Source organism: Lagenorhynchus albirostris, chromosome 9 (assembly GCF_949774975.1).
Source record: "Lagenorhynchus albirostris chromosome 9, mLagAlb1.1, whole genome shotgun sequence".
Lineage (NCBI taxonomy): Eukaryota > Metazoa > Chordata > Mammalia > Artiodactyla > Delphinidae > Lagenorhynchus > Lagenorhynchus albirostris.
This window is the reverse complement of record NC_083103.1, coordinates 97619187-97691275: the sequence shown is the minus strand read 5'-3', so window position 1 is coordinate 97691275 and position 72089 is coordinate 97619187. Positions and strand designations below refer to the sequence as shown.

At 39.9% G+C, this 72089-nt stretch overlaps 1 long non-coding RNA gene across 1 annotated transcript; it reads right to left on the bottom strand.

Moving 5' to 3' along the window:
* Positions 1-24310: 24310 nt before the first annotated feature.
* On the bottom strand, positions 24311-48603 carry LOC132525429 (uncharacterized). The gene is made up of 3 exons (XR_009542234.1): positions 48383-48603; positions 25430-25679; positions 24311-25346 (listed from the first exon to the last, which is right to left on the bottom strand). It is a non-coding gene; the product is annotated as an uncharacterized LOC132525429 (long non-coding RNA).
* Between the last annotated feature and the right edge of the window lie 23486 nt (positions 48604-72089).

Below are 72089 nucleotides of genomic sequence, written 5' to 3'. Positions count from 1 at the left end.
TACCTTTTTTTTTTTTTTTAGATTCCATATATATGCGTTAGTATACACTATTTGTTTTTCTCTTTCTGACTTACTTCACTCTGTATTACAGACTCTAGGCCCATCCAGCTCACTACAAATAACTCAATTTTGTTTCTTTTTAAGAAACTGAGTAAGTAATTAAGCTGAGTAATATTCCATTGTATATATGTGCCACATCTTCTTTATCCATTCATCTGTCGATGGACATTTAGGTTGCTTCCATGTCCTGGCTATTGTAAATAGTGCTGCAGTGAACACTGTGGTACACGTCTCTTTTTGAATTATGGTTTTCTCAGGGTATATGCCCAGTAGTGGGATTATTGGGTCATATGATAGTTCTAATTTTAGGTTTCTAAGGAATCTCCATACTGTTCTCCATAGTGGTGGTATCAGTTTATACCACCAACAATGCAGGAGGGTTCCCTTTTCACCACACCATTTCCAGAATTTATTGTTTGTAGATTTTTTGATAATGCCATTCTGACCCATGCAAGGTGATATGTCATTGTAGTTTTGATTTGCATTTCTCTAATAATTAGTGATGTTGAGCATCTTTTCATGTGCCTCTTGACCATCTGTATGTCTTTGGTGAAATGTCTATTTAGGTCTTCCACCTATTTTTGGATTGGGTTGTCTGTTTTTCTGATACTGAGCTCCATGAGCTGTTTGTATATTTTGGAGATTAATCCTTTGTCCGTTGTTTCATTTGCAAATATTTTCTCCCATTCTGAGGGTTGTCTTTTCATCTTGTTTATGGTTTCCTTTGCTGTGGAAAAAGTTTTAAGTTTCAGTAGGTCCCATTTGTTTATTTTTGTTTTTATTTTCATTACTGTAGGAGGTGGGTCAAAAAGATCTTGTTGTGATTTATGTCAAAGAGTGTGTTTCCTATGTTTTCCTCTAAGAGTTTTATAGTGCCTGGTCTTACATTTAGATCTTTAATCCATTTTGAGTTTATTTATGTGTATGGTGTTAGGTAGTGTTCTAATTTCATTCTTTTACATGTAGTTGTCCAGTTTTCCCAGCACCACTTATTGAAGAGGCTGTCGTTTCTCCACTGTATTTTCTTGCCTCCTTTGTCATAAATTAGGTGACCATATGTGCGTGGGTTTATCTCTGGGCTTTCTATCCTGTACCATTGATTTCTATTTCTGTTTTTGCACCAGTATAATACTGTCTTGATTACTGTAGCTTTGTAGTATAGTTTGAAGTCTGGGAACCTGATTCCTCCAGCTCCGTTTTTCTTTCTCAAGATTGTTTTGGCTATTTGGGGTCTTTTGTGTTTCCATACAAATTGTAAAATTTTTGTTCTTATTCTGTGAAGGATGCCATTGGTAGTTGGATAGGGATTGCATTGAACCTGTACATTTCTTTGGATAGTATAGTCATTTTCACAATATTGATTCTTCCAATCCAAGAATATGGTATATTTCTCCTTCTGTTTATGTCATCTTTGATTTCTTTCATCAGTGTTTTATAGTTTTCTGAGTACCAGTCTTTCGGCTCCTTAGGTAGGTTTATTCCTAGGTATTTTATTCTTTTTGTTGTGATGTAAATGGGATTGTTTCTTTAATTTCTCTTTCTGGTCTTTTGTTGTTAGTGTATAGGAAACCAGAGATTTCTGTGCATTAATTTTGTATCATGAAACCTTACCAAATTCATTGATTAGTTCTAGTAGTTTTCTGGTGGCATCTTTAGGATTTTCTATGTATAGTATCATGTCATCTGCAGATGGTGAAAGTTATACTTCTTCTTTTCCAATTTGTATTCATTTTATTTCTTTTTCTTCTCTGATAGCCATGGCTAGGACTTCCAAAACTATGGTGACTAAAAGTGGCAAGAGTGGATATCCTTGTCTTGTTCTTGATCTTAGTGGAAATGCTTTCAGTTTTTCACCATTGAGAATGATGTTTGCTGTGGTTTTGTTGAGGTAGGTTTCCTCTATGCCCATTTTCTGGAGAGTTTTATCATAAGTGGGTGTTGAATTTCCTCAAAAGGTTTTTCTGCATCTATTGAGATGATCATAGAATTCACCTGTGAAGCCGTCTGATCCTGGACCTTTATTTGTTGGAAGATTTTAAACTACAGTTTCCATTTCATTACTTGTGATAGGTCTGTTTGTATTTTCTGATTCTTCCTGGTTCAGTCTTGGGAAATTGTACCTTTCTGAGAATTTGTCCATTTCTTCATGGTTGTCCATTTTATTGGCATATAGTTGTTTGTAGTAGTCTCTTATAATCCTCTGTATTTCTGTGGTGTCAGTTGTGGTATCTTCTTTTTCATATTTAATTTTACTGATTTGCTTCCTCTCCCTTTTTTTCGTGATGAGTCTGGCTAAGGGTTTATCAATTTTGTTGATCTTCTCAATGAACCAGCGTTTAGTTTTATTGTTCTTTGATATTGTTTTCCTCATTTCTATTTAATTTATTTCTGCTCTGATCTTTATGATTTCTTTCCTTCTACTGCCTTGGGTTTTCTTTCTTCTTTCTCTAGTTGTTTTTGGTGTAGGGTTAGATTGTTTATTTGAGATTTTTCTTGTTTCTTGAGGTGAGATTGAATTGCTATAAATTTCCCTCTTAGAACTACTTTTGCTGCATACCATAGGTTTTGGGTTGTCATATTTTCATTGTCATTAATTTCCATGTATTTTTAAAATTTCTTCTTTGATTTCTTCAGTGATCTCTCGGTTATTTAGTAGTGCACTGTTTAGCCTCCATTTATTTGTGTTTTTTATAGTTTATTTTCCTGTAACTGGTTTCCAGTCTCATAGCATTGTGGTCAGAAAAGACGCTTGATGTGATTTCAATTTTCATAAATTTTCCGAGGCTTGACTTGAGACCCTAGATGTGATCTGTCCTGGGGAATGTTCCCTGTGCACTTGAGAAGAAAGTGTCTTCTGCCACTTTCATGTGGAATGTTCTATAAATATCAAGTAAATCTATGTGATTTATTGTGTCATTTAAGACTTCTGTTTCCTTATTTATTTTCTGTTTGGATATCTGTCCATTGGTGTAAGTGGGGTGTTAAAGTCCTCTACTATTATTGTGTTCCTGTCAATTTCCCCTTTCATGGTTGTTAGCATTTGCCTTATGTATTGAGATGCTCCTATGTTGGGTGCATAAACATTTATAATTGTTATATATTCTTCTTGGATTGATCCCTTCATCATTATGTAGTGTCCTTCCTTATCTCTTGTAATGGTCTTTATTTTAAAATCTATTTTATCTGATATGAGTATTGCTACTCCAGCTTTCTTTTGATTTCTATTTGCATGGAATATCTTTTTCCATCCCTTCACTTTCAGTCTGTATGAGTCCCTGGGTCTGAAGTGGGTCTCTTGTAGGCAGCATAGACATGGGTCTTGCTTTTGTATCCATTCAGCCAGTCTGTGTCTTTTGGTTGGATCATTTAACCGTTTACTTTCAAGGTGATTATTGATATGTATGTTCATATTACCATTTTCTTAATTGTTTTGGGTTTGTTTTTGTAGGTCTTTTTCTTCTCTTGTGTTTCCTGCCTAGAGAGGTTCCTTTAGCATTTGTTGTAAAGCTGGCTTTGTGGTGCTGAATTCTATTAGCTTTAGCTTGTCTGTAGAGCTTTTGATTTCTCTGTTGAATCTGAATGAGATCCTTCCTGGGTAGACTAATCTTGGTTGTAGTTTCTTCCCTTTCATCACTTTAAATATATCATGCCACTCCCTTTTGGCTTGCAGAGTTTCTGCTGAAAAATCAGCTGATGACCTTATGGGGATTCCCTTGTATGTTTTTCCCTTGCTGCTTTTAATGTTTTTTCTTTGAATTTAATTTTTGTTAGTTTGATTAATATGTGTCTTGGTGTGTTTCTCCTAGGGTTTATCCTGTATGGGATTCTCTGTCCTTCCTGGACTTGAGGGAGTCTTTCCTTACCCATTGTTAGGGAAGTTTTCCACTATAATCTCTTCAAATATTTTCTCAGACCCTTTCTCTTTCTCTTCTTCTTCTGGGACCCCTATAATTCGAATGTTGGTGTGTTTAGTGTTGTCCCAGAGGTCTTTGAGATTGTCTTCGATTCTTTTCATTCCTTTTTCTTTATTCTGCTCCTCAGCAGTTATTTCCACCATTTTGTCTTCCAGCTCAGTTATTCGTTCTTCTGCCTCAGTTATTCTGTTATTGATTCCTTCTAGTATATTTTTCATTTCAGTTACTGTGTTGTTCATTATTGTTTGTTCTTTTGTTCTTCTAGATCTTTGTTAAACATTTCTTGTATTTTCTCAGTGCATGTCTCCATTCTATTTCCAAGATTCTGGCTCATATTTACTATCATTACTCTGAATTCTTTTTTGGTCTTGTAGGTTTTTACCTTGCTCCTTCATCTGTGACATATTTTTTTGCTGTCTCTCTTTTTTTTTTTTATGATTGGGATTGTGTTCCTGCCTTACTGGTTGTTTGGTCTGAGGTTTCCAACACTGGAGTTTGTAGGTGTTGGGTATAGCTGGGTCTTGGTGCTGAGATGAGGACCTTCAGGAGACCTCACTCTGATGAATATTCCCTGGGGTCTGAGGTTCCCTGTTAGTCCAGTGGTGCAGACTCGGAGCTCCCACTGCGGGAGCTTTGACCTGACCCCTGGCTCATGAACCAAGATCCTGCAAGCTGCACTGGGTGGCAAAAAACAACAACAAGAGCAAAAAAACAAACCAGTAACGAAGTAAAAAATAAAATTAGGCTAGGAAACTAACAGATGTCTTAGAAAGAATATAAGAATAAAAATATAGATGAAACAACCAGAAGGTAAAACAGAACTGCAATAATTAAAAAAAAAGAGGAGGAGAAAAAAAAAAGAAAAAGGTGGAAAAGACCTTGGCTGTGGAGGGTGGGGCCTAAGCAGGAGTGGGGTTTGGGCAGTGAGTGGGGCCTATTCTTAGGACCAACAGGGCTGGAAAAAGCCCTGGGTGGTATGTGGGGTGGGGCTTAGGCTCAACGGGGCCCAGGCTTGCCTCCCACCTCTGGTCTCGGGTGGGGGGCACCCCACCTGGGAGCCCAGCAGGCTTCCCAAGCCTGAGTGGGTGGGGCAAACGCCCTCTGTTCTTTCTCCTGCTCCTGAGGTCCTGGTGGGCCCCTCCCACCTGCCTCTCCTGTTCTCGCCTGGCCTCTCTCCTATGCCCCCAGGACCAGTGTGGCCAGGAGGGGGCCTCTGAGGGCATAGGACTCAGCCCAAGAGCCAGGCAGACTTCCTGGCCAATTGGGCAAGGGAAACGCTGGGCATACTCCCCCCTGATCCAAGCCCCCAAGGGTCCCTCCAGGCATGGGAACCCCTCCCCCCTCTCAGCCACCCTTCAGGGGCCCTGGTCCTGTCTGTGGTCCAGTTCTTCTCTGCCTTTCAGTCCCCTCATGTCCTACTGGTTTGCTTGGGAGTTTCTCCTGTCTCCTTGGGCATCGAGGTCCCCCACCAGCATCTGGCAAGCACCCTAGTTGTGGGGAGGCATGAACTCTGCTTCTTCCTGCACTGCCATCTTGACTCCACCCCCCAGCTATTGTATTTTTCAACTCCAGAATTTCTGTTTGGTTCTTTAAATAACGTCTGTCTCTTCATTGATATTCTCTATTTGATAAAACATAATTCTCATATTTTCCTTTCATTCTTTAGACATGATTTTTTTTTTTAGTTCTTTGAACATTTTAAAAATGGATCTTTTAAAATCTATGTCTGCTAATTCCAACATCTGGACCTCCTCAGCAGTATCTATAGACTGCTTTTTTCCCTGGGTATGAGCCATACTTAATTCTTTCTTTCCATGTCTCATAAATTTTTACTGAAAACTGCACATTTTAAATAATAGAGTATGGCAACTCTGGAAATCAGATTTTCCTTTCTCCAGGGTTTGTTATTGTTTCTGCTTGTTGTTTGTTTACATACTGTTCTGAACTAATTTTATAAACTATTATTTTTTATGTGTGGCAATTGAAGTCTCTACATGGCTAGCTTAGAGGTCACATAACGATCAGATAGAGATGTCTGTTAAAGCTGTCTGTTAGTTTTGTATGGTTGTATAAAAAGTTACCACAAACTAGGTGGCTTAAAGCAATACACATTTAATCTGTTATAGTTCTGGATGTTATAACTGAAATAATTTTCAGTGGGCTGAAATCAAGGTGTTAACAGGATTGCAATCTCTCCAGAAGGTCAAGGGAAGAATCTGTTTCTCTGTAATTTCCAAATTCTAGAGTTGCATTCCTTGGCTCATGGACCTTTACCCTATCCTCAAAGCCAGGAGTGTCGCCTATTGCCTTATTCTTCACATTGCCTTTTCCTTCTGTGTCAAATCTCCCTTGATCTCCCTCATATAAGGGCACTTCTGATTGCAAAATTAAGGCCCATCCAGGTAACCTCCCCATCTCAGTATCCTTAGCTTAACAACATCAGTAATTCTCTTTTGCCAGGTATGCTAACTTTCGAAGGTTACAGAGATTAGGACTTGGACATCTTTGATAGCCGTTATTCAGCCTACCACAGCCAGGAACCATAAATCTCCTAGTCTTTGCCAAAAGACTGTGTGTGTGTTGAGGAACACCTGCAACACTTGACAACTCTGCCTTAGCCTTCACTTCCTGCCAAGCAAACTCGCTTACCCCAGCTTTTCCTTTTAAGACTTTTGATTTATCTGTTGTTTGCCCCAGTCTTTGTCCCCCACTTCATGCAGCTACAAAGTTAAAACACCTATCAGTGACTTTTTGACAAGGGCTCCCTAGAGAGAAAGCTTTTCATATTGGACAAGTTCCATGTTAAATAAAATAGAGGTGACCTTTTCCCTTTCTTCTAGGGAATCACCATATAGGTCAAATAATAGTAATGCTTTGTGCATGAGGTTCTGCAAGAGCTTTGGCTTTATTCTGCTCCTTACAGTGGCTGCCAGGCTGCACTGGGAATGCAGGCTATTATTTTTCAAAGTTACTACAGAGTTGGTGAATAGGACACAGGAATAGGGCAAGTTAAAAATATCATAAAACTTACTGTTCTTACCGAGATTCAGCTGTTTTTTTGATTAGATGTTCCCTGGATTGCTGCAAGCCTCTGGGTAATTCCCAGAGTTCCAAAAATGTGAGTCTGACCACTTTTGCCAGTTTTATTCATTGTTTTTATGGAAAATAACATTTTTGAGGTACTCCATTATTTTTCTTGATGTAACTCATCAAACTGCTTTTTTTTAATGGTTGTACCATTTTCTGTTCCCATCAGCAGTGTTTGACAGTTGCAGTGCTTTTGTATTATGTATTCTGTATGATCATGTTTCTGTTTTAGATATTCTAATAGGTGTGTACTGATATCTCTTTGAGGTTTTAATTTGTGTTTTCCTAATAAGTGGTATGCTGAATGTCTTTTCAGATATTTATTTTCCATCTGCTTGTCGTCTTTGGTGAAATGTCCTTTCAAATATCTTGTCCCTTTTTTCTATTGCTTATTTTATTATTATTGAACTTCGCAGGTTCTTTCTATATTCTGGGAACAAGTCCTTAATCAGAAATGTGATTTGCAGGTGTTTCCTAGTGTGTGTCTTTTTATTCTTTTAACAATGTCTTTTGAAGAGCAGAAGTTCTTAATTTTAATGAAGTCCACTTTACCAATTTTTTACAGTATGGATGATGCATTTGGTGTCATATATCACAAATCTTTGCCTAATCCAGTGTTCTAATTTTTTTTCTTTTAGAATTTTTATAGTATTGGGCTCTTACAATTTTTTGTATATAATTTTAGATTTTTATTTAAGTCTGTGATCATTTGAGTTAATTTTTGTTTATACAAGGTATGAATTGAAGGTTTGTTTCTTTGCTTACTTGCTTGCTTGCCTGCCTGCATAGGGATATATGATTTTTCCAGAACCTTTTGTCAGAAATACTGTTATTTTTCTACTGCCTTGTTTTGCACCTTTGTCTAAAATCAGTTGACCAATTTAGGCATTTCAGGACTCCCTCTTTGTTCCATTTATCTATTTTTAGGCTATCTTTATAGCAAAACATTGTTTTGATTCTTGTCGATTCAATTTTGAACTCAAGTATTGTAAGCCTTCCCACTTTATGCTTTTGTAAAGTTATGCTATTTTAAAGTTGTCATGGCTATTCTAAGTCAGTTATGTTACCATACAAAATTTAGAATCAATTTGAAAATTTCTGTAAAACATATATTTTGTGAGAATTAATTTCTTAGCAATACTGATTGTCCTAACCTATGAAGACAATCTATTTCAGTTATTTTCTAATGTTTGATATATGTTTATAGTCTAGAATCTGATCTCTTTTGGTGAATATTTGATGTATTCTTTAAAATGAATGAATATTCTGTTGTTTGGGTAAAAGCTTCTATAAATATCACTTAGGTCAAGTTAGTTGTTCGGGTCTTGTATTTCCGTACTGATTTTCTTCTGTATCCTTACTGAGAGAGGAGTATTGATTTCTCCAACTATACCTGTGGATTTGTCTGTTTTTCCTCTGAGTACTATCAATTTTTGTTTTATGTATTTTGCAGTGTTCTTATATTATCAAATAGTAAAATCTTTAATATCATGTAATGTTTGTCTTTATCTGTAATAATGGTCCTTGTCCTGAAGTCTACTTTGTCTCTTGTATTAATAAAGCCATTCTAGCTTTTTAAAAACTGTTTAAATTAGTAATTGCATGAGATATATCTTTCATCCTTTTACTTTTAACCTATCTATGTTTTTATATGTTAAATGAGCTTCTTATAGATAGCACATAGTCGAGTCTTGTGTTTTTAGCCAATATGACCATCTCTGTCTCTTAATTGAAGTGATTAGAACATTGATATTTACTCACTGCTATGATTCAGTTTAAATCTAATACCTTGCCAAATTTCTGTTTGTTGCACATTTTTTGTTGTTCCATTTTCCTCTTTTCCTGCCTTCTTTTTTTTATTAATTGAGTTTGATACCTTTTTATTTCCATTGTTGGCTTATTAGTTATAGCTCATTTGCTTAAAGAAAATTAGTTATTGCTTTAGAGAAGTGGTTCTCAACAGCAGGAAATTTTGCCTTCTAGGGGACATTTGTCTGGACACATTTTTAATTGTCACAACTGTGAGGGTTCTTATGGCATCTAGTGGGCAGAGGTCCAGAATACAGTTAAATATCCTACAATATGCAGGGTGGTCCTTCACAGCAAAGAATTATCTGTCCACCAAAGTCAGTAGTATCTAGGTTCAGAAATGCTGCTCTAGGATTTACAGTACACATATTTAAAGTACAATAGTCCACCTTCAAATAATATTCTACCACTTCAGGTATAATTTAAGAACCCTAGAGTGGTTTACTTCAACTTTCTCCTTCCCGTACTTCATGTTATTGCGTATTAGAGTCTGGCTCCATCTTCAGTGTCTGACTACTGACAACTTTCAAGCCCCACCACTTCCCTTTCTCTTTCTCCCTCACCCTGGGTGTGTTGATGAGAAAGCCCAGGTGCTCTCTTCTTTGGCACCAGTGGGAATTTCAAATTATGCAAGCCTTGGTCTCTATATAGAAATTCCCACCCCAGTCCCATCCCCTAAACGCCATAAAACCTAAGCAGGTCTCTTTTTCCCACTTTCCTAGACCAATTCAGGTCAGCTTAAGAGCCCTCCTTGCCCTCCTTATAAAGTTTCAATATGTGAGTAATAAGCTTTTTTAAACCCTCCCAGTATGTGACAGGTGTCATTGGTCTCAACATCCAAACCAACTTTTTGACATGTACTGCTCTGTCTCTTGACAATGGGTCATATTTTCCTTGTTGTTGTTTGTCTCATAATTTTTATTGAATGCCAGGCATTGTGAGTAGAAGAACAGGAAATATAGAGGTAAAGAGCATTTATGTCCAGAAATGGCCATGTCTCTACTGTCAGGGCATTCATATGTGTCTATAAAGATGTTTTATCTCAAGGTTGTCAGTAATTGGACTGGGTTTGTATTTCGCTATTGCTAGCATAATCCTCAGCACATGACAGGCTTCACATTCCCCTGGTTGTGGGCTTCCGTTGGCTTGTGGGACCTGTGCATGCGTTTTTCTCAGTGTTCCAATTCCACCCTTAGCTTTCAGCTATCCTCATGTCTATGCCATAGAGGAGGGCTCTTTCTGTGTTTTTGCCCCATCTCCAGGGTAAACTACCATTGTGTTACTGCTAGCTCATGGTGGGGTAAGGGGTTGGTCCTCAGTTCTGGTTCTGACTATTGTATTTTGTCAGTCTTGTTTAACATCTATGACTAAGATTATTTGATTTGACTGTCCTTAAACCTATTAAGATGAGAAAATAAGTCAAGGAATTTCATAATATTAAACAAATTTCACATTCCTTCAGTAAACCCCACTCAGTCATTGACAGTATTTAAAAATTTTTCCACCAGCTTCTTACAAATATTTTACTTAGAATATTTGAAAAAAATATTTGTAAAGGATATTGGTTTGTAATTTTTCAATGCAGTATTTGTCCAGATTTGCTTGAAAAATAACTTGAAAGTATTTAGCTTCATAAGTTAATTTGCAAGATTTCCTTCTTTTCCCATTCTTTGGAATAATTTAAATAGCATTGGAATTACATGCTTTTTTAAGTTTTGACAACACTCTTCTGTAAAACATGCTAGATCTGGTACTTTTTTTATGGGTGGGTCTTTTCAGGGGAAATTTATTCACTTAGACTTTTTATTTCTTCTAGGGTCAGGATTGGCAAATCATAGTTTCCTAAAATGTACTTGCATAAAATTGAACAAAGCCCTTTCTTAAGAGTATTTTAATTTTTTCTGCTTATGTGATTTTTTTTTTTTTTGGTTTTTGCTTTGTTTTCTATTTACACTTTTGCCCTGTTTTCACTGATTAGGTTAAATTGTCTTTTAATTTTTTAATGAAACTGCTAATTTTTTTAATGTATTAATTTGTTTTCTGTTTTCTAACCCCTTAATATCTATTTTTATCTTTTAAAATTCCATTCTTCTGCTTATGTTAAGTTTATTTTATGGTGCTTAATTAGTTTGCTTTAAATCATGTTTCATTTTTATGTTTTATGAACTATTCTATATTTCTGTAGTGTTTATTCTTCATTGTGCTTCTTATAATTTTGATTTTATTTATGTGATGAAAATTTTCCCTTTATTCTTACATTCTGTTAGCTAATATTTCATCTCCTCCTGTTGTCTCTTCTCTGGATTCTTTTATCTCTGCCTTGGGGTCTCCCTTTTAAAGACAATAGTTCCTTTAAGTTGTTTTGTCTCTTTTAATTCATGGCCACATGCTTCATCTGCTCAGTTGCAGCACTGGCTGATGAGTGTTCTTTGTCTGTTGGCAGAGCTTTTTGTTTTTTAGATATATGATCCATCTTAAATTTATTTTTGTGCGTAGCGTAAGGTAGGGTTCCAGTATCATGTTTATTTTTATTTTTTACATATGTTTATCCAGTTGTAACAGAAAAATTTGTTGAAAAGACTTCATCTCCCCATTGAATTTCCTTAGCACCACTGTCAAAAATAATAGACTATATATATGTGAGTTTCTTTCTGGACTCTATTCTGTTCCATCAGTTTCTGTGCTCATTATTATGCCAGTGCTACACTATCTTGATTATTATAGCTGACTATTAAGTCTTAAATTAAATAGTACACTCCTCTAGCCTTTTCTTTTTTCTTGAGATTGGCTTGTTTATTCTTGATTCTTTGCATTTCCGTATTAATTTTAGAATCAACTTGTTGATTTCTGCAAAAAATACTGCTGGGATTTTTATTAGGATTGTGTTCAATTAATAGATCAATTTGAAGAGACCAAGAAATTTGAGTTTTCCAGTCCACAAACATGGCATATCTCTCCATTCACATAGGTTTGTGTTTTTTATAATAGGTTTATGGTTTTTTGTGGGTAAGCCTTGGTATTTTCCCCATAGATTTTTATTATAGCATCATTCTCTCAATGGTCTTCTAGTTTCTTTATTATTATTTATTATTGCATGGGTTGGATTTTCCTAGACCTGCTCTTTGAAGGAGTTTCCTGTAGAGGGAAAGATGATAGGGGAGCCTTATAACTGGTACAGAAACAGATTGGTTCCTACAGATATGATTGATTGTTTTATTCTTTATATAGCCCTGACTTTTCTGTTTAGTTTGTTTGTATTTTAGTTGTATTGGCTTCAACCACCAAGACAGCCCACCCCAGTTTCTGACCCTATTTGGGTAAAAAATGGAGCTGGTCTCTCCCCTTTGAGAAGTATATTTTCACTACCCTTTTTTCTGAGATTTGCCACTCCTGGGCTACTCTTTCTATGCTTTTTTTCATGGCTTCATCCCAATATTAACACCTCTTGGCAGCAGTCCTTACACAATTTTTCCTATCTGTATATTATATTTCAATATAGTTTCATTTAAAATGGAGTTTCAGAGATTTTCTTGGTGGTTTTGTATGAATTCTAGGGAGAAAAGGGAAAAGATACTCAGTTATGTAGCTATGTTAATGTAAGCGGTCCAAATTTTAATTTTTAAAAATGACATTTAAAACAATATATCAAACTTCCTAAACAAACTTACAAAGTAAATTCTCTATGTAATAAAATTAGGAGTTATCTCATAATGTTCAGTGTAGAAGGAATTCTGGATTTCCATCACTTACCCAAGAAATATCCATTTCCAAAATATATTTCTTTAGCTATAAAGGCCTATATTATTACAAAGGATTAAAACTAAATTAATCTGAGCAATTAGCTAAAGCAAAACTCCTTCAATATTTTCATTTTTCTAAGACTCTTTTAAGCTCTATTCTCTTAGATTCATAGGATTTTAGAATTTTAGATCTGGCAGAGATATTAGAGTTAATTTGGCAGGAAATTGAAATTAAGGGCCTTGATCTAGATGCCACTGCTGAGTGGCAGAACCGTAGCATTTGTATAATCCAACTCTCAGCCATTGGTCCTTACACTGGTTCCTGCAGGCCCTTTCACTACTTATTTCTGGTGAATTTATCTCTTAAATATTTATTTCTAATAAATTATCAAAGAAAATTTTCTTTTATGTAGATGTGAGAGAACAGATTTGAGTTGGATAAGTCTGTATACTTTTGTTAATAACAAAACTAGGACTAGAACCCAGGTCCACTAAAGTAAGCGTCTCAAGTATTCAGAGAGCCAAGTATAGAATAATCAATGGAAATCCCTATTTCCTCCCAATATATACATTTATTTCTTCTTTGGGAGAGCTATTTCAGAATAGCTGCAATTGCTTTGGTTTCGAAACCCTAGGAAACAAGAATCTGAGTGTGCAACGCATTAAAAATGACCCAACAAGCCATCTCATTGGTAGCTGCTCTAAGAGTACTTTCTAATGGTTTTCACCATCAACAGGTCATGCTGAGAGTAGTGTATGCTTTGGTGCTCCACCTTCCTTTTCTTCCTTCCTTACTCTCCTTGCCACCTTCCTTGGGTATCCAGCGTCACACAAGACTGGGAGCAGTTGATGCTCCCAAAAAAGCAGTTTCAAGCCAAGACTACAGGAGGTGGGACAAAGTAAAAGACATTACATAAGGACAGGCAGGAGTAGGAAAGACAAAGGGGGTCGTAGGAACTGGGAATTAAGAGAAACCTAGGGATGCAGAAACAGGAGACTCACAGAACCTGCATACAGTCCAAGGCTGGGAAGATCAGGACCAGGTGGGCAGCAAGCATAGCAAACCCAAAGCACTAGCAGCGAAAAATGCTTGAAACTGAGGTAGATACCAATCTTAAGGAGAAACTAGCTTGGGGCCTGTGGGCCACCACTTTGTACAACTCCAGGGAGCATCATTCTTATTACCTGCTGTGAAGAGCAAGTGAGCAACGTTAGGGAACTGGCCAGTGTCTTTAAAAGGTTAAAGATGAAAGATGGGATATAAATCTCTACCCGTGACATCTACTATCGAATATGCTCTGTAGAAAAAGACTGAAATTCATCTATGGTTCTGTCTCCCCAGGACAGTTCGGACATTAGCGAAATCAAAGTAATAAGCTAAAGGACTTAACCTTCAAGTGAGGGAAATGTTACGGGCAGGGGGTGATCTGGGCCATTCCTGGGCTCCCTGACACCCCTGAGTGGGTGACCTGCTGCCTGGGAGCCTCGGTACCAAGTCTGGTAATTGCAGAGTCTTCGGGAGGGCACCCGCACGCAGCGCCTCAGTTCAATACACATGCCTTTAATTTGGTGTTTTTTAATTCAGCTCCAAGGCTGTCGTCAGCCATTTCTCCCTCTTTCCTTTAACACTGACCACCTTGTTCCCTTTTATACCCTGAACAGAGCCAAGCAGTGTGCATTGAAATCCAACATCCTTTGTGCTGTTTGAGAAATCTGAGGCTGACATCTCCGGGGCTTTTTTGTTTCTCTTGCCTCTCTCTGCCGTGACCTGCCAACTCCTTTTGGCTCTCCTGGGCTTTCGTCATGTCCCGTATCGATTGCTACCCTTTTCTTTGTTTGTGGGATGCTAAGGATGAACCCTGCAGCACAGTGACGCTGGCTTTGGACATGGTCAGGTCAGCCTTCAACCCCGGGTATATAGGTCCAGTGATATTTCACCAGACCAGGGTTGTTGTTGCATCGGCAGCTCATAAAGGAGCCAATTGATTTTTTTTTTTTTTCAGAGTGCTGTTCTGAATTCACAAGGTCTTTTCTGGGATTTCATTCTGCTGCTTTAAATGCTCTTTTTTCTGCTTCTTTCCCATCTTAGACCTTGTGATCCTCAGGTACCGGGTTTGCTAATTACCCCCAGTGCCGGCACCTGACAGCAGGTGGCCACAGTTCTGTTAATTATGTCCCCAGGCTGAGGAACTCTCTTGCAATGACATCCAATCATCTACCTCTGACTCATGGGCTGAAAGCAGGTTGCAGACATGCTTCTCTTCCCCTGAGCTCTTCAAATCTATTCTTCTGCCCTAGCACCTTAAGATTCATACGCTGTGCCTTGAAGGTATATGATAGAATAGCCAGCTCCATGCCTTCTACAGCATCCAGTGCAGCACAGGTATTGTAGGCTCACGCGAAGGGGGATTCCAGACCCAGCCTGCACCTCATCATTTACCAGTCACACAGACGAGCTGGGCAAGTGTCAGCAGAGGCTTTCTGGGTAGACGTGTAGTAGATTAAGGCCCTTCTCTTGTCTTCTTCCATTCTCCTGACCCCAATGTAAACTGTCCTTTAGCCCAGAAATTACTGTTTTCCATAAAGCGTGGAATAAAGATTAAAGGGAGCCATGGTGAATTCCTTCCTATGGAAATGACAAAGACTATGGTATAGGATATAAGAAGCCTGGGTTTCCAAAGAAGTAGATTCTCATCAGTTATAATATTCATTCCATGAGTGACTGGGACTCTGTTTTTCATCCACAAAATGGGGGAAATATCTATTCCTTCTCTGGAAGTGAAGTTTGAAGTGCGGCCAAGAGAATTAATTGTGCAGTATTTCCAGAAGGCTTCGTTTTCCATGGAGACAGGTGCTGTGTGCATACATGTAAACAACAAAGATATGTAGGTATATAGATGATTCCTCACTGATTATTTCAAGATACTGGAAGAAATGAATTGTGGGAAAGGAGAACTGTTGAGCAGGGAGTTTTAGTCAATTTGTAGGTACTTTAAAGCAATTGCGTTGGATGTGGGAAAAGAAATCAATGGAGAACTATCAATAGGGATTTCACTGTAAGTACAATATCCTAACAGCCTAACCAGTCATCAGAAATACTGCCTATCTGTAATGTGGACAAATTAAAAAGGTCAAATAAGATCTTTGCATATAAGTCATAAAAATAAAATAAAACATGCACTTTTCTTCACACATGATGAGTATGGGGTGAAACAGATAAAATTGGTCCTGGTCCAGGTCAGAGGTGCCTTATCTGGTCTACAGTTACAATCACAATTTTCATTTGCATAAAAGACTTTTATGTGTTGTTGCAATTGACTCTCATAAATAAGAGAGTAGGTCAGGTTTCCTTTTTATATATGAGGAAACTGGCTCAGAGAGCTCACCCAGGATCACAGGATGTACACAGGAATGTTCAGACTTAATCCCAGGTCATTCTTCCCGAGCTAGGGCGCTTCCCACTCATCCACACTTGCTCTGGCAATTAAGTATTTTCTTTGAGGCCTCAGTTCTGTCCTAATACACTGTTCTCTCTCTTCAGAGAATCTTCTTCTCATTGGTCTTTCTTCAATGACTTGGTAACGTAGGCCCACTTAATGCCTGTTCTCTGGAAATAAGACCTTCCTCTTGAGTCAGCAGATGGCCTCGGGTTGCCCCGAATGCTCTGATGTATCATTTGGCCCTGGCAGGTCTCCAAACCCTCTCTTCAGCTGATTCTACCTGAGCAGCCTCCCAGCCTGGAATTTCTGGTCATTGCGCAGTCAAAGGTAAGCCCACAGAAAGGCGGTGATAAGAAGGAAGTAACTGGGGAAGCTCCCTAAACAAACGCACCCTACAATTCCTGGCAACTCTGTAGTCTCCCCTTCCAACTACAGGCCGGCCCTGCTTCCAAATATTTTTGATTTTTCTGCACTGATAAAATAACTCTCAAGAGGAATTTTTAATTTGCTCTCAGTTTGGTTGGTTCTCTTCTTTCATGCTTCCATCTCTAGTTATTGAACTCTTTGCTCTCTCTCTTTCTCTCAGGTTGTTTGAAATCCTCTCAATCAATGAATTCCCCCACTCCTACTTGCCAATATCTTTGGGAGCTTTGACTCTCAGATCAGGGAGGCACATGAAGGATGCTGTTAAATGTGCAGGCCAGTAAACACACCTATATGATGACCGTCGTGTCCATTCTTCGCATTCAGTTGGCCAACCCAATACTACGGTTAGATCTAGGGAAAAACTGTCACCATGTTAGGTTCCTTCCATCCCATACCCATCATAATTTTTCCTGACCCCTTGGAGACTGAGAAAAGGTAGCAGTGATAAGGATTTATTGCTCTTCCTTGATATGTGTGAATAAATTGCACCCTTCCAATGAGATCTGGACTCATACAACAGACTCTCCCTGCCGGCTTGGCTGTGTTCTCTGTTCTGCAGACAACAAAGGATGACAGGTTGTTAAGTTTCAGCATCAGAAGAGAGCAACTGGCTTCCGTTGGCAACCTCACTTGTTAACTGGCAGCTCCAAGAAACAAGACTCCCTGGGTCATCTAAGGACAGACAGAGGTTGTTGAGTTGTAGAAGTGGCAGCAAAGAAGGGGGAAGGGGTTGATGATGATTCTGTATCACAGCAGTACCTTGTTCCCCCTCTCCCCCTTCCCTCCCCTCCTCTCCAGAGCTCTCATCCCATCTCTCAGCCCCACCCTGGTAGTAGGGTCAGATTGTAAGAAATATAATAAGAAGCACCCCCATTTCCTGAATAGGCTTCATGGAAAGGACCTCAGCCCAGCCTGTGTGACTACAAAAGTTGTCTCCCCAGTAAATGCCTTTCTATACTCCATAGCAAACCTAGCCAGCTGGAGAGCATCTGATCCTAGTGAGGAATAAAGTAAACCTGTCTGATTTTTTTTCACTGGAAGACTTCCCAGTGCTTAATTTTCATTCAATATCCTAAACCCTGTTAGGTCATAAAATATTTTTAATAAATGGTTTGTCAAAAAACACTTCATTTTGGAATAATTTTAGATTTACAGAAAAGTTGCAAAGATAATACTGGGTTCCCATATGCCCTTCACTCAGTTTCTAGGAGACCAATTTTAATACTTAACTACATTTAGTACTTAACTAATGCTTTAAATAGGACCAAACTGGACTTTTAGAACCTTTTAGGCCTGTCTAATTTGCAGCAACATCTCTCTTCCTCATAACTGGAGTCCTTAACTCCCACCTATTGCCTCGGTCCCTTCTTGGGCTCTGGGCTAAGTCTGACCAGCATAGGAGGAATTTGCACAGACCCAGCCACGTATTCTGGCCCTCAGCTACAAGCTGACCTTGTGGACAGCCCAGCCAGCCTTTGGGTCCCAGATGTGCGCAAGCTGCACATTGAACATTTACCTCATTCACAGGAGGAGTGTCCCCATTAAGCCTCCATCAGGATCCCTGAGTCAAGAACCGTGTGCTTACCTCCCAGCTTAAGGAATAACGCAATCCCTTGTCCTTGGCTTTTGCCTGTCCTTTCTATGGCTCCCGAGGCCCTGTCCAGCTCCTGCTACTTGTCTGTAGTTATTCTGATGCTGTCTGTGGGCCTGGGTCACTACGTACTTAAAATCAGGTCTACCGGTTCACACTTTTCAGATTTTGTGTCCTGGCTCCTGGATGCTGGACTAAGCCTTTTCTTGACCCCTGCTCCCTCCACTGAACTAGTCTAGGCCCACCCCCGCACTCTTTTGGGGCTTCTTCAATCTACTGAAACTGACCAGGCCATGCTTGATTACATGATGGGTTATGGTAATACTCACCTTATCCAGTCATTTTTGTGCAAACACTTACAGCCTGTCACTTTTTAGGCTCCATTATGGAGATGAATAATAAAACCTTACTTTCAAAGAGCTCATAATCTAGCAGAAGGGACAGGCGAGAAGAATGAGGACTGCCATAGAGCAGAGTCGTTGCTATGAGAAAGCTAGCCCAGGGTAAGTGAATAGGTAGGACTCAGTCCCATACGAAGGGACACGTAGGAAGGGACACATAGAATAGCAGGTTTGAAGAGAACAATAAACAATGTCATTTTGGATATATTATATTTGAAATAACAACAGGACACCCAGATGAAGATGTCCATTATGCGTTGGAAATAGAAGCCTGGGAGAGGAGAGACATGTGGGCTGAGCTTTTGGGGTTATCAGACTACAAAGGCAAATTGAATTCTAAGACTACTCAGAGATCATGGATAGAAGGAAAAAGGTGCTCAAAAGGGGACCTGGAAGAAATCAACATTTAAGGGATAAGAGGGACAATATCAAGCAATTTCAAAAAGCATCCCTCTAACTTGAAGCATTGAAGGCATGGGAGAAGAGGTGTTTATTCACATCCTCTCTTCCCTGCACCTTAGCTCTCTTCCTGTTGTGTAATCTGCCCAGGCAGGCAGCCATTGGATATTACTGTCTACTGTTGCTGAAACAAAGAGCAAGAAAGCCAAGTGTCATGGCCTCTGCTATTAAGACATGAGAATACTTATTCCTCTCCAAGTTGTTCTGGATATTGGTGACGTTGGAGAAGAAGCCGGGGAAAAGCTGGGTACATCCATAGTCCCTGAGTAGATTTCACTATTTTTGCCCATAATGTGGGGATAAGACATGGGTCATTAAGTGCCATTCTGAGAAAGGCATTCTGTGCTCCTGAGACAGAGGTTGCCTAGGAGTGATTGGAACTGGTAAATGTTCAGGTTCCCAAAGAGCTTCCAATATAATAAGGACCCCCAAAAGAGCCTAATGAGTAAAGGGTAAACTCTGGAGTCTGTACTGGGGAACTAGAGAATCAGGTGTATGAACTCTGTATCCAGCAAGAAAAAAACAAGATGAAAAGACATAATTGTAATGATAGTGCCCAGAAGTGTAACAAACACATTGAAGCATCCAACTTATTACTTGTGTTGAATTAACTGATCTATGATTAATAGTGAACATTGTTTTCAAGCTCCAGATTATGGAAAAAGTAGCATTATTATTATTGTACTGTGGATCCTGTTGGCTCCCTGTTTTCAAAGTGAGTCTACAATATATATGTGAACCTTGGTTGTTTCCCTGAGAAATTTGAGAACACAATATGGGTTCCTCTGGGATCTCCTATCTGAAAACATTTCTTTAAAATCTCTTAAGTCTCCAGCAACAGATCAGTTGTTCTCACTGGGCTCTCAGGCCACTTCTGTCCATCTGACCTGGAGGAGGTTCTCATAGAGGTATTTTTAAGTAGCACAGATGAGTTATTGTCTGGTACCGGGGTATCTAAAAACTGCAGGTGAAGACTATCCTTATCCCAGAGCCTTGATAAGGCAGCCTGTGTCTATGTGACTAGATATCCTGAAACAAGTTCACCTGGAGACAAAGTACAGGAACAGGCCAATTCCTGCTAACAATGGGACCCACTGATGCTGCGGATTGTGGGGAGAAAGCTGGAAACTGGTACGAAGTCTGAGAATTGTACGCAAGAATACCCCTTCTGGAGTGCAAACTTTTTCTCACCAGTCTGGAGAGCTGCCACATTATTTGTCCTAAAATGCTTCTGCAATCTTGTGCCCGTAAGGAAAGAAGATTCATTATCTAATTTGATCTTCTTAGCATTCTTATGGAACAGATATCAATGTGCCCAATTTTCAGAAGGGAAAGCAGAAACTTGATTTTTTTTTATCTAGCAAATATCTACTGAGCACCATTAAGTATCAACACCTACCATGTGATGAGTATAAGATATGATCTTTGCTCTTATGCAGATTGTAAATCTGAGAGAGGGAGAAATGAGCAAGTAAACAAAATTTCAAAATTTTAATCATGCTAAAGGTGAATGGACATTGTAGATTCTATTATTTTTTCAAATTCTTTGCTGTCCCTCTTTCTTTTGATTTCCTAGGGGACACCTCCCTGATGCTTTCCCTGTAGGAAGTGTATTCTTACCTCACTGAGGTCAAGCTTGGATGTATGATGTGCTTTGACCAATGAACTGTGAGTGGAAGTGATCTATTTCACATCTAGGCAAAAGTTTAAAGAACCGCTCGTGCTTTTGCCATTGCTTGCTTCTCTCTGCCTCAAGAATTGAGTGTTGCAGCCATTCCCTAAATGAAGACAGCACATGGAGGAGAACCTCAACCTTGAAACAGCCAATGTGAGTGAGACAAGAATGAGAAATGAACTCTTCGTTTCTGGAAGCCACTAAGATTTGAGGACTGCTTGTTACTACAGCATAACCTAGTGAAATCTGATTACATGAGTATGTTCATGGGTTGGGGCGAGAGATAGAAGGAGGCTTTGGGGATGGTCTCTGAAAGCTTGCTCAGGACCCAACATTTTTTTGATGGGTCTGAGGTCACTGTGTACCCAACATAGTAACTAGGTTTCTCCAAGTCTGTTTAGGCCATTTCTCCACAAATGACACTGTGCAAAAGGGCTGGATTCTGAGTGAAATTCACAGAGCACATAATGGAAAGATGCATAACTGAATTTCTGTGCAGATTTATGAAAATTTCAAACAATTTCTCAAACATTTATGTTTAGATCAAGTCTAAAGCATGTTTTGCCTCAAGCTCCTTGTTCCTTAATTTTATATCTGTAGCTGGATCTTCAGGAAAATGGACTCCATATGATTCTCATTCATTCACCCTTACCTCATCAAAATGCAGTTTGAAAGAATCACTTGATGTTTTAAGCTCTTGAAATCATATTTTCCTTCCCAAATTAGGAAGCTGCCTTTCCTGTGGTCGACACCTCAAAGGAAGAAAATATGTTCATCCTTTGGGGGTGTGGCGAGGTCCCCAGGTCAGACTACTTCTCTCTCTTGGCCAGAGTGAAAAGTCCTGCAAATGTGGCCTCTATTATCATCACTACATGGTAATCTGGCAAACTAAACTACAGTGTCCAGCCATTGGAACAAGACATATTTCTTTCAAGAAGGTGAAGGATTCAAAGCCAAGAGTCCAATGTGTCTCCAGGCATCTACTCTTTTCATTGACACAATCCTTTTCTTTGCAACCAGGTCAACGTCAATACTTTATATCTTATTTCTAGCTAGTAAGAAAAGTAATTTTCGAATTTCCCTTCTTTACTATTTAAGAAACTTTAAACATTTTTAGCATGGCATAACTAGCCCTTTGTCCTTTATCCTACCTTGTTATTTTATTTTATTTTTTAACATCTTTATTGGAGTATAATTGCTTTACAATGGTGTGTTAGTTTCTGCTTTATAACAAAGTGAATCAGTTATACATATACATATGTTCCCATATCTAATCTCTCTCCCTCAACTTCAAGCCGCTTGTAATTTCCCAAACAAGACGTGTTTCTGCTGCTGTACATATGCTGTTCTCACTAACTGGGATGCCATTTTCTCCCTGGTCCACCAGGTGCCTTCCTACTCTCCCTTCCAGATTCTGCTGAAAAGTGTCTTGCCCTGTGATCTCCGTGCAATTTCATGCTTCATCTCTAGTGTTCTCACATGGCCATGCACATACTTCCATTAACGTTTATCTCATAATTATTTATATGCAGAATAATCTCCTCCAATAGATTTTGTCCTATTTGAGGGCAGGGAACAGGTTTTATTTGCTTTGTTTCCATGGCATTGCCAGAATAAGAGGCCTCAATCACTGTTCACTGGTTGAATATAGGGTTAAATATATTCTGGGGTGGGGAAGTGGGATTCAACATTTCACCATAATAAAAAAATCAGAATTTAGTATTTTTTCAAATTATTACAGAAAAAGAATACATCTGCTGAAATGAAAAAGTAGAAAGAGAAGAAGAGAGCCATCCAATTATCCAGAGAACTCAGACAGTGTAGCTGGAGAGGGTGGACAATCAGTTCTCCGCAGCTTTCTAGGTCTGCAATATTCCACATTAATTATGCTTTTATAATATTTCTGAGGTTGTTTTTTGTTTTTCTCTCCCCTACTTCTCTAGACCTTGCTGCTAACCCACTTTATGTTTCAGAAAGTGCTGAATTTTCAACAATTGAAGGCATAGTTTCTGGGGGAAAGTAAGAGGAGGAGCAGGCAGATTTTTTCAGGACTCTTCACATTAAATTATATCTATATCTGGGACTGCCCTGGCAGTCCAGTGGTTAACACTTTGCCTTCTGATGCAGGGTGTGCGGGTTCGATCCCTGGTCAGGGAGCTAAGATCCCAAATGCCTCGCAACCAAAAAACCAAAACATAAAACAGAAGCAATATTGTAACAAATTCAATAAAGACTTTAAAAAGGGTCTACATCAAAAAAAAATTTTTTTAATTATATCTATATCCATATGCATGTGAGGTATATCTATATCTAGATATACTTATATCTATATCACATGTATATATAGGTATACATTATATGTATATATAGGTATATCTCACATGTATATGTATACACATAAAAAATATATATATATTATATATGTGGCTATACGTATATATAGAGAGAAAGATGTAATACGTGTGTTTGTGCATGTGTGTCCATATTCAGTTGACCTTGGATGTGAATATATTTTCAGGCCAATTTAAATCCCAACTGCCTAATTACCATGTTGCCTTAAAGGAAAATTCTAGATTCACATTGTGTGGAAGACAAAAGGTATTTCATGAATTAAGCACCCATTATTACAATAATAAGAAGCACAGTAAAAGCTGGTTGAATTCTGGCCTTAATATTTTGAGCAGCAGAAAGAAGAAACAGATGATGAGAAGCTAAGCAAATAATTCAAGTAAAATGCGTGTGTCTCTCCTTGAAACAATGAAAAGACTCAATCGAAAACTTCCTTCCCCAGCTCTCCTTGCCTTAAACCTCTGAGAATCTCTTGCAGAATGTGTTTGTTTTGTTAAAACCATGGATTGAGGAGCAGTCAGGGGAGAACTAGGGGGATAAACTTCATTGAGTATTTCAGAGTCGGAAAATCTTGACTCACATTAAAACTGTGAGCACTGGGAAGTATGAAACAGTGATTCTTATCTCCTAAAGAGTTTTACCATCATCAATGCCCAGAGTAAGCTGATGAGCTGAGAGTGGGTGACCTTAATAGACATAACTGTGTATGGGTTCATTGTACCATGAAATTAAATTTTAAATCTGAATTGATGAACAAAATTGCTGGTTTGATATTTCTGAACAATAGTTTTAATAGTTTTGTAACTCTTTCCCTTCCATGAGAATTGATCTGAATTTGGGACTGTGCAAGGAAGCTTCTTGTTTCTAAAGACTATATCTGAGTTCTGCCACTAATTGGTGAATTATAATTATTCAAGTAAATTGGCAAATCCAGTGGCCTCTTCCCAGCCCTCTAGCTACCTACTTTCTCTTGGAATTGGCCATTGTTAACCATTGTCTTCTTGAGTATCTCCTCTGTGTCTTCAGGACAAAGGCTCCTCCTACTCTTTTGTTGACTCCTTTTTCCAATTTGCTGTTTCCCCCATGTTACCCAAGTAGCCCTGATCTTCCTCCACCACACCCCCTTTATCCCCTCAGCAGTCTTATCCTTACCCCTGGCTTTAACCATCACTGCTTCACATGACTCTCAAATCTATACTTTCTGTTTGGCCTCTCATCTGAGCATTCACCCCATATTCTTATTTACCTTCTAGACATTTCCACATGGATGTCTTAGCATCTCAGATCAGCATGATTAAAACCCAAATCATCACCAATTTCTGTGTATTTCTTTTTCTTAAATTTTTATTGGAGTATAGTTGATTTACAAGGTTGTGTTAGTTTCAGGTGTACAGCAAAGTGAATCAGTTATACATATACATATATCCACTCTTTTTTAGATTCTTTTCCCATGCAGGCCATTACAGAGTATTGAGTAGAGTTCCCTGTGCTATACAGTAGGTCCTCATTAGCTATCTACTTTACATGTAGTAGTGTGTATATGTCAATCCCACTCTCTGAATCAATCCGTCCCCCGCTTATGCCCTGGTAACCATAAGTTTGTTTTCTACCTCTGTGACTCAATTTCTGTTTTATAGATAAGTTCATTTGTACCCTATTTTTAGATTCCACATTATTATATGATATTGGTCTTTCTTGGTCTGACTTACTTCACTCAGTATGGCAGTCTCTAGGTCCATCCATGTTGCTGCAAATGGCACTATTTCTTTCTCTTTTTATGGCTGAGTAATATTCCATTGTATATATGAACCACACATCACCAATTTCTTATACCTGTACCTTATCCTGACTTCCCAATAAAGAATAAGACACATGGAAATAAAATTCAGGAACTTCCAAGTTCTGAGCAGTGAAGAGCTGGAGTTGGGGGGGTGGGAGGTATTGACAAAACTCTGCCAGTCCCCCTGTAGGGTATTTCGGGAGGATCTTTTCACTTGTGTCTTCACTCACTACCCATTCACTCACCCATTTATTCATTTATTTATTCATCCATCTATCCATCCCTCCCTTCCTTTCATCGTTCATCCAAAAAGCATTAATTATGTCCCTTTTATTTGTCAGGGACACAAACATAAATAAGACATAGTCTCTGACTTCAAGGAATTTCATAGGAAGAGACAAAAATTGCATAAAACTTTCCAGATGCTAATAGAAACATTGGAAATTTGGGACACCAAGTAGGAGATGGTCAGTATCATTGAAGGGAGATAAGTTCAGGACGTCTTCAAAAATAGGTGGCACGAGACACATCTTAAAAGATGAGCTGGTGCTCATCATGTGCACAGGCCCAAGATGCTGCATGAATAGGCACCAAGGTCTGAAACAGCACCGTGTCCTATAGGAGCAGAGGGTGGAAGACACTGTGGGTTGGAATTTAAGAGGTAGGCAAGGCCAGTTGGTGAAGATGCTTGTACTCACCATGCATAGGAGCATGAGTTTTATCCTGAAGTCCTCATGGAGTCACTGAAGAGCCTGAGTTGGGGGATTGCCAGCTGGGAAGGTGCAGTTTTGTCTTCTCCTTGGGCTCCTGCTACCAATTTTAGTATTTATTGCTCTGGCTTTAGCCTCTGACTGAGGAGAGAACAGCCTCCCCTTCTTGCTTCTCCTCCTCCAAACTCTTGAAACAGCTGCAATAGTTTCCAGTTTTCAAATAGAACTTTACTAAATGCTAAAGGGAAATAAAAGGAAATTGTTGCAGAAATGTCATCTGTAAAGCAGTAGTCTAGTTTCCTAAGTACAGATGTCTGAGTCAACCATTCTGCTAGAAAGAGCAAAGACATTTAGGTGGTTTCCAAATCTCTCTCTGCAGTTCATACTACTCTTGCCATCGGTGTTATTACTTCCACCACTGCCACCATTACTGCTGCTCCCATCACCGCCACATATATGTTAGCACTTCAGCAGCTCACATACATTATATATCTTATGCCAGTTGCTATGCTGGTTGCTTTATTGATAACGTCACCTTTAATCGCCATCAAAAATAAATGGATGAAATATTTGTCAATATCCCATTTTATTTATTTATTTTAACATCTTTATTGGAGTATAATTGCTTTACAATGGTGTGTTAGTTTCTGCTTTATAACAAAGTGAATCAACTATACATATACATATATCCCCATATCGCCTCCTTCTTGTGTCTCCCTCCCACCCTCCCTATCCCACCCCTCTAGGTGGTCACAAAGCACCGAGCTGATCTCCCTGTGCTATGTGGCTGCTTCCCACTAGCTATCTATTTTACATCTGGTAGTGTATATATGTCCATGCCACTCTCTCACTTCGTCCCAGCTTACCTTTCCCCCTCCCTGTGTCCTCAAGTCCATTCTCTACATCTGCATCTTTATATCTTTCCTGCCCCTAGGTTCTTCAGAACCTTTTTTTTTTTTTTAGATTCCATATATATGTGTTAGCATATGGTATTTGTTTTTCTCTTTCTGATTTACTTCACTCTGTATGACAGACTCTAGGTCCATCTACCTCACTACAAATAACTCAATTTCGTTTCTTTTTATGGCTGAGTAATATTCCATTGTATATATGTGCCACATCTTTATCCATTCATCTGTCGATGGACACTTAGAGAAATGGAAATAAAAACAAAAATAAACAAATGGGACCTAATGAAACTTAAAAGCTTTAGCACAGCAAAGGAAAACATAAACAAGACGAAAAGACAACCCTCAGAATGGGAGAAAATATTTGCAAATCAATCAACTGACAAAGGATTAATTCCAAAATTTACAAGCAGCTCATGCAGCTCAATATCAAAAAAGCAAACAACCCAATCCAAAAATGGGCAGAAGACCTATATAGACATTTCTCCAAAGAAGATATACAGATTGCCAACAAGCACATGAAAGGATGCTCAACATCACTAATCATTAGAGAAATGCAAATCAAAACTACAATGAGGTATCACCTCACACCAATCAGAATGGCCATCATCAAAACTCTACAAACAATAAATGCTGGAGAGGGTGTGGAGAAAAGGGAACCCTCTTGCACTGTTGGTGGGAATGTAAATTGATACAGCCACTATAGAGAACAGTATGGAGGTTCCTTAAAAAACTAAAAATAGAGCTATCATATGACCCAACAATCCCACTACTGGGCATATACCCTGAGAAAACCATAATTCAAAAAGAATCATGGGGCTTCCCTGGTGGCGCAGTGGTTGAGAGTCCGCCTGCCAATGCAGGGGACACGGGTTCGTGCCCCGGTCCGGGAAGATCCCACATGCCGTGAAGCGGCTGGGCCCGTGAGCCATGGCCGCTGAGCCTGCGCGTCCGGAGCCTGTGCTCCTCAATGGGAGAGGCCACAACAGTGAGAGGCCCGCGTATCACAAAAAAAAAAAAAAAAAAAAGAGAGAATCATGTACCACAATGTTCATTGCAGCTCTATTTACAATAGCCAGGACATGGAAATATCCCATTTTATAGGTAAGGAAACTAAAACTCAGTTGGAAGTAAAGGAGCATCTCCAAGATCACAAGCAAGTAAGTGATAGAACAAGTGGTCCGTATCAGCTGGTACCAGCAGGTTTGAGGAGTTTTTGCTCTCATGCTTGGCAGCCAGCGGCATTCATGCCAAGGTGCCTAGCTCACTGTGGCTCGCACTAAATACTTGCTGGACACACCCAGGCTCTTGTCCTTTCTGCTGCTAAGTGTCTTCTCTTCTCTTTAGCTCCTTTGCCCAATAGAGTAGTTGACTGGGATGGTAGAGTAACTGCTCTCATCAAAGCACTTGCCCAGAAGGAAGACTCTTGTCATTCTCCTACACAGAGCATTCTGTGGGGAAAGATGGGTGGGAAAAGTGTTGATCTGACACGTGGCCACTCATATGTGGCCCAAAGAAAGACTAATAGATGAGATTCAAATGTGTTTCACTCCTTGTCATTCTCTTGGATTAAGGTTTGTGGGGTAGAGGAAAGTAGTAAAAAGACAACTGCATCCATTTCTTGTGTGGTTTTGAGAGGATTCTTCATGCGTTGTTGGGGTTTTTTGGTTTTCCTTATTTCCAATAACTGAACCAACCAAATTGTCTTCAGATGTAAAATAAAATAATCTATCAGTTCTGGATTTAGTATAACACAATGCAAGGGATTTCCAGAAGCCACTGACTCTCTCCAGGATCCACTTTCAGAGGACCTGAAACTAGAGCCGAAGGCAGACTGTCTCTTTCCTCAGAAAACAAAGATTATGGTGACACTTCATTATCATCGTCAACGTGTATAAAGTCTGTGCCATGTTCTAGGCACATCTTTAAATATTTTAAACATCTCACAATAACCCTACAGTCTAGGAATTATCCTCATTTTTGAGTTGAATGCACTGAAATTTTGATAGTTGGGTAGCTCACTCAGTGTCACATGTTTAAGAGGCAGAGCTGAATTTCAGCTAGCTCACGCTAACTTCCATGCTTCGCATCAGCAAGTCAGTATATAGGGCTACATGACCCTTCCTTGATATCCAAGATCCCGGGATGCTGTTTCCCATCGCTACACCTGTATTTCCTCTTCCTCTCCTCTTTGTGGTTAAGTCCCCACCCACCACCTGCTGTGCCCTAGATTTAGACTCTGTCTGTGCCTGCTCATGTGACTTAGAATCTTCCACACAGACTTCAATCTATGGCCACCTCTATATCAATTATTCGTGCCTCTTGTTTGTCTTTCCAGTTTGACCTGAAATTAAAAACGTGGACTCCAGCCTAACACTCCGCATTCGTGAAGTCACGCAGCCTCTCTCTCTACACGCAGCTCCACGTTCTCCCGCAAGGACCCTGTCTTCTACTCTGTGCCCCCCACCATACCCACCTCGGAACCATTTCCTGTTTTCCTGCCTTATTCAGCAGCTACCCATCCTTGGCCCAAAGAGACTAATGAAATGGACAGTGTGGCAGTGTTAATGAGAAATAAAGAAAAAACCAGACGTGTTGAAGGAAAGTCCCAATGATAAAGAGCTGTCAGCAGTTTTGTTCCAGAGGGAATTACTTCACTTGTAAGCACCAGAGCCACTCAAGTTGGAGGTCTCTTTCCTGCTGTGTGTGTGTGTGTGCATAATTATTTATTTGAACATAGAAATGGAATCTTTAGAGAAGAAATTACAGTGCAGAACAGATAGCTATTCCTTCCTAAATTCGAATGGTATAGTGCAGCTATTGCAAATAGGCCCATTTTCCTAGATCATCTCAAGGTCCCGACTTTTCCTTGGTACTCAAGTGCAGGGCTGCTCAATGAAGATGAAGTATCCACCCAGTTCTTTGTCAAGGGAACAATTATTTATAGCCCTAAGAGTTTTCTGAAGCACAAGCAATAATAATGTTTTATATCATCATCACCACCATCACAGTATCATCTTCTTTGGCACTTTGCAGTGTGATCACAGAATGTTTCCACACCTAGTTTGTCCTCTGATCCTTATTAAAACCACCCTGCGAGTTAGGTATTGCTGACCCCGATTTTATATAAGGAAATGGAGTCTCAACGAGGACAAACTACAGAGAATGAAATCTGTGCTAATTCCCAGGCCTCCTGACTTCTAGGCTAGGCTTATTACATCATGTCTTATTGGGTAGTAGGGCTAAATGATACTTCCGGGGGCAGGCAATGTGGCAAAGGGGCTAAGACCAATAATTTTGGAGGTCGATTCCTTAGGGTTCAAATCTCAGCTTAGGTGCTTGCTGTTTGTGTGGCCTTGGACAAGTTACTTGAGATTCAGTTTCATCACCTGTAAAACGGAGCTAAAATGACTATTCACAATACTGAGGTGAAGGTTGAATAAAATCATGCCTGTAGGGGCTTCCCTGGTGGCGTAGTGGTTGAGAGTCCGCCTGCCGATGCAGGGGGATGCAGGGGACACGGGTTCGTGCCCTGGTCCGGGAGGATCCCACATGCCGCGGAGCGGCTGGGCCAGTGAGCCATGGCCTCTGAGCTTGCGCGTGCGGAGCCTGTGCTCCGCAACGGGAGAGGCCACAACCGTGAGAGGCCCGCGTACCGCAAAAAAAAGAAAAACAAAAAAAAACACAGCCATTAAAGTTAAGGGTTAAAATTATTTAAAAAAAAAAAATCATGCCTGTAGAGTACTCTGGCTCAGTACAATGCTTGACACGAAGCAGGTGCTTAATAAGTGGGAGTTTTGTTTTTTAACTACATGACGTCCACAGTCTACCGTCTTTCTATTCAGAAATATGAAAGCTCTGAAAAGCAAAATTTTCAAAAATAACTTATTTCACTGCAAAACTCAACCTAAACAGACCTTAAGTTAATCTTGTATTTTTTTATCTTTTAAAAATTGTTTTTTTACTTGGTTTATCCACCTTAGTGTGAATATGTATGCATTTTGGTGGAGAAATATTACTGTTTTTGCTGCCACAGACCCCCGGGTATATTACATAATATTCAATATCACCTCTTTTCTAAAATTTAAAACATTCTATATTCTGAAACATATACTCTGAAACATAACGTATATTCCATGAGGGTACTGGCAAATGACTGTGCGTCCACTCTTGCACGCTGGTGACACTGGCATTAGGAGAGGCTACTAGTATTTCTGTTATTCCTGATTCCTTCGGTATTTGTTTCTTTTACCAACGGGGGTTGGACTGTCTTGCCAGTCGGTATGGAGTTCTGAAGGCCTGGAGCTGGAATGGAGAAGACAAGCTGAAAGCATTAGCCACAGGGATGGTTAGACCAAGGTGGGTTAGAGAGAGGTGAGGCTCAAATGCCTGAGAAAGCAAGCAAGGATGCTGAGAGCAGGGGTCAGAAAAGGGAGCTGTACCAGCATAGGCCCCCGAGAAGCAGATGCCAAACAGAATTAAGCCTGCAAGAGATTTTTTGGAAGAAGCACCTGTACATGATAAGGCAGCACGAGTAAGCAGGGAAAGGGTTCAGATGGCGATGCTGGTCTGACACCTGTGAAAGGAGGGTGGGGTAGTGAGGCTCTCAGGTGGTAGCAGGGCACAGAGAACGCCTCAAGCGAGCTGATGGGAGACCTGACCACAGGCTCACTAGTGGAGAACTGCACTGGGCAGGAACAGCCCTTCTCTGTCACCTCCCGTGATCAGCCACTGGCTGGGAGCACCCCGTAGAGACTGTGGCCTTGGCACCAACACTGCAAAGGATCCAAAGGTGCAGCATCTGGAGGTTGTCAGGCAGATGCTGTCCTCACAGTGGTTCTCTTAAAGGCAGGTCTGAGCAGCATGTCACTGTGGCTGCCACAGAAGTCAGATTTTGTCAGAGAAGGCATCTGAGTCTGGCAGAAACTCAGAATCAGAGCAGATTAGAAACAAGCAAAGGGAATGGGAACATGTCATAACAATATTAAAATTCGAAAACAATTTCTAAAGACCTCAGAGGATATTCACAACATTACCATTCTGGCTAATGGGTTTATGCATCAGCTCACCTAGCTTGGGTGCCAGGGCAGAGTTCCTGAGGCATTAGGAATTGTGTTCAGTTCATCCCACCATACCCAGAAAAGAAAAATTATTGAGTCATCCACCTAATTTCCTGTGGTCAACTAGGGCAATCACCCCATAGTTCCTCCTTTCAGTCCTTCTTCAGAATGCCGCTCATGGAATTCCAACACAATGCCCTGCACACAGCAAACCCCCTGCAGGCATGGCCCAGCGTCTAGTACAGAGGCTGAAAATTGTTGCTTCCCAGGCCTGATAGCTCCATTCTAGGCAGAAGGCCGTCTTAGTCCCTATTTCTGCTTTGGGCTTTTCCAGCATTTTCTGACTTCAACAGAATGCTCATTTAAGAAGAGGTACTTCGGGGTCTTATTCTGAGCTGAAGATTTTGGAGCTAGCCATTACATAGGGCAAGGAAACCTGCTGGAGTTGGTAGACAATACAAGTCAAGGGACTGGAAATCTGAGTCAATAGGTGTTTTCTTCAGAGATCAGTACTAATATATTTAGTGCTATTGAGCATCATTAAATATGTATTGGTTCTTTTTATTCTCAGCTAAAAATCATTCTAAGTGTATTCTGCATGCAAAGGAGTATTTAGAGCTGATGCGTTAATGCCCTGTCTCCAAGCATGGGGTGTGTGCCCAAGCTCAAGTTCATTCACAGAATGAGGAGCCAGTGAGCTGTACCGAGCTGTCTTCATATGGCTCTTGCGCACCTCATCATGGAATTCTCTCCTGTTGACTGGGTAGTCACGTGCCCTTCTAATGCCAGTGGAAATTGAGAATATGCATTGAGTATGAGCTATGGTATCCTATAACCAAGAGTAGTATTTGGACACTGTCATTTTGAGACCAGAAGGACTTTGAGAAGTGAAATGCAGCATGCACTTCTACAGACAGCCGCATTTGGCTCTCCCTACAGCCCATGTCTGGCCCCCAGCTCCCTTTTCAGAGTAGCTCGGGTCTACTTGGGCTGAGGAAGAAAGAGATGACTTTTTAATTCCAGAAGCGAGGCCAAGTAATAAATGTATCTGTAAACTAAAGGAGGTGTATTCTATCATCTTTGAGATCTCTTTTAAGGCAAAAACCCTAAGAGACTCATAAGTAAAAATTTAGAGGGTAATTTATATTTAAAAAAAAAAAAGACCAAGTTCAAGTTGTTCAGCCCCTGCCTGGATTCCATCAGTGGGTTTACAGAAGTTTAAGCTCTACATACAGATGTAACCATTTGAGTTTCGATAGGAAAATTCTTTTCTGGTATAGAGTATATAATAACTTCTGTCCCTATAAGCAAAGGGAGGCATATGCCTATCAAGCCCTAGAAGATTTCATGATAAAGCATGAGATTTGGAGTCATAGACTTGCAATCACATTCTGCCTGCCCCACATCAGAGCTCTCTACCTTGCTGCATCTATAAAACAGATGCAATGAATATGGGCCTCTCATGACTGATGTGAAGCCTAAATGTGAGAACTGAAACAAACTGCTCGCTAACAGAATGTGATAGAAAAATGGCAGTTTCCCCCATACCCAAAGGTGAGAATCAGAATGGATTCTCTCATATTTGTGATTCTCCTTAATCAGGAGGATGAATGAATTGGGCTCTATGGGGTCACGGGAGACACGGTAAAACCAAAGTAGAAGAGATTGGAGTTCCCTAAGTGTGTGATGAAATCCCAGAGAATAACATGCTCAAAGGTGAAAATCAACACCACTCTTCTCCAGCGTGGCACACCTTTCTGAGAGAGAGAGCAGGCTATGCACACAGCAGGCAGAGAAACATTCTCCGCATACATCCGGCAGCTGCGCTAACACGTGGATCCCAGGACAGATTACATAATCCCAGAGCCAATAGTGAGCATCAGCTCTGAGAGATTTTCACATAAATAACAGTAAAGTTTAAGTATCATTATACTCTCTGTGGAAGAATATCTGTAAACCCACGTGACAGCATAGAAGGAGCTAAAATACAAGTTTTAAAACTGCATTATGTTAGTCATCTATTGCATGTCACAAGTTATTCCAAACTCAGAAGCTTAAAACAGTAGACATTCTCTCACAGTTGATGTAGTTCAGAAATCCAGGAGCAACTTAGCTGTGAGTCTCTTGTGAGCTGAAGTCCTGGTATTGGCTGGGGTCACAGTTAACTCTAAGCTCGAGTGGGGAAGGATCCACTTCTCACATCACTCACATGCTTGCTGGCAGCCCTCACAGTTCTCTGTAGGCTGCCCGAGTGTCCTCACACCATTGCTGCTCAGGACAGGGCAGCTGACTCCTCTCAGAACAAGTGACTCAAAGGGAGGGTTGGGGGTGTTTGGAAGTGCACCCAAGACAGAATCCACAATCTTTTTATAACCTAATATTAGAAGTGACATCTCATGATTTCTACTCTGTTTGACTCACCAGAAGTGAGTCACTAAGTGCAGCCTACACTCAGGGGGAGGGGAAGGAAGGTCGACCTCTTAAGCAAAAGAGAATCAAAGAAGGTATAAACACATCTTTAAAACCAGCTCACGCATTTAAAAGAAGAATTCAATTAAGAAATTGAATTGGTGGTCATGCAAAGATCTTGGATGGAAAGTAGACAATAAAATCTGAATGGATTCTGTTTTATCCGTTCCAAATAAGTTAGTGAGATCTCAGACTGTCTGGATGAGACTGCTGTGTGCATAGAACAGATTTCCTTTTCCCTCTGGGCACAGAGCTACAGGCTACGTTTCTTAACCCCCTTTATAGGTACTTGGGGCTGTGAGTCTGAGTTCTGGCCAATGAAATGTACAGAAGAGATATCCTCCCTTTCTAGGCCTGCCCCATAAAAAACTTCTTCCACACCCTTTTTTCTCTACTGAATGGAAGTGCTGCTTGGAGATGATTCAAGGACTTAGTAGAGGGTGGAGCCATAAGAGAAAGGAGCCCAGGTCCCTAAATGAGAGATTGGAAGTTTGCCTGACAAGCACATCTGATTTGAATCCACATGAGCAAAACTAAATTTTTATTTTTTAAACCTTTGGAGTTTGGAAGGTTATTTATTATAGCAGCTAGCATAACTTATTCTAACTCACTGTCGTTCAAGAGTGGTAGTTCAAAGGTAATAGATGAAATAATGTTGAGTCTATAAGATCTTCTGAACATGAATTAATACAATTATATTAATTGAAGGGCTTTTAAAAAAATTCAAGAATAAGTGTATAAAATGGTTATTTAAAACATCTGCTGTGCCCTATGACTGATAAATTGTTACTTTGATTCTTGGAATATAATCTGGGAAAAAGACCAGTAAATTTTGCTAATTATGATATGGAATCCATCATAGAGCATAAACTTATTAATCAATAAAACATATATAATCTACCTGGCTTTGGGGAAAATTGACTGGTAAACAACATAGTATAATGGATAAAGGTGTAGTCTTTGGAGTTACACAGATCTGGTATCCTTTCTGTAGCACCACTTTGAACTTATATAACCTTAAATTTCTTACTCAATTTATTTAAGTTTCCTAATCTATAAAATGAAGATGATGAGGATGATAATGATAATAATAATAACAGTTATATCATTTACATGATAAGATTGCAGTGAGAATTAACTGAGATCTCTGTATCTACATAGAAACTACACAATAAAGTGTTCAGAGAGTGTTAGCCATTATTATTATCATTGTTGCAATTTTATTATTTTGGGGAGGGAAATTAATACTTTGCTAGTCTCTTTTGCTCTTTGAGGAGAGATAAATAAGATTATGATTAAGATAGAAGTAGAGATTATAATTAATTGAAGAGTCAAAAAGACCTACTTTACTAAGGCTAATGGCAACAGTCTCCTACAGGTCATATGAGAAGATTTTACTGTGACAGGTGAATTTTGTAGGAAAGTATAAGAAACAATATCCCCAGAACATATTTGCCAGATACAAGAGTTTTTAGTCAACATCTAGGAAAGGGATAATCACTTAGATATCCCTATCACTTAGATTTTCCTCTGGAGACAGCTGCTGTCATGAAGTGAGAAGCTCAAACAATGTGGATAAGAAAGGTGAAGAGAAGCTCCAGGACCTGGTGAGGTGGCCTGGCTGCCACAGCTAGCCCCAGAAAGAGCAAGTGGTGGGTCTGTTGTATTCAGAGGGAATGGACAGCTCAGGTGTGTGTCATGCAGGTATCACACTGAGGAGAGGGAGTGGTCCATCTTAACAGGCAGGACAAGCTCGAGAAGAAATTGAGGTACTTCTCAAAGTTTTGTTGGCAATGTTATTGCAGGAGGTCAGTCCAACAGGCCAGGCCAATGCAGCAAGCTGTGAAGACCCAGGGGCTCTAGCCAAGCAGATGTGGTGTGAGGCATGGTCAGACTTTGAGCTGAGGTTGGAAGGGAAATTGAGGCAGAAGGACAGTTGTATAGTCTGGGCCAATGGGGATGACTGAGGCTGGGGAGTAGGGAGTGGATATTAAGAAATACTTTGGCTGCCTTGCCACACCAGGGGTCAGATCAAGTTGGCAAACATCCGTCAGAGCTGGGGATCTTGATTCACTTCCTTCAGAAGCCAGAATTCCCCAAGGCCTATAGGTAAGCCTCATCAAAAATAGATACAGCTAAGGAAAGCTAAGAAAGACTAGGATAAGGGAAATGGCCATACACTAACCGTTACCTGAAAAGCTCTAAACACACTGAAGAGGACACATCAAGAGCTACAATCCACAATGAAGAATTCTGCTGACTCTCGTGCACTAAATAATGCAGCTTCAAAATTCAGGAAGCAAAGTCCACAGAACTTACTAGAAACTTATCAGTAGAAAGGGACTTATTAGGCCTCTCTGAGTTAATGATAGATCAAGAGAGGATATTACAGACAACATTCTTTGATCAAAATGTAATAAAATTAAAACTAGGAAAAAAGAAACCTACCATCTAGGAAATTTAGAAACTTTAAATAATTCTTGAGTCAAGGAGGAAATCAAGGTAAGAATTGATACCTATGTAGAAAATAATAATACTAAACTCTATGTGATACAGTTAGAGCGAGGTTCAGTGAAATAGTCATGGTTTAATATTGTTTACATTAATAAAAGAAAGATTTTTAAAGATTGAATTAAGTATGAAACTCAAGAAGTCAGGGGAAATAAGTAATCCAGAAGAAAACAAAAATAAAAGCAGAAATTAAAAAGGAAAACCAGACAGGGTAGAATAAATAAATATACTCAAGACCTTTAACATACAGTATTTGTCTTTCTCTGTCTGGCATTTCACTAAACATATTACCCTGCAGGTCCATCCATGTTGTTGCAAATGGCAAAATTTCATTCTTGTTGATGGCTGAGTAATATTTCACATCTTCTTTATCCACTTGTCTGTTCATGGACACTTAGGTTGCTTCCATATCTTGGCTACTGTACATGATGTTGGTATGAACATTGGGGTGCATGTATCTTTCTGAAATAATAGGGGAAGGGGCAAGATAGGGGTAGGGGATTAAGAGGTATAAACTACTATGTATAAAATAAGATACAGGGATATATTGTACAGCACAGGGGACATGGCTAATATTTTTTAATAACTTTAAATGCAGTATAATCTATAAAAAAACATTGAATCACTATGTTGTACACCTGAAACTAATATAATATTGTAAACCAACTATATTTTAATTTTTCAAAAATAGACCTTTAAAAAAGTAAAATAAAATAGATAAAACATTAGCTAATCAAAGCACAGGTATATGAAAGAAGAAATAAGAAAAAAGAAATAACCACAAATAGAGAAGAAAATAATCTTTCAAAACGACTTTGCTTAGCTCTTTGCAGACAAATATGAACTAGTTGAAATGGATACTTTTCTGGGAAACCATAAATTGCAAGAACGAACCCCTGAAGAGGCCAAAAGTTTAAAACTACCAGTATTAATAAAATACAGACAAATTTGAAAGAACTTAGGCCTAGATATTTTCACAAGTGAATTCGACCAAACTGTTTTAAAAACAGACGGTTTCAGCGTTATTTAAAGCCTTGTGATTCAGTGATTGAGGACCAGCATATGGGCATCCCCTGGGAGCCAGTGAGACCTGCACTCTCAGGTTCCACTGCAAACCTGCTGAAGGAAAATGTGGTTTTAACAAGGTTCCTTGGAGATTGCATGCACGTTAAAGTTCGAGAAGACTGATTTATACCAAGGTTTGGCAAACTATGGTCCGTGGGCCAAATCCAACCCACCTCTTCATTTCATAAATAAAGTTTTATTGGAAGACAGTCACACACATTTGTATATGCTTTCCCACTACACTGGTAAGTTGAATATTTGGGGACTGAGACCGTCCAGCCCACAAAGCATAATATACTTATCGGGCCCTTTATGGAAAAAGTTTGCCTACGCTGATTTATACTGCTGCAGGACATAGAAAAAGTGAGAAAAGCTTCCACTTCTATGGATTACAGAAACATCAAGGAGGTCACAGTAACTTCAGGCTTAGCCACTATTTCACAAGCAATAGGTAGCAAAATAAGATCACTCTCACTTATGAATATTAATACAAAGATGCAACCCTGTTCAATACAATTCAGCCTAAAAATCATAAGATAATACTCTTAAGTATTGTAAAGGAAATTGACAAAGTTCAACATCATTATTGATTTTTAAAACACTTAATAAAATGGGAATAAATGAATTAGATTTCCTTAGCATAATAAAATTCATGAATTTAAAAATTTTTAAATTCATGAATTCATAAATCTGGCATCAGGCTTGATGGGGAAACAATAAAGTGATTTTTAAAAAATCACACCATTATCATTACCTGCAGACAATATTGCAATCCTTAAGTAACATAAAAGGATCAATTGAAAAAACTATGACAGTAAGACAGTTCGGGAAGATACATGTATTAGTTATCTCTTGCTGCTTGACAAATTACTGAATCACTTTGCTGTACACCTGAAACTAACACAACATTGTTAATCATCTGTGCTCCAATATAAAATAAAAAATGTTTTAAAGTCTCAGAATGGAGAAGTGTTACATCTAACTCCACTTTTTGGCATGGTAAATGAAATATAAATAAAATTTAAAGATTGACAAACCAGGGGAAAACATCCCCATATTCCAAAGGGCTTATCTCTTTAATACATACCGACTTCCTTGTTAAAAGTCCTATGACCAATAACCCAGAACAGTATTAGACTAAAGTCATGAACTGACAATCCACAGAAATATAAATAGTGTTTAAACACATGAGAAATGCAAGTAGAAACCAGGAAAGAATATGTTTGCCAATTAGACTGTCAAAGATGAAAAGGCTGGTGAGAATGCGAGGAAGGAGTCGGTCTTGTGTGTTTGCCCAAATTGTATGGGAGGGTTTGTTGTCAGATTGTCTACAGAGGGGCGTCTGTAATGATCTATCAAAATGTAAACAGTCCACATCCTTTGACCTAGAAATTCCACCTCTATAAATTTTTCCTGGTGATATACTTGCACATGTGTGAAATGATTTATTACATTGTTTGTAATTGCAAAAAAATGGGAACGAATTAAATATTCCTTGATAGGGGCTTGGTAAAATAAAATATGATACATTCATGGAAGTGAATACTAGGTAGTGGTTTTAAAGTGGGGTCATCTCTTTGTGTATATTGAAGAAAGATCCGTAAGACAAATTGCAGAGCAAAAAGTGATGTGTGGAATAGTGTGTATGCATCCATTTGCAGAGGGGAAAAAAGAATAGTGTACATACATGCTTATTTATGCATAGAAAATTCCTGAAAGGAGAGGAATGGAACTAAGAACAGTGACTGCCTCCAGTAGTGTCCTGGTAGTATGAAAGAACCTTGAATTATATATATAAACAAACAAACAAACAAAAATAAACAATAACAAACTCTGAAACTAAGAAGCTAAGATACCTGATCTAACTTAGCACCGAGGTATAAATGGTAAAATCCTCAGTGCTGGCCATTTGAAAATAGAGACATGTTGCTGATGTGCAATTCTGGACCTAATTACTTTCTTGCTAACCACTGAACATTTCTCCCCAAAGGTCCTGCTACACAGCCAGTCAGAGAGAGAGGGAGAGGGAGAGAGAGAAATGTGGCTTGTTATCAACAGCCCCCCAAATCCAGTCAGCATCCTAGAACCGCTTACCTTGGGCTTCCTGAGTCATTTCTAATGAGAGATGATGATAGCAAGGTGGGAGGTCTCAGGTGGGTGTCAGAAAGGATGCCAAAATGTAGGCCAGGTCAATTTTGATTCATTGCACATCAAATTTTTCACTCTTCCTTCCTTTGTACATTTATAGCTATTAGTGAGGAATTTGGGAGCACTGCAGATACAAGCCAGTCAGAAAAATTGGCTTCAGATCCCTCGTGTATGCATTCTGGACCTGGAGCTCTAGATGGAGAGAAACAGAGGCCATCCTCCAGGAGATGCTATGGGACATGTCTGCTCTCAGGGATACAGGGGCACACACTCTGGGAGCAGAGCAGGGGTCGAGGGTGGGGAGGGAAGACAGAGCAATCCTTACCAAAATACATAAACATAAAATTTGCCCATATGTTTACTGCCTAGTGAGGGAAGTGTAAAGTGAATAAAGCTGGGGGAGGCTCATTAGCAAATTTTTGTGGCTCTGGAAACACAAGGGAAAATATGTGATTTATTATATAGTCAGTAGAAATGTTGAACATGGAACTTCTCTTGAGTACTTACAATAGGCCTGTCACTGTTGTAGGTCTTAGGGATACGTCAGAACAAAATGCAGCCCTGCCCCTCATGCTGATTACATTCTAGCGGCCAGGGCAAGGGGCTGGATACGGGAGATGATGCATAAATAAGTAAACACACCTATGAGATAATATTAGGTAATGAACAATCTAAGGGTCAATTTGCAACAGTAAGGGAAGAGAAAGACAAGGGGTAGTAAGAGAGTATTTTAGATAAGTGGTCAGCGCAGCCTCTCTGATAAGGTGTCTGATAAAGTGACATTTGATTAGAGACCTGAGGAAAGTTAAGCAGCAAGCCGTGAGGATATACAGGGGAAGTGCAAAGGCCCTGAGGCTGAAGCATGACTTTCCCCACACAGGTAAAGTATTCAGAAAATAATGTTAAGAAACAATTGAAACAAAAACATACCTTCCCTATGATTATGTATGCATAGAGATATATATCAGGAAAGACTATTAAAAAATATAAATCCTTATAGTGCTTCAGTGAAGGGATAAAGACTGTTTCTCAGGGCAGGCAGTATCTTCGAATTCCTTGTGTCTGATCCAGCCATGCTTGGTATATGTAGAATTTTGGTATCTGTAGAAACAATATCTGATGACTAAATGAATGATTTTCTTTGAGAATATTTTATTTATCATTTAAAAAAAGAAAACAAAATGGCTGTCTTTGAAAAATCAAGCTTGTAATAGCACATTGCATCATAGGGTTTCTCAGAAAGACCTGACTTTAGCTCTGGGCCAGCCCAGGATGTAATTGGGGAAGGGGACAGAAAGCTAAATTTTACTGATTACCTAACAACTGCTATATATTTGTACGTGTATTATCGTGGGCAAACCTCAGAACACCCCAAGGACAAAGGTACAGTTGTTCCCATCTTGCAGTTTAAAACAATGAGGCCAGGGAGCCCAGAAATTCAGTTTCTAGCTCATGGACAGAAGGCCCGTAAATGGTAGAGCTGAACAGCAGACCTTCTGCCTCCAAGTTCAGACCTCTGATGACCACAGCTATGGCGGTCCGGGGAAGGGGTCTACTCTAGACCTCCTCCCTCATGCCCAGTGGTTTTGAGTACCACTTCCTGGTCCCCAGTATTCTCCATGCTCCTTGATTTTCTCAAACCATCCCGGTGAGGTACTTCTTAGGAGCTGTTCCCTCTGCCATGCCCATGTCTGATCTTTGTGTCCAAAGCTCACCGTTTCGCTCTTACTAGTGGTGTGACTCTGGGCAGGTCATTTCACCTCTTTGAGTCTTATTTTTGTCATGTTTTAATGGAGATAACTATGTGTTGGAATTGTGGTGCAGAGTCAATGAAATCATTCAGTCAAAGTCTCTGGACCAGTGTCTATATATGGCAGATACTCAATAAATACTGGGTGAGTCTATTTGTGACCATCTTGGGTCTGGGTCCAGCTAATGATTGACTGACCTGATGAGTGAATCCTGGGTTAGTTGCCAATGATGATAACAGCATAAAATAGTGTGCCTCCCCAATAACATTTTCAATTTAACATAAATTAATTGCTGATGGTGTGAAGGCCAATCACAGTTGCCAGAGAAGACCTCATTGACTTTCCTTACCTTGTCATTCAGTGGGAAAGCAGCACATTTGTTCAGAATTCATTAGGCCATGACTTAGGCTCAGAGTAAATTTAACACGTAGGTTGACTGTCATAAATTGAATGAAAACCTCCTGCTAAGACACCAGTCTGCACATGTAGCCCTCAAATGTAAGGTTCAGGAAAAAAAAGAAACCCTTTAGAACAGTCTAGAAATAACTCTAGTGAGCCCTGTTTTCTGAAATCTAGGATTTATCTTTTTATATAATAATTTTATTTTCTTAATCACCTTGACTGACAGCAGGAGAAGGAGATACATAGACAGTCTAACAGGTGAGTGTCACAGTTTGCTAGGGCTGCCACAACAGAGTTCCAGAAACTGGAGGACTTAACGAGAGATTTATGATCTCACAGCTCTAGAGGTTAGACGTCCAAATGCAAGGTATCAGCAGGACCACACTTTCTCTGAAATTTGTAGGGGACACTCCTTCCTTGCCTCTCCCGGTTCCTGGTGTTTGTCTGCAATCCTTGGCTTGCGGATACCTCAGTGTTGTCACATCTTCTCCCTGGGTGTCTCTTCTCTTTTGAAGGACACCAGCCATATTGGATAAAGGGCCCACTCTACTCCAGTCTGACTTCACCCTAACTAATTAGATCTGCAGCAGCCCTGTTTCCAAATAAGGTCACATTCTGCAGTATGGGGGACATATCTTTTTGAGGGACATAATTCAGTCCATAACAGTGGGTCACTAGCCTTCCTTGAAGTATACAGGGATACAGGGCTGGAGAGCCAGGCAGGTGATTTTAGTTGCACACTTTTCTAACCACACTTTTTTCTCCCACTTCAGAAAGCATCCTAGAAAGGATGTGAGGGACTACACCTCATATCCTAGAGCCTGTGATGACATGAGAAGGGTAGAGGTCACCTCTCCCCTCTTTCTCACTGTAGGAGGCTTGCTTCTGCAGATGTCACAAGTCTCAAGCAGGGCTACCCCATTCAGTTGACGTGGAGCTACAGATATATAACTTTGGGAGCCAAAGTGAATGGCCCTTTTCTGTCTCCATTTTAATAGCCAGATTTTTATTTCAATCCTATGTGTGAGACAAACGTATTAAGTGTGCTTAGCACTGCTGATACTACTTTTATTAGGTTGAATCATATAAAGTTTCCTTTTTTATAGACAAAAAATGGTCAAGTATTGGCACTCTCACATGGTTCGACCTATGTATTCTGTTAGATGCTGTCATGGATGAGCCCTACTTGGCCCTAATTATTGAAATTGATCCCAAGCCTTTGAACTTTATACTGGGCCCAATCCTACCCTCATGTCCTACAAGGGAACCACTGAAGATGTGTGCGCCCTCCCATGCCCAGCAACCCTGTGAGAGGCACACGCTCAGAAAAGAAGCAAGGATTTGGAGTTTCAGAAAGATCTGGATTCAAATTATTCCTGTTAGTTCTAGGATTTGACTTTAGAGGCCCGTTATGTAGGTTTCTTAGTGTCTCAGAAACCTTATTTGTGAAATGGGTATAAAACCTTGTAGGACTGTGAGGATTACATTTAAATGTATTTAATATATATACTACGAACACATAGTAGATGTTCAACAAATTTTGATTCCCTATACTCATGACCTCCATAACCTCTACTATAGCCCCTCATAATCCCAGGAACTGCTCAGAGACAAGCAGAAGCACTGGGAAAATCTGCAGGCCTAATTAGGATAACTAAGGATTACACAGTAATGGGACAAATAGACTACTTGGCATGTACCCTGTTCTTCTGGATCCTACAGCAGATAACGGTCTCAGAAAATACACCTTGAAACCCAGTTTCTGAAAGACATCGTCATTATGTAGTCTCTTCTCATCTCACAATGAGTAAACTCCATTTGAATTGCATACATGATGTGCCTGTGTTTACACCAAATGTCATTTTCCAGCATAGTAGTTCTCAACCTTTTTTCCATTGGGACACACATGACATCGACATATATTAGCATATATGGCACTCTCTTTGGGGGCTATTCAGAGATTCTCTAATTCCCTATAACCACACTTTTCTCTTCCATTTCAGAAAGCATACTAGAAGGGACATGATGAGGCGGCATTTTAGAGATAACCTCCTTAGATATTTTCCAATTAAATTTCCTACAAACTTGAGCAAATTATCCACAAGTGCTATGCTTATAACCCACCTGAAACTCGTGTGTGGTACAATACTGAGGTTGAGAGTCAGTCTTCTAAGAGATGCTATTATCATGACCATTCAGAATGGTTCAAACACGCCGAAGCCACTAGACAATTTAGATCCCGGGAGACAGTTGCAGTCTCCTACATCTCATTTAGATACTTCTAGGTGCTCTGACCGTGAACACACGGAGTCAGGATAATTGCACACACTGAACAAATGGATCTTTTTCAATGACAGTGTGTTGGCACAAGTGGTACTCCTGCCTCTGTGTTACGGAGGCAAAGCAATGAGGTAGAAATAAAACCACCCCAGGCTCCTTGACTTCCAGCATATCCTATATATGCAGTATTGCTACTGATATGATCAATGATATCTAACCACCAGAAGCAGTCTGCCCCATCTTTTGGCACTTAAGCATTCTGTTCAGCTAATCTACTCTCCCCTTTGGTCAAAGCCATTTATTACCAATTGTAAGTAATGTGACTATGGGGGATGCTACCTGGGGCCACTGGAAGCTGCCATGGTTTACAGCCCTTGGAACAGACTCAGACTTTGTAAGTTGAAAAATAAAAACAAAAAACACTACAACTCTTTAAGCCAAACCCAAACCCACACCTTTTACAACTGAAATTATAATAAATCACACATCCTAAATCTTCCTGGAAGCAGGACTCAGGAAAGATTTCCCCTCTCTCTCTGCCAAAGAGCTCCTTAGTAAGGGAGATAGATCAAGAAGAAGCACAATGGTGTTTCAGCTGTGCTCGGGGCTAAGATAGGTAGTCTAAGATTGGGTCAGTTCTTAAGACATGGAGGCTGGGAATCGGGATAAGGATAGATAGAACAAAAGGGAAAGGGAAATGGGAGCATGTTACTTCCTAGCTTTAACCATCAGTGGCTCCCAGTCACCTCTAAGATACATCCACGCACTGAGCATGATGTATATACAAGGCCCTCCACGTTCTACCCACGCCTGACGTGTCCCTCTATGACAGCGCTCACCTCTCTGTGTTGCAACTATTTGTTCACTTTCCCTATTAGACTGTGAGACCCTTGAGGTAGGGATCTTGATTTAGTAAACTTTAACCCTTAGTACCTAGCCAGAAGCCCAGTAGGTGCCTAATCAATGCTGAATAAATGAGGAAATTGACCCTGGACTAAAGCTGTACATAAGCTAAAAGGGCCACAAGTCGAGAGACATGAACCTCAGATTTTGCATCGTCTGAAGAACTCATGGGCACGTCCTTCTCTTCTGCCGGGCACCATCAGCTATTTCAGGGAAGGCTGTTATAAAATGTGACCATGAGATAATGTTTTACTCTCTTCCCCACAAAGTATCACGATCTGCGATCCCTTCTGAGTCCTCTTCTTGGGAGGCTACATGTATATTTTTAAATGGCTGCATTTGCTCCAGACGCTTCTTGGCCTCTTTTGGAATTGTGGTCAGATTCAGTTTAGATGCCATACACGAAAACCAATCTAATTCCTTTATAGGCACGTTATTTCCAAAACAATGTTCTCCCAGCTTGATTGCCCACGATATTCACGGGACACAGCTTCAGGGCAACTTTTTTAGTAGCTTCCCACAACAGATCCACCCTCTGAAGATGAAGATGTGCTACATTTGAAGATATTTAAGAGACAGCCCCGAGAGTGTCCACACACGATTCTAAAGAAGAGTTCCCAAAATGCCTTGAGCAATTTCTCATTATCTTGGAAATAAACATACAGCTATCAAGGAGAGTACTTGGAAGGCAATAAGGATTGTCTATTCTAATGTGCGCCATGAAAATACGCAGAACTTATTGAGCGTTTATTATGACTGAGCAATGCATGTGTGTGTGTGTGTGTGTGTGTGTGTGTACGTGTGTGTTCTCATTGAATCCTCCCAACAACGATATGAAACGAACAACAGCAACAGCGATAGCTAGCATTTATTGAGCTCTTACTATGGGTCAGGCACTGGAGCTAAGGGTTCTTTCACTTTAATCCCCATTTTATAGACAAGACAACGTAGGTTTAGAGAGAAGTGACCTTCCTAAAGGTCACGAAGCCAGTAGAGAAAACCTGAGATTCATGTACAAATTTGTCTGACTTGTTCTTAATTACTCGGATACGTGCTGTGTTATAAGCTCTGCTCTTAACCACTGTGACATGGCCTCTGCATTTTTATTAAAATATTAGGGATGCATGTAATATATAGCTTCATCCTAACTCATACTTCTTTTTAATCAAAATGTTGCCTAGTTCAGGGCTCAGTAAATACTGGTTGAATGAATAAACCTATGTCAGTGGCGGTGATCCAACCAAGACCAGGCAGAAGGGCAAAAAGAACAATAGGCCAAAGTGATACAAGATGGTCCAGCTCATCTCATCCCCAAACTAAAGCCACGCTCATAGCAAAGAGCAGTGGGAGTCAGAGAAAGTGCCTGGATGGCTTCCTGCCAGCTGCAGCAGGCTTTGTAATTGTTTGCTATTTCATTCCCAGTAAGCCCCTGTAGGGCCCTGGTCCTCAGTCCCCTCATCCAAACATTGGGAATGGGTACATTCACCGCTCTTCTTCAGCCTTCCCCTATGCGTATTTATAAAGGACTCTAGAATCCTGGTATCCCATAAAAATGCAAAGTATGATTATTATTAATGATACAGTTAGCAAGAAGGACATTTGTTATTTCTACTCAATTGGTTTCCCCCGGGAGCAGAAACAGTTTTTTTTTTTGACATAGTATTAATGTGCCATCTTTGCAACTTCGATCATCTGTCATTTGCTTTTGGAGAAAGTTGTGCCACTGTTTCAGGCAGCACCCTGCCTTTTCCTCTGCAACGTGGACACTATCTGAGCACAAGCTGCTTCATGGTTTAGATGAAACTAGGGATCTTTATTTGATTTCTGGTATCAGGAAACCATTTATTAGGATCAAGGCAGTTAGGCTACGAGACTTCCTTTCTTGCCTGAGTAGTCACTAGTTGAGCAGGCAGCCTGGGCTCATAAATCTAGTTTTATTTCCCCATCTATTCACCTGGAACTAAGTGATTTTTTTTTTTTTTTTAAGGCAAAGGGGGAACACATTTCCTTATGTAAGCACTCTTCCTCCGGCTCGTAATCACCATTGTTTCTTAGACAAGCTAGTGAGCAGCTGAAGCAGGGAGCCATTTCTATCCCATGCATCACACTTGTGTTTTCAGAGTTTACAGAAAAACACTGCAACCAATTTGGGATTTCCCTGTAATGATCCACTTCCTCGAAATAAATCAAAATGGATTCAAATGTGCATTTCAGAGACAAAAGGGCTTTCTGCAAATATGTCTTTTCCTAGGCCCTTCAGAAACTACCTTGCCTCTCTTTCGGGCCTCCATCCCCCTCTCCCACCCTCCCGCAAGCCCCTCACCCCGCCTTCCCCTCCTTCTTAAGAAGACTTTCCCAGGTCCCTCTTGGCTGTGGTTGAACGACGTTGGCTCCTGTCCACGCTGCAACAAAGACCTGGCATTCCAGCTGTCTGAGTCTAATCTCCAGTGTCAGCTCTCGTTAATGTGTGAGCGTGAAATCAGAGGGGGCAGAGCTGCACGGAATATTAAAACCATGATCAGAATTCCACTGAAATGCTGAGAGTCTGCAAGCACCATTAGAGGAGGCTGTCAAATCAAGGCTTCGCATTAAATAAAAGAAAAGATTTCTATCAGAGGAAAGTACAATCAGTGAATCGCTGAGCTAAATTAGCATTTTTTCAATTGGAGATCGAAGTTGATTTATTGTTCTACATGACATTAATGTAACTATGTGCTTGACCTGCTAAGGCAGCTACTTTTTCATTTAAATGGTTTCTTTCCTTCCCGGTGCAAAGGCTGCAATCATATTTCAACTTTGCAGAGTGATCAGAAACATCGTGGAATGCTGCAGAAATGTCTTAGGGCGGCCTTGCCTCCCCTCCCCTCTCCTTCCTTTCCGTTTTCCAACCCTAGCGCCTTCCTCCTCCCCTCCCCTTCCCCCCTTAACCTCATGGCTGGTGGTCAAGGTCACAGAGGAAGAGTAATCTCAAAGCCACCAACTTCAAAGCTGCCATCAAAGAAGCCCCTACGTAGCCACTGAATTAAAAGGGAATGGGGGAGGGAGGGCTCTGGGCACTGGCGTTCATATCTGCAAGAAAGGGCCCCTTAACTGCCCCGTTGGTACAGCCCAACCTGGGGCGCCCTACATCCAGTTCTTCCCTGCCAGCCTCTCAATACGGGTCTCTTCTCATCCTCCCCAGTCCCCCTCCCCACACACACATCGCCTGAAAATAATATACATTTCCAATTAGCAGAGCACATTGTAGTCATGTTCTCTTTTACTGCCCTAACTATCTTCCTTTTGCTAAAAAGCTGGGCCGTCATTAATGAAATCCTGCAGTTCTGTTAATCCGAGATACAATGCTCCTTTTCTCTCTCAGCCTCTCCCAAACATAAAAAACTACAGTTACTTCAGCTCGCCTCTTCTGTTTAGATTTCTTGTCATTTGTCTTTCATTACATACCTGATGTAGCACAGTAGCGGTCGAAGTTCCTGGATATAGAGGGAAAGGACGCAATTATGTTCCTTTTCCAATGCGCTGTTTGCAAAGGCAGCTGGCATTTTCTGGTTCTTTTTTTTTTTTTTTCTTTCTAAAGCGCACTGATTTTAATCTCTGGAAGTTGATGAATATGTTTTAGGGTACTTTCGGGGCCCTAACATTTAGCAAGCTTGTTAGATTTTAAACTAGCTGGGAGCCCTGGAAGAACCCTGATAAATGAGATTTCAGTATTTATCTGCAATGCCTCTTATGAATTACTTCATTGTATCCCACAGTGAGAAAAAGGCAGGCCTTGGAGGTGGGTGGTGAGGCTGGCATTTGCCACCCTTTACCAATAGAAATACTAACTTTTAAAGCAAAACAGACATTGGACCAATAGCTACTGTTTATATTTTATCTTTCTTCCCCCGACCACCAAACATCCACCTTCTGAAGTGATAAATGGAGTCAAGTTCTATATTTGGGGGAGGCATGAGGGCATTGTCAGCCCCGTAGATCTGCAGGACCTTAGGGTATCAGGCAAAGGAATAGAATAGTCACCGCACACAGGGCTGGCTGTGGCCAGATGAGGTAGAGCGTAGCTGCCACTCTCCAGCCCTCTGGCCTCTGACGCAGATGGAGTCACTCCAAGGGTCAAACGCATAGAGAAAAACTCCCCTCCCACTTCCATCACAACTGGACCTAATTGGCCCCCCTTGGTCAGGCGAGAGACCGAGGAACGAATGGTCAGGGTGCTGCTCTTTGCTCTCAGCCAGTGAGAGGGCCTCTGTACGGCCAAAGGTGAGGGTCTTGGCAAAAGACTGCTTAGCTAGCTGCTGAAGACGCGCACCACTAGCCCCCGTGTACCTGCCGCCATTTTGTCCAAGTTGCTTACCCTTGCTCATCTCTTACGCCGTTTAGAAAGTTACCCTCTCTTATGGAGATATATGTATGTGTACAGCTGATTCACTTTGTTACACAGCAGAAACGAACACGCCATTGTAAAGCAATTAGACTCCAATAAAGATGTTAAAAAAAAAAGGTTACCCCGTCTCTGCACCATGTCGATTATCACTCAAATCAACCACTGTACAAAAGACGTGTGGATTTCATTCTCCAAAGGCAGTAAATACAGGAAAAGCTTCAAACCGGTCGTTTGCCTCTCTCCTGGACGGTCCCCACAGCGGTTCTCCAGCGAGAGCCAGTGTCCTTGACCAGGGATTCTCGAGTCGCTTGACGATCCACATTCATTAGCCCCCAGGTGGCGTCACAGCACGTGCCTCTCATATTGCCCACCGGCAGGGTGATCATATGACAAAGCCAGCCTCCTGAAGGACCCAGATGCAAAACTCAGTGATTTCCTGCACTCACAATTGCCATGGTCACTCGTTCCCCAAACATGATGCTCCTCTCCTTTACATGATAATCTCCTTCTGAATAGAGCTTTATTCATGGAATTAAGGACCTTCAGATGATTTGGGTCACTTCTGCTTCACTAGTGCACAAAATAGAGCCCCATCCAGCCCCCAGAAGAGATAACGCAGACACTTTGTCAGTCACCCCACATGGCCTGCAACACGTTGGGAGCCCAGCAAGCAACATGCACCTCAAAGGCTAGGAGGGACCAGGTCCGAATGTCCTTTAGGTCAGGAAACACAGGAGGAAAACCAGTTTGGTAGCAGAGGCAGACTCTGTGGAAGGTAGCCAGACTGCCCAAGACACTATAGTCTAAGAGCTTGGCTCAAGAAATGCTTAGCACCAGAGACACAACCCAGTGGGCATTTGGAAGGGGAGGGCACGGCAAAGGATGAGGTCATGAGATCAGCCCATTCCACACAAAAGCTCAACACACCAAGTCTACCCCAGGGAAAAGAATGCTGTGGTGAGTGAGGCAACAGCAGAGGCCTGCCAACAGCTGGGTTTTGGGGAGAAGGCGCAGCCAAGGAAAACGAAACTGCTACCAGAATAGATGTGTGGAAAGACTAAGAAACACATGCAGAGCAGCAGCCCTAGCCGGAAAAGCCATCCTCACCTGCTTCCCCATCCTAGAAAAGGGGTCCTAATAATACTACCGCATAGGGCTATCGTGAGGATTAAATGCTTTGAGATCTGTGTCCACACCTCTGTGTGTGTGTGTGTGTGTGTGTGTGTGTGTGTGTGTGTGTGTGTGTGTGTGTGTGTGTGTGTGTGTGTGTGTTAGACCACACCTGCCCATGGAAAGCCACAGTGCTCATTCGGCACCATCAGATACTCAGGGCTCCTCCCAGCTGTATCATTTAGTTTTTTTAATAAAAGAATGAAACAAACATTTATTAAGACTGTCACACAGGATGCTAGACACTTCCATATGTTATTTACTTAATTCAACCTCAACACTCATTCAGTCGTCACAGCAACTCTGTGAGGGGTGTATGATTACCTCTCCTTTTTACGTTGAGGAAATAGAGGATTAGGAAGGCCTGAGTAACTTCTCCCAGGGAAGACACCTAATCATGGTAAAAATACTGAAACTCAAGTTGCAGGATCTAACTCCGAATGACTCACTCTTCAAAAATACTAGAAGGATTTGAAGCATCTATTCTCAGCAGTGGCTTTCTGTAAAATTGAGCCTCAGAGCATTACATATGATTAGAAGGAAACATCAGTAATGCGATACGACAGTAGACTCACGGTAGGAATTATTTTATTTGGAGAGTAATAACTAATACCTAACATCTCTCGAACAGGTGTGTTAAGTGCTATGCAGTGTTCCACATATGTAATTGCAGGTATTAACACATTTAATCCTCACACCAGCCCCATAAAGTATGTTCTATTATTATCTCCATTTTAAAGATGAGGAAACCTAGGCACACATATATTAAATAACTTCCCCAAGGTAACACACTTAACAAATGGCAGAGTCAGGATTTGAAGCCCACCAAATCTGGGCTTCGAATTCCACACTCCTAGCCACCATGCTATACTGCCCTGGAGGAGAATGAAGCATAATTCCTTGTCATTATTCTACTTCATTAAGGAGTTTTGAGAAAAGCACATTGGAGCCCTGCAGCTATGTTTGAGCCCAAAGAGATTTTCAATGCAAAAATTACAAACTTAATTATAAAGCTCCCTTTTATGAAGTTTAGGCCACTAATAGAGTTCCTCCTCCTGTTAGAATTTTCCCAGAACTAGGGAAGATCTGGTCCTACAAGCTTTGGGGAGGTGGGGGGGAAATAAAGGCAGGAGAAATAAGGTGACAGCCGGCACTTGGATCAAATACCGACTGTGGAATTTCAGACAAGAGTAGAAGCAGAGTGCTTTTGGAGCACTGGAAAAAGTGATTCATTCTCACTGTGGGAAGGCATGGTGAAGAAGTGAAAGGAGGTGCTCCCAAACTGGCCCTTCGGGAATGGGAGGGATTTCCATAAGGAGAAAGCAGAGTGAGCTCCATCCCAGGCTGAGGGCCATGCGTGAGCAAAAGCAGGGAAACTATGAGCTCCTAAAAGACAGGCTATACAGAGGACTCACCCCTGTGTCCTTCACAGCCGCTCCTCTAGTGCCTGGCTCTGCCTGGATCACAGCAGGTGCATAATAAATGTTGAGTGAGTTGGACAGACCATGCTTTCATGCATGCATGGATGAGTGAAATCAAAGTGCAGGCCATGTCCAAATAGTAGCAAGTCATCCAATATGGCTGACATTGGTCTCCCAGTGCATTTCTGTGGATCCCAGAGAGTGGTTTAAACAATGAGCAGATCTGGTTCCTGAGGCCCTGGGTCTCCCGTCTCTCGCCATGCCACCGCATCATTGCGATGTGTGAGAGATTTGTTTGGAGTGAGGAAAGCATATTTTTGTTTGCATTTGCTTAGCACGTTGATGTCGCACATTTTGCTATGAGATGTAAAGTCATCTGCATGCACCGGTTGTGCAGTAAGAGAAAAGTCAAAACAAGCGTCAGGCGGGGTGTCAGCCACATGGCCCAGGCAGACTGTCATACTTCTTTGCCCGTGATCGCTGCCACCTTCTCGCTCCTCTTCCCCTCACTCTTCCTTGTTCCTGAATCCCCACACCTGCATGTACAGTTCTAAGGGTCTTATTTCTAATCGGCTTAATTATATGTCAGACTGTGTCTACACATCCTGCAGATCCAGGATGGCGGTGCCCACACCATTCACCCCTGTGGATAAACAAACTTTGCATCAGTCTTGACTGTAAGTAGGTGTGGGTTAAGAATCCTCAGGAAGCCATCCTATCCTGCATCATAGTATCACCTAAACAATAAATTTAGCAGTGTGCACAGGCCAAATGATAATATTTTCTTTTTATCATCTAGAAATACCCCCATTCTTTCAGCTCCATTTCATCCAGGTCAACATGAAGTCTATTAATGTCCTGAAGAACATAGACTCATGTTACCAATAGAGATAGCTGTGATACAAGGGGAAGGAGTTCTTAATTTGGAGTCAAGGAGACTTCATCTTGAGTAATCTGTGAAATTTTGGGTCAACCACTTAGTTTTTCCCAAACTTACAAGTAATATAAGAATGATAATAACATCAGAGGGTTATGTGATGTTATTATAAAAGTAAAGGCCATTCATACTCATTCATTTATTCAAAGAAACTTTAGTTAGTGTTCATTTTGTGCCAGAGATTACACCAGGCCTCAAGATGGAGCAGATGGCAAAGCAGACTTCGTTCCCACCCTCATGGAACTTAAAGCCTACAGGAAGAACAGATCATCCTCAGGTGTGGTGACAACTATGAAAGAGATGTACGGGTACTTGGAAGGGTACATTAGCCAAGAGGGAAAAGAACATGGGAAGGTTCTGTACCACAGAAAGCATGACGCAGTCATGGAGATGAAAAAGCCACGGATGGATGAAGGATCACAGATAATGAATGTGAGAGAGCTTAGTAAACAGAAAAGTACTGTGCAAATATGAGGGATTTCATGCTAATAGAGATAATATCTTTTGGAAAAGATCATCTCCAATGAAGCTCCTGGCAGATTGGTAAAGGAGGTGTTTAGAGACAAAAGAGACCATTTCCACGTCTTCTCAAGTCTCATCTTGTAGGCAAGCATCTATTTTATCGACATCTGAGGCTAGATCCACAGAAGAATAGACCAGGAGCATCCAGTGATTATAGGAATGATAAAGAGGAAAGCTTGTACAAATGCCCGCTGCCTTCTGGGTGTCCTCTGGCAATGTTCAGGCCGTTCATGCCCAAGTTCACAGGCTGGAAGATTTCATTCCATATACGTTTTCCTGCTGCCACATCAGGACCCTGCCATCCAGCACTCGTACTTGTCCATTTATTTTGCCTTTGTTTTAAAACACTGAACCTGATTAGAATAGATTTGCTCACATACTGTAGACAAGGACACATCAAAAGTCACACACCAATAAGTTGTTCAGAAGTTCCCCCTTAATCCAGGACTCTCTCAGCCTCTGGAAGATGCCCATTGTAGCCTTTGCCTATCTTTGGGTGCTACTGGAAGGCCTGGTTAATGCCTGGTTAATCGTCTGAGTGTCAGGAAGTTCCTTTCTACTTCCAGAGAGCCAGAGATCCATGGAAAAGACTTCCAGGGTCTTCTAGGAGCCCTCTTACCAGTTCAGGTGTCTCTTCTGTGACAGACCTAACAGGTAGTCAGGAAGTCTCCGAATGAACACTTCTAAGGACTGGGGAGCTCACTACCTTGCAAACCACCCACTCCATGGTTGAGCCACAGGCCTTCACCCTGGTTGCTCCATGCATTGGTCTTAGCTCTTCCTCTGCTAACCCAGAGAATAACTGTTTCTTCATTCAACATTCATTTTTCAAGCATGTTCCTGGCTCCCTCTTATGTGACAAGATTCCATACAAAGACATGTAGAACAAAGCTTCCTCCTTAAGAAGTCTACCAGCTAATGAATTTAGTACACTCCCTGTGTTAGTTTGCCAGGGCTGTCATAACAAAGCACCACTGATTGGGAGGCTTAAACAACAGAAATATATTTTCTCACAATTCTGGGAACTAGAAGTCTGAAATCAAGGTCTCAGCAGGGTTGTTTCTCCTGAGGACTCTTCCCTTGGCTTGTAGATATCATCTTCTTTCTCCCTGTGTCTTCACCTGGTCTTTCTTCTCTGCATGTGGGTCTGTGTTCTAATCTCCTTTTATAAGGACACCAGTAATGTTGAGTTAGGGCCCGCCTAATGACCTCATTTTAACTTAACTACTTCTTGAAAGATCTTATGTGCAAAGACAGTCCCATTCTGAGGTTATGGGAGTTAGATCTTCAACATATAAATTTGGGAGGGAGGACACAATTCAGCCCATAACACTCCCCTTTGCTTGTGCAACTCTTCAAACATTTTAAAATAGACATCATATCCTTCCGCTAAGCTGCTTCTTCTTGAGGGTCAACATTCTCAATTTCTTTGACGTTTTATTCCACTGTATGGCCACCAAACCCATCACTGTCTTTGTTATTTTCCCATAAAGACACTTTTGTTTATTATTGTATCCACTAAAATGTGGGGTCCAAAAGGGCACAAGGCAATTGGATTGTTGTCTCCCCTGAACTGGTGACACTAAATAACTATCGATTTAGCATTTGGTTAGGTGTGTGTTTCGGTAACCATCTTGTACATTAACTCATACTGACTTTGAAAACAACCAGAATCCTTGGATGTTACAGACTGTTGTTTGTCATATAAACTTCTGTTTTTATCAATAGTTTCTTTGAAGCAAAGTATAAAATTCTGTGGTTATGAACGGGTTGACCAGGGTAGGGACATGAACAGTCTGGAAGCAGACAACTAGAAACAATACGCCCAGCTTGCCAGCCTTCTATTAATCAAACCCTTTGAAGATAGTGGTTTAATCAGGCAAGAATCTACCTAATTGCATTACCATTAGGCCCATATTACTCCATGTTACCTTGGAATCAATGATCAAGTATCTTAAAATTCAAATATGTATCTCTGTGGCAGCGTTTCCCAAAATGTATTCCAAGGAACATTTGATCCTATGGAATTCTCCAATTAAGGATGATCAAAAACTTGTTCAAAGCAGTGTGACTATTTCTTCTTGAAGATGTCTAAGTTACATGTCATATAAAAGGCTATTAGGTGTTCTAGGGTAAAGAAACCTATTTAACTTTATATAACACTGCTTCACAAACTTATTTGAACATGGAACACTTTTTAAAGTTAATACATAATAACATCAATAGAACTCGTTTCTGTTCAGTGTACTTTGGGAAACATTAGTCTCTAAGCCAAGCTTAATTTTATCCATAGAGTTTTTATTTTCATAGATTTCACGTAGCCTTCTTATAGCCAAGCAAATGCCAAAACATTCCCTCTACAGCTCTCCCCTGTTCTCTGAGCCTGTTTTTTTTTTCCCTCTATTTTTCCTTTTCTCTCCTTTTTGCACATATGTAGCACTTCCATCAGTTTCCATAAAAGCATGCAAATAGCAGATCATACAGGCTAATGGAACTCAACCCTGGGGCCGTGTACTCCACGTGGGCAGTGTCAGGTGAAAGGTTGTGATTAAAGTTTAGAGGATAATCAGATTTCTGGGAACAACAGGGGTTGGAGTTCAGTCAGAATACAAGGCATGGCCAGATTGCCAGTGCTGGGGGGGTGCTCATGGGTGATGAGTGAGGAAGGAAGAGAGAAAATTCCAGCAGTAATGCTTCATTTAGTATTGGACATTTACTCTGCACTGGACACTGTACTGTGTTCTGGACATTACAAGCAAATAATCCATATTCCCTTAGAGTTCATTGTCCAGTGGGAGAGACAAACAGGTAAACAATTATAAGTCATGGTAATAAATATTATAATAAAAGTGGGTTTAAGATGCTGTTGGAGCAAAGGAGTAAACTTATGAACCCTGCCCAGAGAGTCTCATTCTTCCCTCCATCTTCAGCCTTAAATGTGCAGGGGCATTGACATTGTGTAAGTGATTGGGACTCCATCAGAAAGGGTAAGAGATTCAGGTTATTGGGCATCTCAGTGCACTCCAGCGTCCCACCTGAAAATTTTGTGTCAGAGTCAGGGAGAGTCAGGAAGCACAGAATCAAGGCACCAGCCAAGATGATGTCATAAAGCCCCTAAAAACAAAGACTTCCTGGTTTGATGACTCTGAATAATAATTTTGCTCCGTTAACTGCCAGGTCTAGTACCTGGCATTGGAGCAGCCCTTACAGTTCACAAACAGCATTCACACCTCTTACCCTCAACAATCCTGTAAGGTTCTTGAGATTGTCCCAATTTATAGATGAGGAAAAAGCAGCTCAATGAGACCAAGTCATACATACTACACCCACAGTAAGTGGAAGAAAAGAGAAATTAACTCCCCACTTCTTCAGACATCAAGTTCAGTTTTCTTTGAAATGAGGAAATTTCTGAGAGGATAAGAGAAATAGCAGAGGAAAAACCTGTTTAGTAATATTCCCAAAGGTCGATGATGAGAAGGGGGCCAGCCAAGGAACACAGGGTGGAGACAGTCGTTAACCTGGATCATAAAGAAAGAACTGCATGAGAACTGTCCCTTCCATAAAGTTCAAAGTAATTAAGGGAGAGGCATGCCCCACTAACAGTTCCCAAAGTAAGGAGCATCCCTGCCTTTATTTTACAGGTGAGAAAACTGAGGCATAAAAAGAAAAAGTGAGTTGTCCAAAGACAGTTTCTAGGCTGGAGATAAACTCCATCTGCCCCGCCATGAACTCAGGTGCAGTCACAGGCTACCAGCTCCCACTCACCTGCTGTGACTCCCTGGGTAGATATCCTTTCCCACCAGAGCTGAGTGGTCAGTGAAAGAGAAGACATTTCTTCAAAAGAAGTCATCCTTCACGCCACGCCACTTTTGATAGCAAAGAGAAGCCAGGATGTGAGTGCCTGTGGCTGGCATCTCAGGCTCAATCAATTCTTTTCATCTTATCATTGAGAAAAATATAAAAAGAAAGCGGGCACACAATAGGGATGCGTTAACGTAACCTTTCACAGCCTTTTGCCTGCCCCATCTTCCTCCACCCTCTCCTATTCTCTGTGTTCTTGGCATAATTCTTTCCCAGCAGCTCCCTTGAGCACTTTCTGCTCATTACTTTACTCTACATGCCTAGATAAATCTCCAGATGATTCACTCCCTCCAAACCCACCTAATCTGATATGTCAGGGGATTCCTACAAAGAACAATCAAGCATTTGCCTGGAGGACTAGTGGACTAGATTTCTTCTGTTTTAATTTATAACATGAAAGAAGGAGCTTAATCTACACCAGACCCCTGGGAACCCCACTTAATAGACTGTGCATCAGGGAACTTTCCAAAGACTGCTTTGGAAGAGATCTTCCATCCTACTGGAATATTCTTTGATCAACTAACCAATGTCTAATGTCTATTTCATGTCTCAGTGGCTTCTTGTTGTTGACCTGGGTTGTCCTTTCATTCGGCTTATTGACCACTTTTTATGAGACAGGTTGTTATCAAAAGGCTATATGCACCTTCTTCTTATCAGAGGACAGAAGGAAGTATCTAGGAAGGGCATATACAACTCATCCATTTCTCTCACTTCTCAATATTGTGAGCAATTGCTCAGAGATATCCATAGAAGGTCTTGTTCCAGTGGTGTGGCCAGAACATCCTGCAAGAAAAAGTGAAAGAAAATCATTTCCTCCTCCTTAAATATGATCCAGTCTAGTCCCATCCTTCGACTTCGAAATTCACTGAAATTAGAAAATGGTGCTTTCGGTGGATAGCCCTTGGAGCTATAGATAGAACGAGTGTAGTCAAACCTGGGAAAGACACAAGGTAATCCTCCAAAGCAGTATTTCTTCAACTTGATCAGTGAATAAATGTCTTTTTATAGAAGAACAACTGTCGTGTAGCCCCATGTTGACTTCACTGTATTTTAATGTTTCTTAAATATATATAACTGTTAAACTAGGCATAAACTCCTTATGCATATTAGCCCTTAAGCAATACAGTCAAAATTAATTTGCAAATAAAACTAAAAAATTAATACTGGAATTATTACCATTAATTTAGTATGACATACGACAGCTTGGTAAAAATTAATTTTTGCTCAGAATGTGAGTGTGATTCCAAGCGCTATGGCATATGTACTTGCTTTTGAGTTTGGTCTTCCTCTGCTGTCACCTGCTATGCAATGACTCCAACCCTTCAGTATTTCTCTTTGTGACAATTCTAAGAAATCACCATTTCTTCAGTACACGTTGAAGTCCTCTGGTTTTCACTAGAGTGCAAGTGAATTCTACCTCACCCCTCTTCTCATTCGTGAAACATACTCCTTGGCCCTAACGTAAATGCAATTGCAGCATTGGAATCACGTGGCAGTTGTCAGTTACGAGGTCTTCCAGATGCCCCAGAATATGTGCAAATGTGTTTTTAATATCATCGAAATGAAAATATGACATAGAAGACTTCTCATGAAAAACTTTTGACTCTCCAAGAATATGCCTCTAGCCTCCCATGGAGGATCCGCTTGACAAATATGACCAGGGAACCACCCGAGCTTCTTCTGTCAGAGCCCATAATGACACGGGTCCTATACCACTGTCCAGGCAGAGCTTGCCATGCTGCCATCACAGGGATGGGGGAGATGAGGAAAAAGGCACGGCTGCTCAGACTCCGCCATCTCCAGAATCTTCCAGGTGGAAATCAGGCAGAAACTCAGTTCATTTGGAATATTTTGCACTTGCCACAAATGGCTGAGAGACTGTTATGATCTAACCCTGTGTAGGATGCTTTTATGGGATGTCATAAAAGAGAAAATACACACACACTGGCCAGCAAGAGAGCTGGGATGACATAATGGCCTATTTCATCTATAATTTCAGTGATTATATAGATGATGAATAAAATCCAACTACAAGTGCTTTTTTATTATCTTCTCGATGGGGTAAGATCTGAAAGCTTGACCCCTGGAAAGTAATAGCCTCTTTTAGATGTATCCAGAGCTGGAATAAACCTGGGAATCTGGACTTTGACCTGAAACTCTTAAAGAGAATGCTGCTTATCACTCCCCTGGGGACAGAGAGAGTTTTACAATGAGATCATCTTACACTGGAGGAATAGTATAGATGACTCTTAAAAGTCAAAGGAATCTACCCCAAGATGGCTTCTACTGGGGGCAGCTGAGATATCAGATTGGCAGTGCTGAGCTGTTCACCAGGGGCCTCCTACCTTGACTAGGATAGAGGAGTAGGGCAGAGGTCAATCTGCTGATATTCCTGACAAGGAAGCAGGACGTTCTATTTCTGTATTGAGGTCACTAGATAGAGCCAGACCTGAGTCATTCTTCCCAAAAGGTTTGAGCTCAGATCAAGTCCCTAAACGCCAGCAAACCAATTTCTGGGCAAACTACCCTAACCGTACATCACATTAGCTGTCCTCTAGCCAGGGTGGCCAGAATCTGGGTTCTTTCCAATAGAGTGAAATATCTGGGTAATACCCCTGATGGTCTAGCATCCCTGGGGGAAGTACTTGGGCGTGTGTGGCTGAGGTTGTCTACACCTGTCGACTGTGAGGCATTTGTAGTTGGAACCAACATCACTTGTAATGCTACCTGATTGAACCAAGAAGATTTCTCCTAGTAACTTCTGCCTGTCTCAAGACTCACCAACCATCCAGATAACTCGGGGCATTATTCCCTCTCAATGGGTTCAGCTAATGTGTGCTGAAAGGGGAAGGCAGATCAAAGGGTAGAAGTGGGCAGTTGCGAGAAAGGGTTTGCAGGTCTCTCACACCTCTGACGGTGATACACGGGATCCATTAGAGAGATACCTCATCATCTGTAGCTGTCAAATCCAAACTGTCCTCTTTTAAGAGCCAATTTGTTTTCTTGCCAGATCAGTGCTCTTATCTGTAATTGTGTGGACCAGAAGCAACAGCCAATAACCAGTTAACATGCAATTCAATTTCAGAAGAAAAGAAATGTCTTAATTCAAACATTTATTGTACAAGTGTGAAATGCCCTTAGTGAAATTAATGGAGGCTCAGAGACTATAACTTATAAATCAGTTTGCCTGTGTGGAGCAAAATGATAGAAGGAAATAATATAGCTTTTGGGACAGACAGATGCAGCTTTGCTCAGTCTTGATTTTTCACACTGGGTCTGCTGTCATTACTATACTCTGATGGTAATGGTTGTCAACATGCCTAGATCTTAGCCAGTATAATAGTTGGAACAACAGTGCAAGTTTCTAGTGCTCCCACTGGTCATAACTTCTGACCAGAATGATGCTCCTCTGCCTACTTATTACACCCTCCTATACTCTAGTCTTGGTCCCCAAACAGGTGTCTCCAGATGCCCGTCAATCTATCATTAGACCCCATCCTCCATTTTTCATTTGAAATGGACACAAAGAAATATTTCTACTTTTTTTTTTTTAGAAATATTTCTACTTTTTGAGACACCCTTGTGTTGTACAGAGGCTGTGCTCTGATTCACACTTTTGTGTGTAGCCAAATCTTATCTGCCTACCATGGTCCAATACATTTGCTCGTGAAGCAAAATGTCACTGAAAGTGCTCAAAGCAAGTAGAATTTTCAGTTGAGAGCAGAGCATAGCTAGCTGTTCACTAAGCCTGTATACTCTTTTTCCTTGCCACATAGCTAGGCCATACCCTTTCCTTACTTTTCTGTTGGATGTGGCCGTGTGACTGAGCTCTAGCCAGTGGAATTTGAGCCTAAGTGAACACAAGTGAAGTGAAGATGGGCTTGAAGTCCTGACCCTAAAAAAAAATCTTTCACATACCATTAACTTGACACAGATTGATGATGACAGTTTTGGAAGCCAGAGTGTTGATGATGGAGTAGTAGGTGGAAGAAACCTGGGTCCTTGAATCACCATTTGGGGAAAAGATGTGCATCAATCCGGAACACCTATTTTATGCTTTATCTGAGAGAAAAGTAAACTCCTTCCATATTTGAGCCTTTATATCATTTGGGGTTTGTTGTTGCAGTAGCAAGCGTAAAGGCCAATAATACAATGTGTTCTACTGAATATAATGGGAAAGAACAGTCATATTTCAAGGTTCCTAACAGTTTTAGGATGTTTTTCTCCCAAATGAGTGTTTTAAAAAGACGACAGCGTCTTCATTTGCTTTGAGATTCAAGTTCCTTGTCTGAGAAAAAAAAGAGAGAGAGAATTTTGGACTAAATCTTCATGAATCCATATTGTGCTACTATTTTTTTGCTCCCACAGTCCTCTTCTTTTTTTTTTTTTTCCTTTGAGAAATAAAATGGAAAACATAGGACCATACAATGAGAAATCTCCTTTTTCCAAGTAGGATGGAGAAAAGTAAGGAGGCCAAGTCAATGTAAAAACAAATAAATATAAAATCTATTAGAATTAAACCAACTAGTTACACCTGGCTTTAACATTGCTTTGGCGCTTTTTATTGCTGCACAGAAGTATGTAAACAACGGTATATTATGAAGAGAGGGAAGGGTAGAGGGAAACATGGAGGAAGGAAGGGAGGAGGGCAGATACAGTGCTGCAACTCAAGTAGGAAACAAAGCAACATTTAGCATTCATTCCATGGCTCTCTAGCCAGTCATCTCAGATAGAACGTGACCCCACCTGTTAACGAAAAGAGCTATTGTTTGGTTCCCGCTTGCTCAACTCTTGCTCCTACAACAGACGAATCTCACATGTACGTAGACACATACTCCCACGCAAACACACGTCCAAAAGCAGATCATAATATCCTTCAGCATTAACTCCAAGAATTGCTACACTGTTAAATTCTGTCTTCCAAACAAACTTAACCTTCATGTGTAAGTGATTTTGCATTACATCTCTTCCTATTAAGGAAAAAAAAAATTCCACAATGCACAGCTTCTAATTAGTAATCCCCAGTACTGAGATGTAAATTACATTAAGTGTTTAAAATATTTCCGGACACACCTTAATCCAATAATCCTTTCTTGACTCAAGAAGGGTCTTAAAAAATCAACGGCCATTTATCAACCCAAGAGAGCTAAAACCCACAATTCAACAACACGCTGTTTTCATGAGAGGCTCCCCTGGATGGCATGATACTGCAAAGCACTGTGGAATGCCAAACACCCAACTCTTTGGATTAAAAGCACAGTAATTCCATGAGTTTTTTGTCCTGAGTTGAGAGAATGGTTGTGTAGTGACTCACATTTCTTCAGAATTATCAGAGTAGCATTATGTCAAGTATTTCATAGAATGACCTTTTCTCTCTCTCTCTCATGAGAAAAGGGAAAATTTAAGGTGGTTTGTGGATCTTCCCTTCAAACTTTCATAGCTAAAATTTAGTTTTAATCTGTAACATTAAAAAGATTTAAAAAAAAAAACGAACTGAACTTTATGGAGAAATGATCTGCCTCAATCTTGTCCAAAGTTAAAAGGGTTTCAGTAACAAGAAGGGTCCTCTTACTTGGTCCATTCAACACTGAGCATGATCAAGATTCCAACCACACTTCTAGGCATAGCAAGTGGAGAATGAAGATGTAGTAGGATTCGCCCGTGCCTTCTCTCTCAAATGTCACTGCTTTTTACCCAGCGCTGACATAAGGATAAGAAGGACTGCAGCTCCCAGGAGCTCTGAGCTTGATCGTCAATGGCCCATGAGCATTCTCTCTTGAAATGTTTAATCAGACACAGAAGAACAAGTCTGACCTCAGAGTGGAAGGCTCCAAGGCCATGTTCTGGACTCAAACTGAATAGAATTGAGTATGAAAATCACTTAGGACATACAATTCACATTTCTTCCCATTTGCCTATTTGTTTAGTCCCTCGTTTCATTCCACAAAGGATTGAAACAGACCCTAGGGTAGGGAAGGGGAGAAACCATCAATGTAAAGTTATAAAATAAAAATAAAATATCAGACTGAAAGAAAAAGGCAGTACAAATATGTTAGCCATAACATAGATGCCGTGACAGACAGTCATGTTTGGTCCTGGCCAAAAGAAAATATAACCAGGAATGTTCTTCAAGCTTTTGGTCTGACTGAGGTTCTCGAAATTTTAGAAGATGAAGAAAAATGTAAAAATAATTTTAAAATAATTTGTAATCCTATTACAAAGAGGTTTAGAGCTGTTAATATTTTGGTGTGCTTCCTCCTAGTTTTTTCTCTTTCTCTCTCTAGATATACATAGATAAATTATATCATGTGCATTCTCCCATGTCATTAACTACTTTATGCAAACATGATTTGTAATGGTCTTAAAATGTTACATCATATTCCAGACTCCTTATTATTAGACATTTTGATTGCTTCTAATAATTTGCTACAATAAACTCATGATGAAGAGACTTATACATAATCTTTTCAAACATTTCTCATAATTTTACAAGGATATATTTTTATGAGTAGAGTTACCAGGACCAATGGTAGAAACTTCTCTGTGGTTCCTGATAACTATTGTCAAGTCACTTTCTGGAACATCTGTAGCCATTTTCATTTTAACAGCAATTGACAAGAGCAATTTCTCAACATTCTTTTAAAAAATATTATTTTAAAAAATTTTATTAATTTGATAGGTGGAAAATAGTATTTCATTATTTTTTCTTTTCTTTGACTTCTAATGAAATGGAATACTTCTCTTATATTCACTAAGCATACGTTGTCTTTTTTGGAGGATAGCCTATTTATGTGCTTGGCCAGTTGCTATTTAATTTTTAATATGTTTTTATTGGTTTCTATTTTTCTGTTTTTTAATATAAGCTTTTCACATATTTTATTGTAGTTATTTATATTCTTGCTATGCTTTGAGTAGATGCTTTTATTCTTTATATTTTCTAAATATTTATAGTAGAAAAGTAATTGAATATCGTATATGTGCTTTGTTACCTACCACTTGATCCAATGCTGTTATTCTAATTCTAAAGTATTTTGAAAATTATGAATATTAAGTTTCTTCCTTTTGAATAATTTTATTTCTGTTTCATATGAAAGCATCTTCCCTCTCAACTCCTGCCAATTTTAATGAGCTTGATATTTGTAATTAGCAAGATATATTTTTCATATTAAGAAAGAACACTGTTTGTCCTACTTCACTATGATTTTCTTTTTCAATACTGGATACTAAAATTTATCAGATGTGATTGATATGATCATGTGGCCTTCCACGTTTTGACTTTTTGAGAGATAGTTTTTTTTTTTTTAATAAACTTGGATTCTTTTATTCAGGAATTCACTCTTCTATGTCAATATAGTTTTTTTAAACCATACTGTTTAACTTCATTTATTGGTCTATTTAGTTTACTGCTTATTTATTAGTGTTTTATTTTGAATTTTTTATATCCACATTCATAAATTCAAAATAAAATTCCATAGTATTATTATATACATTATAGGTAAGATTTTTGGTATCACTTTTATATTAAATGAATTAGACATATTCATTAATTTATTAAATTTATTTAGCTTATTATTTCGTTATTTAGTTTATTATTTACTTTATTAAATGTATTACATATGTTCAATATTTTTCTCTGCTCTTATAGTTTTTACAGTTCATATTATTTTTAGCATTTAAAAGAATTTAGTGGAAATATCTGTCCCTAAAACTTTTATCTAATAGAATAATTGCTTAATAATCCTTTGAAATATTTGCCATATTATTTCATCCATAAAATATTTCCATTTTTGCTCGAATCAACTTTGATAATTTGTAAGTTCCCTAGACATTTACCACTGTATTGTGTTTTTCAAAGTAGCATGAAGTTTCACTTACAACATTTTCATTAAAATTACTTTAATAATACATAGTACATATACAGCATTACATATCTTTTCATTCATTCTAAATGTGATGAATTTTTTTCTTTATTTTCTGATTAAAATTTACTCATCTTTTTTCTTTCTCTAATTTATTTATTTCCATTGTTTTCTTTACTATTTTATTCCTCCTGCTTTCCTTCAGTTTTCTAGCTAGTTGACAAAAATGATTATATATTTTTCATAACTAAGTCATATTAGGCAATGAATTTACTTCTAATTAGAAATTTGGCCATATCCTTTAAGTTTTGGTAAACAGTTTTCATTGTCATCATTTTATAAATAGACTGCAGTTGTAATTTTTATTTCTTTTTTGATATACTCATCCAAGGATGATTTACCATGCTTTTGTGAACCACCTTCCCCCTAAATACACATACAGCACTCTTTGGTCTTCGTTAATATGACCTGAACTTTAAAAATATTTTTCAAGAATATTTTCAGAGAGATATTCAAGATGGCAGAGGAGTAGGTGGACGTGGAGTTCATCTCTCTCCACAGATGCATAAGGAATACATTTATAGATGCAACAGTTCTCACAGGACACTGGCTAAAAACTAGCAGAAGACCTTGGACACCAGAAAGGACTATAAAGATCCCTTCATAACTGGGCTACCCCTCCAAAAGCAGAGGCAGCCAGAGGACATGTGTGCATCAGTCCGCATGGGGAAAGAGTAGGGATGGAGCCCAGCACCACCTCCTGGTTCTCCCTCCAGGGAAACCAGGAAAACAAGAAGTAACAAGAGCTTGAGAAACGCCTGGCTTTGAATTGGAGACCATTCACCTGCCTATTGCTTCATTCTTGGAAATTTCATCACAACTAAGTAAGAAAAAAAAATACCTGAAAGAAAAAAAACAAAGAAAAAATGCCCCAGAATTCCTAAAGAACAGGTCTTAGTGCTCTGGTGAGGTGTCAGGCCTGAGCCTCTGAGGTGGGAGAGCCAAGCTCAGGACATTGGTCCACCAGAGACCTCCTGGCTCTACGTAATATCAAACAGCGAAACCTCTCCCAGAGATCTTCATCTCAGTGCTAAGACCCAACTCCACTCAATGACCAGCAAGCTCCCATGCTGGACACCCTATGCTAAACAACTAGCAAGACAGGAACACAACCCCACCCATTAGCAGAGAGACTGCCTAAAATCAGGACACCCCAAAACACACCACTGACATGGTCCTGCCCACCAGAATGACAAGATACAGCCTCATCCACAAGAACACAGGCACCAGTCCCCCCGCACCAGGAAGCCTACACAACCCACTGAACCAAGCTTACCCACTGGGGGCAGACACCAAAAATACAGGGAACTACGAACCTGCAGCCTGCGAAACAGAGACCCCAAACACAGTAAGTTAAGCAAAGTGAGAAGACAGAGAAATGCACAGCAGATGAAGGAGCAAGGTAAAAACCCACCAGACCAAACAAATGAAGAGGAAATAGGCAGTCTGCCTGAAAAAGAATTCAGAGTAATGATAGTAAAGGTGATCCAAAATCTTGGAAATAGAATGGAGAAAATACGAGAAACATTTAACAAGGACCTAGAAGAACTAAAGAGCAAACAAACAATGATGAACAACACAATAAATGAAATTAAAAATTCTCTAGAAGGAATCAATAGCAGAATAACTGAGGCAGAAGAACAGATAGTGACCTGGAAGATAAAATAGTGGAAATAACTACCATAGAGCAGAATAAAGAAAAAAGAATGAAAAGAATTGAGGACAGTCTCAGAGACCTCTGGGACAACATTAAACACACCAACATTTGAATTATAGGGGTCCCAGAAGAAGAAGAGAAAAAGAAAGGGTCTGAGAAAATATTTGAAGAGATTATAGTTGAAAAATTCCCTAACATGGGTAAGGAAATAGTCAGTCAAGTCCAGGAAGTGCAGAGAGTCCCATACAGGATAAATCCAAGGAGAAACACGCCGCCAAGACACACATTAATCAAACTATCAAAAATTAAATACAAAGAAAAAATATTAAAAGCAGCAAGGGAAAAGCAGCAAATAACATACAAGGGAATCCCCATACATTTACCAGCTGATCTTCTAGCAGAAACTCTGCAAGCCAGAAGGCAGTGGCAGGACATATTTAACATGATGAAAGGGAAAAACCTACAACCAAGATTACTCTACCCAGCAAGGATCTCATTCAGATTCGACGGAGAAATCAAAACCTTTACAGACAAGCAAAAGCTAAGAGGATTCAGCACCACCAAATCACCTCTGCAACAAATGCTAAAGGAACTTCTCTAGGCAGGAAACACAAGAGAAGAAAAAGATTTTCAATAACAAACTCAAAACAATTAAGAAAATGGTAATAGGAACATATCAATAACTGCCTTAAATGTAAGTGGATTAAACACTCCAACCAAAAGACATAGACTGGCTGAATGGATACAAAAACAAGACCCATACATATGCTGTCTACCAGAGATCCACTTCAGACCTAGGGACACATACAGACTGAAAGTGAGGGGATGGAAAAAGATATTCCATGCAAATGGAAATCAAAAGAAAGCTGGAGTAGCAATTCTCATGTCACACAAAATAGACTTTAAAATAAAGACTTTACAGGAGACAAAGAAGGACACTACATAATGATCAAGGGATCAATCCAAGAAGATATAACAATTGTAAATATCTATGCACCCAATATAGGAGCACCTCAGTACAGAAGGCAAATGCTAACAGCCATAAAAGGGGAAATCGACAGTAACACAATCATAGTAGGGGACTTTAACACCCCACTTTCACCAATGGACAGATCATCCAAAATGAAAATAATTAAGGAAACACAAGCTTTAAATGATACATTAAACAACATGGACTTTATTGATATTTAAAGGACATTCCATCCAAAAACAACAGCATACACTTTATTCTCAAGTGCTCATGGAACATTCTCCAGGACAGAACATATTTTGAGTCACAAATCAAGCCTTGGAAAATTTAAGAAAATTGAAATCGTATCAAGTATCTTTTCCGACAACAACACTATGAGGCTAGATATCAATTACAGGAAAAAATCTGTAAAAAATACAAACACTTGGAGGCTACTCAATACACTACTAAATCACCAAGAGATCACTGAAGAAATCAAAGAGGAAATTTAAAAATACCTGGAAACAAGTGACAATGAAAACACGATGATCCAAAACCTTTGAGATGCAGCAAAAGCAGCTCTAAGAGGGAAGTTTTTAACAATACAATCCTACTTCAAGACACAAGAAACATCTCAAATAAACAACCTAATCTTACACCTAAAGCAGTTAGAGAAAGAAGAACAAAAAACACCAAAGTTAGTAGAAGGAAAGAAATCATAAAGATCTGATCAGAAATAAATGAAAAAGAAATGAAGGAAATGATTGCAAAGATCAATAAAACTAAAAGCTGGTTCTTTGAGAAGAAAAACAAAATTGATAAACCATTAGCCAGACCCATCAAAGAAAAAAAGGGAGAAGACTCAAATCAATAGAATTAGAAATGAAAAAGGAGAAGTAACGGCAGACACTACAGAAATACAAAGGATCATAAGAGATTACTACAAGCAACTATATGCCAATAAAATGGACAACCTGGAAGAAATGGACACATTCTTAGAAAAGCACAACATTCTGAGATTGAACCAGGATGAAAGAGAAAATATAAACAGACCAACCAGAGGCACTGAAATTGAAACTAAGATTAAAAATCTTCCAACAAACAAAGCCCAGGACCAGATGGCTTCATGGGTGAATTCTATCAAGCATGTAGAGAAGAGCTAACACCTATTCTTCTCAAACTCTTCCAAAATATAGCAGAGGGAGGAAAACCCCCAAACTCATTCTATGAGGGCACCATCACCCTAATACCAAAAACAGACAAAGATGTCACAAAAAAGGAAAACTACAGGCCAATATCACTGATGAACATAGATGCAAAAATCCTGAACAAAATACTAGCAAACAGAATCCAGCAGCACATTAAAGGAATCATACACCACGATCAAGTGGGGTTTATCCCAGGAATGCAAGGATTCTTCAATATACCCAAGTCAATCAATGTGATACATCATATTAACAAACTGAAGGATAAAAAACAAGTGATCATCTCCATAGATGCAGAAAAAGCTTTCAACAAAATTCAACACCCATTTTTGATAAAAACCCTCCAGCAAATAAGCATAGCTGGAACTAACCTCAACATAATAAAGGCCATATATGAAAAACCCACAGCCAGCATCATTCTCAGTGGTGAAAAACTAAACCATTTCCATTAAGATCAGGAACAAGACAAGGTTGCCCACTCAACACTATCATTCAACACAGTTTTGGAAGTTTTAGCCACAGCAATTAGAGAAGATAAAGAAATAAAAAGAATCCAAATCAGAAAAGAAGAAGTAAAGGTGTCGCTGTTTGCAGATGACATGATACTATATATAGAGAATCCTAAAGATGCTATCAGAAAACTACTGGAGATAATCAATGAATTTGGTAAAGTAGCAGGATACAAAATTAATGCACAGAAATCTCTTGCATTCCTATATACTAATGATGAAAAATCTGAAAGAGAAATTAAGGAGACACTCCCATTTACCATTGCAACAAAAAGAATAAAATACCTAGGAATAAACCTACCTAAGGAAACAAAAGACCTGTAGGCAGAAAACTATAAGACACTGATGAAAGAAATTAAGATGATACAAACAGATGGAGAGATATAGCATGTTCTTGGATTGGAAGAATCAACATTGTGAAAATGACTTTACTACCCAAAGCAATCTACAGATTCAGTGCAATCCCTATCAAACTACCAGTGGCATTTTTCACAGAACTAGAACAAAAAAATTCACTATTTGTATGGAAACACAAAAGACCCCGAATAGCCAAAGCAATCTTGAGAAAGAAAAATGGAGCTGGAGGAATCAGGCTTCCTGACTTCAGACTATACTACAAAGCTACAGTAATCAAGACAATATGGTACTGGCACTAAAACAGAAATATAGATCAATGGAGCTGGTTAGAAAGCCCAGAGATAAACCCACGCACATATGGTCACCTTACCTTTGATGAAGGAGGCAAGAACATACAATGGAGAAAAAACAGCCTCTTCTATAAGTGGTACTGGGAAAACTGGACAGATACATGTAAAAGAATGAAATTAGAACACTCCCTAACACCATACACAAAAATAAACTCAAAATTGATTAAAGACCTAAATGTAAGGCCAGACACTATCAAACTCTTAGAGGAAAACATAGGCAGAACACTCGATGACATAAATCACAGCAAGATCCTTTTTGACCCATCTCCTAGAGAAATGGAAATAAAAACAGAAATAAACAAATGGGAACTGATGAAACTTAAAGGCTTTTGCACAGCAAAGGAAACCATAAATAAGATGAAAAGACAACCCTCAGAATGGGAGAAAATATTTGCAAATGAAGCCACTGACAAGGGATTAATCTCCAAAATATACAAGCAGCTCATGCAGCTCAATATCAAAAAAAAAACAACCCAATCCAAAAAGGGGCAGAAGACCTAAATAGACATTTCTCCAAAGAAGATCTACAGATTGCCAACAAACACATGAAAGGATACTCAACATCCCTAATTGTTAGGGAAATGCAAATCAAAACTACAATGAGGTATCAGCTTACATGGGTCAGAATGGCCATCATCAAAAAATCTACAAACAGTAAATGCTGGAGAGGGTGTGGAGAAGAGGGAACCCTCTTGCACTGTTGGTGGGAATGTAAATTGATACAGCCACTATGTAGAACAGTATGGAGGTTCCTCAAAAAACTAAAAATAGAACTACTATACGACCCAGCAATCCCACTACTGGGCATAAACCCTGAGAAAACCATAATTCCAAAAAAATCATGTACCACAATGTTCATTTCAGCTCTGTTTACAATAGCCAGGACATGGAAGCAACCTACGTGTCCATCGACAGATGAATGGATAAAGAAGATATGGCACATATATACAATGGAATATTACTCAGCCATAAAAAGAAACGAAATTGGGTTATTTGTAGTGAGTTGGGTGGACCTAGAGTCTGTCATACAGAGTGAAGTAAGTCAGAACAGAAAAACAAATATCGTATGCTAACACATATATATGGAATCTTAAAAAAAAAGGTTCTGAAGAACCTAGGGGCAGGGAAGGAATATAGGCACAGATGTAGAGAATGGACTTGAGGACACAGGGAGGGGGAAGGGTAAGCTGGGTTGAAATGAGAGAGTGGCAGGGACATACATACACTACCAAATATAAAATAGATAGCTAGTGGGAAGCAGCTGCATAGCACAGGGAGGTCAGCTCAGTGCTTTGTGACCACCTAGAGGGGTGGATAGGGATGATGGGAGGGAGATGCAAGAGGGAGGAGATATGGGGATGTATGTATATGTATAGCTGATTCACTTTGTTATACAGCAGAAACTAACACACCATTGTAAAGCAGTTATACTCCAATACAGATGTTAAAAAAAAGAAAAGAATATTTTCAAGGACAATTCTTGACTTCTGCCTTCTATTTTATAACCAGATATATTACTAATGATATCATTAAACCCTGTGTTCTACTGTCTAAAGATGTAAACAATAGTGGATTACTTAAAAGAACTATTCTTGATCCCGTGATATTTTAAAAATTAACAGTTCTAATATAACCTTTGTCTCAGTGCTCTTTGGTTCTGTGAAATAAACCATCAGATTCATAGCATTGAAGTAGTCTGTCCAGGAAACAAGGTTGAAGTAATGTCCTATAGAGATTCTAACTGTAGGCAGCAATGGCTATTACATTGGCATCATATTTACAAATACAGTATAATTTTACCACATTTGACACACTTTCCCTTTCATCAAGTTAACTCCAACTTTTCCTTCAAAACTCAGGAAAAAAAAAAAGAAAAAATCTCAGCTAAAGTTTCTCCTTCTCCATAAAGC